General features: G+C 43.0%; 1 protein-coding gene across 2 annotated transcripts; it reads left to right on the top strand.

The window, feature by feature from the left end:
• The first annotated feature begins 19,541 nt into the window (after positions 1–19,541).
• TMEM74 (transmembrane protein 74) lies at positions 19,542–50,867 on the top strand. Of its 2 annotated transcripts, XM_072154627.1 has the most exons (3): positions 19,568–19,676; positions 46,133–46,157; positions 48,808–50,867. In XM_072154627.1, the coding sequence occupies exon 3, from the start codon at positions 48,865–48,867 to the stop codon at positions 49,672–49,674; it is 810 nt and encodes a 269-aa protein (XP_072010728.1). In that variant the 5' UTR covers positions 19,568–19,676; positions 46,133–46,157; positions 48,808–48,864; the 3' UTR covers positions 49,675–50,867. The 2 variants fall into 2 exon arrangements, with proteins under 2 accessions (XP_072010727.1, XP_072010728.1); XM_072154626.1 differs by lacking the exon at positions 46,133–46,157 and having other exon boundaries at positions 19,542–19,676; positions 48,808–50,866.
• The last annotated feature ends 21,222 nt before the right edge of the window (positions 50,868–72,089 follow it).

Raw genomic sequence — 72,089 nt, forward strand, 5'->3', positions numbered from 1 at the left:
AAGTTTCCTTTAAATATATAATAAGAGGGAAGTAAAAACAATAAATTGTTTACAGCCACAACAATGCAGGATTACAATTGAAAAGACGTGTTTTTGTTGTCCCTAGACTGTTTGGGGCATTACTATGAACATGTAATAGTAACCATGGTGATTCCCATTTTTTTTCTTACTCCAGATAATGGAAGAAAGATGAAAAGCTGTCACCAAATGCAACAAAACACCTACAAATGCCAAACACTCCAATATAATGGGGCAGATTTACTTACCTGGTCCGTTCGCGATCCAGCGGCACGTTCTCTGCGGTGGATTCGGGTCTGGCCGGGATTTATCAAGGTAGTTCCTCCACCAGGTGGCGCTGCTGCGCTAAAAAGCATCTGAACGCACTCAACTTCACCGAGCCGGACCAAGTGAAGATAAGCATGTCCCAAGCGACACTTTTATTGTTTTAAATGCGGCGGATTTTCCGAATCCGTCGGGTTTTCGCTCAGCCATGCCCCCCGATTTCTGTCGCATGCATGCCGGCGCCGATGCACCACAATCCGATCGCGTACGTCAAAATCCCGGGGCAATACAGGTGAAATCGCCGCAAATCGGAAATATTCGGCTAACACGTCGGGAAAACGCAAATCGGGCCCTTAGTAAATGACCCCCAATGTCATAGAATGTCATATATATATATATATAACACAAAAAGTATCTCAACCCTTTGGCCACTTTCAGGATTTGTCAGAGCTGTCAAAATTCTATTCTATGATTCTACTTTCCTGTTTCAGTTTTTTTATATTACCAATCCAAAAACTTTAAAAAAACTCAGCAAATTAAAGTGGTGTTCCCACTCCAGCAAGTATTTGGGCAGCATGGTGGCTTAGTGGTTAGCATTACAGCCCTGCAGCACTGGGGACCTGGGTTCAAGTCCCAAGGTCAACATCTGCAAAGAGTTTGTTCTCTCCATGTTTGTGTGGGTTTCCTCCAGCTTCCTCCCACACTCCAAAACATACTGGTAGGGTGATTAGATTGGGAGCCCCATTGTGGACAGGGACTGATTTGGCAGCTCTGTGCAGCGCTGCGTAATCTGTGTGCACTATATAAATAAAGGAATTATTATTATTATAAGTTTCCGCACCACATTTGTTTGGCACGTGACCCTTTTGTGTCACGTCTGCACTATTCTTCACACAACACAAATTTCTGCCCGAAGGGGGCGCTCCGGTGCATAATTGGACTGTGCGCCACATTAACATGCAAAGTCCAACAGAAATATTTTGCCCGCCCTATGTTATAGATGAATCAAAAATAAGTTGGTGCACTCTGTCGGAGCAGGGGTAGCCAGATTTATGAAGAATGGACGCCCCAAGTCCTGAATCTGGCGCCCCCTGCACCCTACACAGGACACTGCACATAGTACAGACTGCACTTTTAGTCCCTGTGACTGTGAAATATTTTTACATTTGTTCTATTTCTACATTGATCTATTTGTTATCTATTTGTTACCTTCCTTCTAAAATCAACTTTTTATAATTGCGCTAATGAACCAAAAGGGCGATGCGAGTGTTACCAGAGTCAATTAGGGCTGTAGCTTCGCAGGCTGCTACACAGTTTGAGCACTTCCACCTTCCACTTGCAGCATGCCAACATTTTTTTCAAGGACCGATAGGAGGGGTAAAAATTAACCCAACCTTTCCTGCACCTAACCTAATCCCCTGTGTGCCCCTAAAGTATAATACCCCCCCCAATAGTCCCCATGTTATATAATGCACACTTTCCTGCTTGTGCCCCCTCTTATAATTGTTCATTTCCTGCCGCTGCCCCCTATCATAATGTCCTCTTTCCTGCAGTTGCTCCCTATTAAAATTGCCCCTGTCCTGCTTGTGCCCCCTCTTAAAATTACCAATTTCCTGCCGCTGCCCCTATTATAATTACCCCTTTCCTGCAGCTGCCCCTATTGTAATTACCCCTTTCCTGCAGCTGCCCCTATTGTAATTACCCCTTTCCTGCAGCTGCCCCTATTATAATTACCCCTTTCCTGCAGCTAATTCCTGCATATGATGGTAGGACTACCTCTGGGGAAATGGTAGGTTTTGTATTTTTTTATTTTTGTATAGTTCTTTAGCTGCGGCCTGGGACTTGCTGTTCCTCAGTCTGATCTTGAGCCCTAAGTTGGGGACTGCAGACTTATTGCAGTCTACGAAGAGGAGAGGGGGAAGAAACACACATATAACTTGTGCTAACCTCTGTAAGACTTACTAGGTCAGAGAGCTCTTCGGCCTCTAAGATATTTAGGGCCACATTTATCACTTTTGTGCGCCTAAGTGTAGTAGTTGCGCCTAAATTCTGGCGCACTGTTTTGCCAGAATTATCACAAGCTACAACCATCTGTGATAAGTATATTTTCTGCCTCTTATTAATCACTTTACTTTAACACAGTTTAGGCGCAGTTTAGGCGCAATGTTAGATTCGGGCACTTACATGTGATCCTGCTACAAGCTCCTCTCTGCTTCTCCCACAGCCCAGAATGAAGATAACACTCACAGCAGCACCCAGGTGTATGACACCCAGCACCCAGTAACCTCCTCAGCAGCACCCAGGTGTGTGACACCCTGCACCCAGTGACCTCCTCAGCAGGGGCTTCTCCTGGAGGGGATCCCCCAGTGCTGGTGTCCTGCTGCACCCCTGTAATTCTGCACATTATCCTCCTCAGACACACTGGTGATACTGTGCAGAATTACACTGGGGACACTTGTATGTCGTATCTGCAACATTCTGCAAACTTGTGCAAAGTTCTCTTCTCTCTTGCTGTGAGCTCAGCGTTTTGCAGAATGTTTTGTAAATAGAAGGTGATGAACTGTAAATAGAGTCTGCAGCTCCTGTCTGTAATGTATCTAATGTATCTATTATATGTTCTAGTGTCTGCAGAGTATCTAATGTATCTATTATATGTTCCAGTGTCTGACTGAGCTTTGCTGCTAGAAATGAGCTCTTCTGCAAAGGGTCTCAGTGCTTTCTTCTCAGATAACGCCACCTTCGGGCTGGAGTGTTTTTGCGCCTGTTTTTGCGCCTAAATGAAAACGTTGCAAGCAATGAATATCATTAGGTGCAGCAAAACATCTGGATTGGTAAGATAGATGAGGGAAAGCTGCTTATTTGTGCTGTGCGGCTAGTTTGGCATTTAATCGCAAAAATGGCGCAAAAACGGTGCACCTGAATGAAAAGGCGCAAAAACAACAGAAAAAACGAGTGATAAATGTGGCCCTTAGTAACATATCTGTCTATCACTAATGAGCGAGGAAATAAATCACTTATTAGCCAGCAGCGTTTTCCTCCTCCCCCCTCCCTCTCCATAGACTTCTCTATATGTAGTTGGAAATGCTCTCAGGTTCTATTAAAGATAAGAAATTGATTTTATAAGTTGAGGATGAATAAAATGACCACACAGCTCATAGTAAGAGGATAACAATGTGATCACTGCCCGGGTCTAAGTGGAAGCTATTCACAGAAAATCAATGTGCGACTATGATAGGACACCATGACAAGGACACATCCGGCTGGTGCCGATATAGAGAGACACTTGATACTGAACACAGGATCAGAGACAAGAGCCTCCACGGAAACCACAGGAAAACCACAAAATTGAGTCTGAATTTTTTTAAATTTTTTTTTACAGAAAATTTTGAAGCGAATTATACTCGGCGGCGTCATTTACATTTTTATATTTAAATAATTATTAAATTAGTCAAGAACTTCTCCAAATATCCCACGCTGCATGACAGGTCTTTTATCTATGATTTATTTGGGACTATACTGTAAATCCATGGCCCAGGTTCTTAAGAAAAAATGAAAAAAAAAATGATTGTAATTTTTATTCGCTTTGAAAATGTATTTTAAACAATTTTGTGGTACAAAAGGAAAATGACGATGGGGCGTAGAGATCATCGGAACAACAAACGGGAACTGACGACTGAATCTAACATCACAAAGTTTTGTAATTTTGGGGGGAAAATAGTGAATGTCTATAAATAGATCAGAAATACACACAAAATATCTGCACGTTATTTTGTACTTGTTCACATTGGGGCAGATTTACTTACCCGGTCCATTCGCGATCCCGCGGCGCGTTCTCTGCGGTGGATGCGGGTCTTCCGGCGATTGACTAAGGTAGTTCCTCCGACGTCCACAAGGTGGTGCTGCTCCGCTGAATTTCATCGGAATACACTGATCTTCATCAAGCCGGGCCGAGTGAAGGTAAGCGCGAGTCCAGCGGCACTTTTTTTTTTTTTTAAATGCGGCGGGTTTTCCGAACCCGTCGGGTTTTCGTACGGCCACGCCCTTCGATTTCCATCGCATGCATGCCGGCACCAATGCGCCACAATCCGATCCCGTGCGCCAAAATCCCGGGGCAATACAGGGAAAATCGGCGCAAATCGGAAATATTTGGTTATCCCGTTGCAAAAACTTGACTAGGGCCCTTAGTAAATGACCCCCATTATATATTGGGGCACATTTACTTACCTGTCCTGTGCGATCCCGAAAGTGCATTGTCCGACCGGAATGCCCTCTGCCGAGATTCAAGAAGATTGTGCCCCCGATATCCTGCATGTGTCGCTTCCCCGCTCAGGTCTGACGGAGTTCACCTTCTTCCTGGTGCATGTAAGTGCTTGATCTTGCGACACATTTGTAAAGTAAATCCCGCGCTCAGTCCGAATTCGTCGAATACTCCGACGGCGAGCCCCCCGATTTCTGTCGCATGAAAATCAGCGCCGATGTGCCAAAATCCGATCACATGCGACACAATCCCCTTCTAAATCCCTGTCCCAGTGGTGCGATCCCCGAAAACATCGGAAAAAAAAAAACGTCGGAAATGCGGCCGCGAGACATTAGTAAATAAGCCCCATTGAATTTATATAATTCTTACAGTCTATGAGGATGATCGGGTGACACAAGAGCTTACAGTCTATGAGGATGAGGGGGGACACAAGAGCTTACAGTCTATGAGGATGATCGGGTGACACAAGAGCTTACAGTCTATGAGGATGAGGGGGGACACAAGAGCTTACAATCTATGAGGATGAGGGGAGACACAAGAGCTTACAGTCTATGAGGATGAGGGGGTGACACAAGAGCTTACAGTCTATGAGGATGAGGGGGTGACACAAGAGCTTACAGTCTATGAGGATGAGGGGGTGACACAAGAGCTTACAGTCTATGAGGATGAGGGGGTGACACAAGAGTTTACAGTCTATGAGGATGAGGGGGTGACACAAGAGCTTACAGACTATGAGGATGATGGGGTGACACAAGAGCTTACAGTCTATGAGGATGAGGGGTGACACAAGAGCTTATAGTCTATGAGGATGAGGGGGTGACACAAGAGCTTACAGTCTATGAGGATGAGGGGTTGACACAAGAGCTTACAGTCTATGAGGATGAGAGGGTGACACAAGAGCTTACAGTCTATGAGGATGAGGGGGTGACACAAGAGCTTACAGTCTATAAGGATGAGGGGGTGACACAAGAGCTTACAGTCTATGAGGATGAGGGAGTGACACAAGAGCTTACAGTCTATGAGGATGAGGGGTGACACAAGAGCTTACAGTCTATGAGGATGAGGGGGTGACACAAGAGCTTACAGTCTATGAGGATGAGGAAGTGACACAAGAGCTTACAGTATATGAGGATGAGGGGGAGACACAAGAGCTTACAGTCTATGAGGATGAGGGGGTGACACAAGAGCTTACAGTCTATGAGGATGAGGAGGTGACACAAGAGCTTACAGTCTATGAGGATGAGGGGGAGACACAAGAGCTTACAGTCTATGAGGATGAGGGGGTGACGCAAGAGCTTACAGTCTATGAGGATGAGGGGGTGACACAAGAGCTTACAGTCTATGAGGATGAGGGGGTGACACAAGAGCTTACAGTCTGAGGATGAGGGGTGACATAAGATAATAGTATGCTACCTCTTTTTTCAGTCTGCCATAACCATAAATTTACATATAACAAGTAGCGATGACACTATTTTTAGCTAGTCAGGCTTAATATACGTTTTATGATAACTATCTGCTGTGCTGGCACATACCCTTATCCAAGATGGCGTCTATCGATGCCGAGTACGCTTATGCGCATGCGTGACATGCGCACTACAGCATCTGCTCTCCATGACTTTCCACAGACATGCGCAGTAGCGCTATGGAGACACACGAATGGCGTCCGGTTGTTTGATTACACCAGGAGGAGGTACCCATACAGGTGAACCACTACAGCACTAGTATTATATGCAATTTGTTTATTAACGATTGTATTATCGGTTGTGTAAAATATCGCTGCACCAATGTGGAGTTTATATGCTTTATATATGTATATGATCACAATAGATTACACACTGTATTATATGTATATACTGATCACTTGTTTGTTTACTATGATTATGATGTCATCACATTGTGACTATAAATATCTCTATGTATCACGACACACATTACTTGACAAAGGCTGGGAGACAGCCGAAACGTCGCACGAGGTGGAATAAACCACGTTTGCTTTTTCACTACAGGCGGTCCCCTACTTAAGGACACTCGACTTACAGACAACCCATAGTTACAGACAGACCCCTCTGACCTCTGGTGGAGCTTTCTGAATGCTTTACTATAGTCCCAGGCTGCAATGATCAGCTGTAAGGTGTCTGTAATGAAGCTTTATTGATAATCCTTGGTCCCATTACAGCAAAAAATGTTTAAACTCCAAATGTCACTGGGGCCAAAATTTTTTTTTGTCTGGGTCTACAATTATAAAATATACAGTTTCGACTTACATACAAATTCAACTTAAGAACAAACCTCCAGACCCTATCTTGTACGTAACCCGGGGACTGCCTGTATATGGAGTGCTGCCGTTTTTTACTTTTGGTATACATATTTGTATCTATACAAAGAAAGTCAAAGCAGTGCAACAGGGCAAACAAAAAAAAAAAGGACAATGGGTCCTTCAGAAAAATGAAGACATAAGCAGCCCGCCAAGACAAAACAATCTATCTTCCAAACTTATTATCTATAATTTATTTGATCTATGTAACTGTCTTCTATTTTTTTATTATTAGGTCTAACTTTTTTTTTTTATTTTGCTATGGCATCTTCGATTATTCTGTCTATGGGCCAGATTTATCTTAAGTTGCTCTATTTTGCGCATTTTTTTGCGCCTACTGGGGGCATTTACTAAGGGCCCGATTCGCGTTTTCCCGACGTGTCACCCGAATATTTCCGATATGCGCCGATTTCCCCTGTTTTGCCCCAGGATTTTGGCGCATGCGATCGGATTGTGGCGCATTGGCCCCGGCATGCACGCGACGGAAATCGGGGGCCGTGGCCGAGCGAAAACGCGACGGATTCGGAAAACCCGCCGCATTTAAAAAAAGAAATGTGTCGCTTGGGACGCGCTTACCTTCACTTGGTCCGGCTCGGTGAATTTGAGCGCGTTCAGATGCTTTTCAGCGCAGCAGCGCCACCTGGTGGACGGCGGAGGAACTACCTTGATGAACATCCAATCATTTACCATTTAGGAACATTTTTCAGACTAATAGTTATTTTTTGGGAGGATTTTATATAAAAATCAAAAAATGGATATGATTTTATGTTTTAATGATAATATTACTGTTACAGCTTTGTATATAGAGATGTCCTATCCCTGTGTGTCCTGTACATGGTCACCGCTCCTCTATCACATACATTATAAGGAGAACTTGTGGGGCTCAGCCACGCGTCCTTACACTGTATATCACTGACGCATCACTGTGTGCGTATAGAGGGCAATATGAAAGCAGGGGGAGGAGTCAACTTCGGCAAAAGATAGTGATTGGCTGTTGCTATTATATTTGGCTGTTTCCCAATGAGGTCAGAGCCCTTATATGGAGACTGGGGACCTCCCACCTGCGGGATGTGTTCAGGCAGGGGAGGGGTTAATGTGAACGACCCCGTATTATGATGGTTTATATTGTTAAGCATCATCATTGTTTTCTATTTAAAAGAATTAGTTTAAAAAATACATATTAATAGAAACATCAAGAATAGAGATGAGCGAGCACTAAAATGCTCGGGTACTCGTTATTCGAGACGAACTTTTCCCGATGCTCGAGTGCTCGTTTCGAGTAACGAGCCCCATTGAAGTCAATGGGAGACTCGAGCATTTTTCAAGGGGACCAAGGCTCTGCACAGGGAAGCTTGGCCAAACACCTGGGAACCTCAGAAAAGGATGGAAACACCACGGAAATGGACAGGAAACAGCAGGGGCAGCATGCATGGATGCCTCTGAGGCTGCTTAATCGCACCATTATGCCAAAATTATGGGCAACAGCATGGCCATGACAGAGTGACAGAATGAAGCTAGATAGCATCTAAAACATCCAATAATTGACCCTGACACTATAGGGGACAGCATGCAGAGGCAGCGGCAGCAGTGGCAGGCTAGAGAGTGGCATGGCAACATACCCTAAATGGACTCAGGCTTCAAACCAATGGGTGGCAGAGAGGAATCAAAGGAGGTGAGCAAGAAGCGCTCAAATAATATCGGTACATGATAAAAGTTTGCCAGTATATTTTGTGGATTACACAGCAGGGTGGCGACAAAGTTAACATGGAAGCCATGAAAACAATCCAAAATTCTGCCTGACACAGCTCGTTTGATAAGGGGACCATGTATGGAGGCAGTGAACTAGTAGTAGATTAAAGGTGCTGCAGTTAAAACTATGTTAGTTGGATCTTGGCATGGAGCTGGCGCTCCGCTGCCAGGCGAGCTTTTGCCAATCCAAGCCCCTGTCTCTAGGCTACTCCCCAAACAGCACTTCTAAGAACCTTTTGTATAAGATCAAGTGTAGTAGCATTCTTATAAGTTTGGGATATGGCGGGTGAGGGGAATGTAAACATCTGCGCAAGAAGCGCTGAAATAATATCCGTAAATGAAAAAAGTTTTCCAGTGTATTTTGTGGCTTACACAGCACGGTGGCGACAAAGTTAACAAGTTTGATGCGGAATGCCCTGTAATAGCGCTTGGGCGGTGTGCCTTTTATCACCTAGGCTCAGCAGTTTGAGCACCGCCTGCTGTCGCTTAGCGACGGCACTGCTGCTGTGCCTAGAGCTACCGACTGATGGCGCCATGCCCACGGATGGTAATTCGGAGGAGGAGGAGGAGGTGGAGGAGGGGTGGGAGGAGGAGGAGGCATAGTAGGCCTGAAACACCTGGACCGAGGTAGGCCCCGCAATCCTCTGCGTCGGCAGTATATGACCAGCCCCAGGGTCAGACTCGGTCCCAGCCTGCACCAAGTTAAGTGTAGTAGCGTTCTTATAAGTTTGGAATATGGCGGGTGAGGGGAATGTAAACAGATGCGCAAGAAGCGCTGAAATAATATCCGTAAATGGTAAAAGTTTGCCAGTATATTTTGAGGATTACACAGCAGGGTGGTGACAAAGTTAACAAGTTTGTTGTGGAAGCCATGAAAACAACCCAAAATTCTGCCTGACACAGCACGTTTGATAAGGCGGCCATGTATGGAGGCAGTGAACTAGTAGTAGATTAAAGGTGCTGCAGTTAAAACTATGTTAGTTGGTTCTTGGCATGGAGCTGGCGCTCTGCTGCCAGGCGAGCTTTCGCCAATCCAAGCCCCTGTCTCTAGGCTACTCCCCAAACAGCACTTCTAAGAACCTTTTGTATAAGATCAAGTGTAGTAGCGTTCTTATAAGTTTAGGATATGGCGGGTGAGGGGAATGTAAACAGATGCGCAAGAAGCGCTGAAATAATATCCGTAAATGGTAAAAGTTTGCCAGTGTATTTTGTGGATAACACAGCAGGGTGGCGACACAGTTAACAACTTTGATGTGGAATCCATGAAAACAACCCAAATTTCGGCCTGACACACCTCGTTTGATAAAGGGACGATGTATGGAGGCAGCTATATGGACGACTTTTGGAGGTAGCAATGGAGACAACGTGTGGAGGCTGCTATGGAGACAATTCAATTTGGATAGTGCCTGTATGTGGCAGTCCAAAAAAGTTTTCAAACCAGAGGAGCAGGTAGGTGGCCCTCCAGAAAAATGGAATAGATTGAGTGCCTGTATGTGGCAGTCCAAAAAAGTTTTCAAACCAGAGGAGCAGGTAGGTGGCCCTCCATAAAAATGGAATAGATTGAGTGCCTGTATGTGGCAGTCCAAAAAAGTTTTCAAACCAGAGGAGCAGGTAGGTGGCCCTCCATAAAAATGGAATAGATTGAGTGCCTGTATGTGGCAGTCCAAAAAAGTTTTCAAACCAGAGGAGCAGGTAGGTGGCCCTCCATAAAAATGGAATAGATTGAGTGCCTGTATGTGGCAGTCCAAAAAAGTTTTCAAACCAGAGGAGCAGGTAGGTGGCCCTCCAGAAAAATTGAATAGATTGAGTGCCTGTATGTGGCACTCCCAAAAATTGTTTAAAACAGAGGACCGGGTCGGTGGCCCTCCATAAAAATTAAATGCATAAAGTACTATAGCTAGAGCCAGTGGGCCCTGTAAAAAAATAGCCAGTTTCCTCTGCTTTACTGTACAAAGAGGAGGAGAAGGAGGAAAATGAGGAGGAGGAGGAGTGGATAAATTATTCAGGTTGAGCTTCCTTCACCTGGTGGAGATTGGAAATTAGGAGAAATCCAGGCTTTATTCATCTTGATAAGCGTCAGCCTGTCAGCGCTGTCAGTCGACAGGCGTGTACGCTTATCGGTGATGATGCCACCAGCTGCACTGAAAACCCGCTCGGACAAGACGCTAGCGGCAGGGCAGGCAAGAACCTCCAAGGCGTACAGCGCCAGTTCGTGCCACATGTCCAGCTTTGAAACCCAGTAGTTGTAGGGAGCTGTGTGATCATTTAGGACGATGGTATGGTCAGCTATGTACTCCCTCACCATCTTTCTGTAAAGATCAGCCCTACTCTGCCGAGACTGGGGACAGGTGACAGTGTCTTGCTGGGGTGACATAAAGCTGGCAAAAGCCTTGTAAAGCGTACCCTTGCCAGTGCTGGACAAGCTGCCTGCTCGCCTACTCTCCCTCGCTACTTGTCCCGCAGAACTACGCACTCTGCCGCTAGCGCTGTCAGAAGGGAAATACTGTTTCAGCTTGTGAACCAGGGCCTGCTGGTATTCATGCATTCTCACACTCCTTTCCTCTCCAGGGATGAGAGTGGAAAGATTTTGCTTGTACCGTGGGTCCAGGAGAGTGAACACCCAGTAATCGGTGCTGGAATAAATTCTTTGAACGCGAGGGTCACGGGATAGGCAGCCTAGCATGAAATCTGCCATATGCGCCAGAGTACCAACGCGTAAGAATTCACTCCCCTCACTGGCCTGACTGTCCATTTCCTCCTCCTCCAACTCCTCCAACTCCTCTTCTTCTGCCCATACACGCTCAACAGTGAAGGACTCAACAATGGTCCCCTCTTGTGTCTCGCCAACATTCTCCTCCTCTTCCTCCTCATCCTCCTCCACCTCCTCCGATATGCGCTGAGAAACAGACCTAAGGGTGCTTTGGCTATCAACAAGGGAATCTTCTTCCCCCGTCTCTTGTGAGGAGCGCAAAGCTTCCGACTTCATGCTGACCAGAGAGTTTTTCAACAGGCCAAGCAGCGGGATGGTGAGGCTGATGATGGCGGCATCGCCACTGACCATCTGTGTTGACTCCTCAAAGTTACTCAGCACCTGACAGATATCAGACATCCACGTCCACTCCTCATTGTAGACTTGAGGAAGCTGACTGACCTGACTACCAGTTCTGGTGGAAGTTGACATCTGGCAGTCTACAATCGCTCGGCGCTGCTGGTAAACTCTGGATAACATGGTCAGTGTTGAATTCCACCTCGTGGGCACGTCGCAGAACAGTCGGTGAGCGGGCAGTTGGAGGCGGCGCTGCGCTGCCCTGAGAGTGGCAGCATCTGTGCTGGACTTCCTGAAATGCGCACAGATGCGGCGCACCTTCGTGAGCAAATCAGACAGATTGGGGTATGTCTTGAGGAAACGCTGAACTATCAGATTTAACACATGGGCCAGGCATGGCACATGTGTCAGTCTGCCGAGTTGCAGAGCCGCCACCAGGTTACGGCCGTTGTCACACACAACCATGCCTGGCTTCAGGTTCAGCGGTGCCAGCCACAGATCAGTCTGCGCCGTGATGCCCTGTAATAGTTCTTGGGCGGTGTGCCTTTTATCGCCTAGGCTCAGCAGTTTCAGCACCGCCTGCTGTCGCTTAGCGACTGCACTGCTGCTGTGCCTAGAGCTACCGACTGATGGCGCCATGCCCACGGATGGTCGTTCGGAGGAGGAGGTGGAGGAGGGGTGGGAGGAGGAGGAGGCATAGTAGGCCTGAAACACCTGGACCGAGGTAGGCCCCGCAATCCTCGGCGTCGGCAGTATATGACCAGCCGCAGGGTCAGACTTGGTCCCAGCCTCCACCAAGTTAACCCAATGTGCCGTCAGCGATATATAGTGGCCCTGCCCGGCAGCACTCGTCCACGTGTCCGTGGTCAGGTGGACCTTGTCAGAAACGGCGTTGGTCAGGGCACGGATTATGTTGTCTGACACGTGCTGGTGCAGGGCTGGGACGGCACATCGGGAAAAGTAGTGGCGGCTGGGGACCGAATACCGAGGGGCGGCCGCCGCCATGAGGCTGCGAAAGGCCTCGGTCTCTACTAGCCTATAGGGCAGCATCTCCAGGCTTAGCAATCTGGAGATGTGCACATTAAGGGCTTGGGCGTGCGGGTGGGTTGCACTATATTTGCGTTTCCGCTCCAGCGTCTGGGGTATGGAGAGCTGAACGCTGGTGGATGCTGTGGAGGATCGTGGAGGCGACGATGGGGTTTTTGTGGCAGGGTCCTGGGCAGGGGGCTGACTATCAGCTGACACAGGGGAAGGAGCAGTGGTGTGCACGGCCGGAGGTGAACGCGCTTGTTGCCACTGAGTGGGGTGTTTAGCATTCATATGCCTGCGCATACTGGTGGTAGTTAAGCTAGTAGTGGTGGAACCCCTGCTGATCCTGGTTTGGCAAATGTGGCACACCACAGTCCGTCGGTCATCCGGTGTTTCCTTAAAGAACCTCCAGACTTCTGAAAATCTAGCCCTCGCCGCAGGAGCCCTAGCCACGGGAGCTTCACTAGTTGACACATTTGACGCTGATGCACCAGCTCTGGCCCTGCCTCTCCGTCTGGCCCCACCACTGCCTCTTCCAACCTGTTCTGGTCGAGGACTCTCCTCCGTCTCAGAAGCACTGTGTTCACCCGGCCTCTCAACCCAGCTTGGGTCTGTCACCTCATCATCCTCCGATCCCTCAGTCTGCTCCCCCCTCGGACTTCCTGCCCTGACAACAACTTCCCCACTGTCTGACAACCGTGTCTCCTCATCGTCGGACACCTCTTTACACACTTCTTCCACTACGTCAAGAAGGTCATCATCACCCACAGACTGCAACTGGTGGAAAACCTGGGCATCGGAAAATTGCTCATCAGCAACTGGACAAGTGGTTTGTGACTGTGGGAAGGGTCCAGAAAACAGTTCCTCAGAGTATGCCGGTTCAAATGGCAAATTTTGCTGGGAGGGGGCAGACTGGGGGGGAGGAGGCTGAGGTGCAGGAGCTGGAGGAGTGCCGATTTCGGTGACATGGGTGGACTGCGTGGAAAACTGACTGGTGGACAAATTGCTCGAAGCATTGTCGGCAATCCACGACATCACCTGTTCGCACTGTTCTGGCCTCAACAGTGCTCTACCACGAGTCCCAGTAACTTGAGACATGAACCTAGGGAGTGTAGCTCTGCGGCGTTCCCCTGCTCCCTCATCAGCAGGTGGTGTCTCACCCCGCCCAGGACCACGGCCTCTGACCCCTGCAGTAGTTGGACGCCCACGTCCCCGCCCTCGTCCTCTACCCCTAGCCCTCGGGTTAAACATTTTGAAAATGAGAGTTATAACTTTAATTTTTTTTTTACCTTTTTTTTGTGTTTTTTTTTTTTTTGTGTGTTTTTTAGTTTTTAAAACCAAACGATGCTATCCTATTGCTATGGCTATTTTCTAGCCAAGTATGAAAGCACACTGCTATGCCAGATGAGATGACGCTGAGTTATGAAAAAAATAAACGTAAAATAAAAAAGGAAATGGCAGACTGTGCCTAATTGAAATCCAACCCCGGGCCCTAATAAATTTTCCCACTTCGGTCTTTGCGATGGATATGTGCGTCACTAAGCGCAAAACACAGTGGTCGCAAGTCTCACTCCAAATTGCTCACAATTTGCTAGTAGATGCACTGCAACAACTACAGCCACCAGCAGATCAACCAGAAATCAAATATATATAACGCTACTGTAGGCGTAAGTAAGCCGTTTGGATTCTCCTATGGCTATTTTCTAGCCAAGTATTAAAGCACACTACTATGCCAGATGAGATGACGCTGAGTTATGAAAAAAATAAACGTAAAATAAAAAAGGAAATGGCAGACTGTGCCTAATTGAAATCCAACCCCGGGCCCTAATAAATTTTCCCACTTCGGTCTTTGCGATGGATATGTGCGTCACTAAGCGCAAAACACAGTGGTCGCAAGTCTCACTCCAAATTGCTCACAATTTGCTAGTAGATGCACTGCAACAACTACAGCCACCAGCAGATCAACCAGAAATCAAATATATATAACGCTACTGTAGGCGTAAGTAAGCCGTTTGGATTCTCCTATGGCTATTTTCTAGCCAAGTATGAAAGCACACTACTATGCCAGATGAGATGACGCTGAGTTATGAAAAAAATAAACGTAAAATAAAAAAGGAAATGGCAGACTGTGCCTAATTGAAATCCAACCCCGGGCCCTAATAAATTTTCCCACTTCGGTCTTTGCGATGGATATGTGCGTCACTAAGCGCAAAACACAGTGGTCGCAAGTCTCACTCCAAATTGCTCACAATTTGCTAGTAGATGCACTGCAACAACTACAGCCACCAGCAGATCAACCAGAAATCAAATATATATAACGCTACTGTAGGCGTAAGTAAGCCGTTTGGATTCTCCTATGGCTATTTTCTAGCCAAGTATTAAAGCACACTACTATGCCAGATGAGATGACGCTGAGTTATGAAAAAAATAAACGTTAAATAAAAAAGGAAATGGCAGACTGTGACTAATCGAAATCCAACCCCGGGCCCTAATAAATTTTCCCACTTCGGTCTTTGCGATGGATATGTGCGTCACTAAGCGCAAAACACAGTGGTCGCAAGTCTCACTCCAAATTGCTCACAATTTGCTAGTAGATGCACTGCAACAACTACAGCCACCAGCAGATCAACCAGAAATCAAATATATATAACGCTACTGTAGGCGTAAGTAAGCCGTTTGGATTCTCCTATGGCTATTTTCTAGCCAAGTATTAAAGCACACTACTATGCCAGATGAGATGACGCTGAGTTATGAAAAAAATAAACGTAAAATAAAATGAAACTGGCAGACTGTGCCTAATTGAAATCAAACCCCTAATAAATTTTTCCACTTTGGTGTTTGAGGTGGATATGTGTGTCACTAAGAGCTAAACACAACGGTAGCAAGTCCCCCTGCTAATTCCTCACAATATGGTACTACTACCACACTACTAGTGCCAGCAAGCCCAGCCACAAGCAAATAAAAAAAAAAAGTATAACGTTATTGTAGCCCTAAGAAGGGCTGTTGGGTTCTTGGAGAATCACTCCTGCCTAACAGTAAGCTAATAGAACACCCTAACGCTTTCCCTGACCAGCAGCAGCTCTCTCCCTAGCGGCATCCAGACAGAGAATGATCCGAGCAGCGCGGGCAGCGGCTAGTCTATCCCAGGGTCACCTGATCTGGCCAGCCAACCACTGCTATCGACGTGTAAGGGTACCACGTCATGCTGGGTGGAGTGCAGAGTCTCCTGGCTTGTGATTGGCTCTGTTTCTGGCCGCCAAAAAGCAAAACGGCGGGAGCTGCCATTTTCTCGAGCGGGCGAAATACTCGTCCGAGCAACGAGCAGTTACGAGTACGCTAATGCTCGATCGAGCATCAAGCTCGGACGAGTATGTTCGCTCATCTCTAATCAAGAACAGATGTATGACTGATGCTTATGACAAAATGTAAAAAATAAACAAGGGGCCACATTTATCACTCATTTTTTCTGTTGTTTTTGAGCCTTTTCATTCAGGCGCACCGTTTTTGCGCCATTTTTGCGATTAAACGCCAAACTAGCCGCGCAGCAAAAATAAGCAGCTTTCCCTCATCTATCTAACCAATCCAGGGGCCACATTTATCACTTGTTTTTTCTGTTGTTTTTGCGCCTTTTCGTTTAGGCGCACCGTTTTTGCGCCATTTTTGCGATTAAACGTCAAATTAGCCGCGCAGCTAGAATAACCAGCTTTCCCTCATCTATCGTTCATTTCCACATGTTTTGCTGCGCCTAATGATATTCATCACGTGCGACTTTTGCATTTAGGCGCAAAAACGGGCGCAAAAACACTCCAGCCCGAAGGTGGCGTTATCTGAGAAGAAAGCACTGAGCCCCTTTGCAGAAGAGCTCATTTCTAGCAGCAGAGCTCAGCCAGACACTAGAACAGATAATAGATACATGAGATACTCTGCAGACAGGAGCTGCAGACTATTTACACTTCATCACCTTCTATTTACAAAACATTCTGCAAAACGCTGAGCTCACAGCAAGAGAGAAGAGAACTTTGCACAAGTTTGCAGAATGTTGCAGATACTACAAACAAGTGTCCCCCATGTAATTCTGCACAGTATCACCAGTGTGTCTGAGGGGGATATTGTGCAGAATTACAGGGGTGCAGCAGGAGACCAGCACTGGGGGATCCCCTCCAGGAGAAGCCCCTGCTGAGGAGGTCACTGGGTGCAGGGTGTCACACACCTGGGTGCTGCTGTGATTGTTATCTTCATTCTGGGCTGTGGGAGAAACAGAGAGGAGCTTGTAGCAGGATGACATGTAAGTGCCCGAATCTAACATTGCGCCAAAATTGCGCCTAAACTGTGTTAAAGTAAAGTGATTAATAAAAGGCAGAAAATATACTTATCACAGATGGTTGTAGGTTGTGATAACTACTACACTTAGGCGCACAAAAGTGATAAATGTGACCCATGAAGTTACAAAATAACATATCTATCTATCTATCTATCTATCTATCTATCTATCTATCTATCTATCTATTATCTATCTCATATCTTTCTATCTATCTATCTATCTATCTCCTATCTATCTATCTCCTATCTATCTATCTCATATCTATCTATCTATCTATCTATCTATCTATCTATCTATCTATCTATCTATCTCATATCTATCTATCTTTCTATCTATCTCATATCTATCTATATATCTATCTATTATCTATCTATCTATCTATCTATCTCATATCTATCTATCTCATATCTATCTATCTATCTATCTATCTCATATCTATCTATCTATCTCATATCTATCTATCTATCTATCTCATATCTATCTATCTATCTATCTATCTATCTATCTATCTCATATCTATCTATCTATCTATCTATCTATCTCATATCTATCTATCTCATATCTATCTATCTATCTATCTATCTATCTATCTATCTATCTATCTCATATCTATCTATCTATCTCCTATCTATCTATCTCATATCTATCTATCTATCTATCTATCTATCTATCTATCTATCTCATATCTATCTATCTATCTCATATGTATCTATCTCATATCTATCTATCTATCTATCTATCTCATATCTATCTATCTATCTATCTATCTATCTATCTATCTATCTCATATCTATCTATCTATCTATCTATCTATCTATCTATCTCATATCTATCTATCTATCTATCTATCTCATATCTATCTATCTATTATCTATCTATCTATCTATCTATCTATCTATCTATCTATCTATCTATCTATCTATCTATCAGTCATTCCATAGACTGTAAGCTCTTGTGAGCAGGGGCCATGTTCCTATTGTTCTATATGAATGTTTGTACCCTGTAATGAAATATAGGGCCACATGTATCACTCGTTTTTTCTGTTGTTTTTGCGCCTTTTCATTTAGGTGCACTAGCCGCGCAGCAAAAATAACCAGCTTTCCCTCATCTATCTTACCAATCCAGATGTTTTGCTGCGCCTAATGATATTCATCACTTGCAACGTTTTCATTTAGGGGCAAAAACGGGCGCAAAAACACTCCAGCCCGAAGGTGGCGTTAACTGAGAAGAATGTGGACAGGATTGGGATCTGTACTTTTAGGTGACGCCCAATCAGTGGGCTACACACATGCAAAAATTGGCTATGCAAAAAAAGAATAAGGAAACATGTGTAAAGTAGCAAAATGACACAAAATGACATTATTCAAGATTCAAAAATTGGACATAAGACTAACATCAGCAAGACAGAAAAATAGTTAAAACCATTTAGAAAGGAATGCACCCTTGTGCACCCATGAGTACAAACACAACTGGAGCCCGACACCTGATAATGCAGGGTTTATCCAGACCCGAGCCTCACAAAACCATCTCACAACATAAATGAGTATGAAAGCAGGACATGCGTCTGTAAAAAGAAGATGGTGAAGTCGCTATCAGAGAGTCCGGCCCGAGAAAATTGAGAAATAAATGCACGGTAGTGCATGATAATCCTCCGTGCCGGAATAGCTGATGTGCTGTAGCAAACCCACTGAACACCAAACCCCGCTGTAATATTACCAGGCAATGTGAGGTGGAGATGGGGACCCAGGACAAATCGTCCCACGCGTTCCGCCGCGTATTGCAGCAATACTGTGCAGAATTACAGGGGTGCAGCAGGAGACCAGCACTGGGGGATCCCCTCCAGGAGAAGCCCCTGCTGAGGAGGTCACTGGGTGCAGGGTGTCACACACCTGGGTGCTGCTGTGAGTGTTATCTTCATTCTGGGCTGTGGGAGAAGCAGAGAGGAGCTTGTAGCAGGATCACATGTAAGTGCCCGAATCTAACATTGCGCCTAAACTGCGCCAAAATTGCGCAAACTGTTTTAAAGTAAAGTGATTAATAAGAGGCAGAAAATATACTTATCACAGATGGTTGTAGCTTGTGATAAATCTGGCAAAACAGTGCGCCAGAATTTAGGCGCAACTACTACACTTAGGCGCACAAAAGTGATAAATGTGGCCCATTATATATATTTGTATAGGTCCCCTATGATGTGTAAAGCGATACGGAATATGATGGCGCTATATAAAAAAAAATTATTATTATTACCTCACTGACCTCCTACAATTTATCACATTTCTGTTAACATTCATCTTGCAAATAAAAACCATCCTGCTCTGCTACATCTTGGTACTTTTTTTAAAACTCTTGCTGAATCATTTCCCTACGTATCTTTCCCATACATTATTATCCCTATATACCAATTTGCCCCCCATGTTATAGAAATCCATTGATATTTTCCTACTACATCCCTCTGGAGTTCACCCTCCTCCCAGTCAGTCATCTGTGAGCGCAGACAACACATGAGCATCCTAATTAAAACTACAACTCCCAGCAGGCTTTGCACACAACCACTCCCCGGCTCGGATCGTCCCTGCTGGAATATCTAGATGAGAGGATCAGGCAGCCGGGGCTACAAGTGCTGGTGCTGACAGCTCAGATCCATGCGGAGGGCTGGGACGGGGAGCCGGAGTAATTGGTAAGTACTAGGGTGGGGGCTCTTTAAGAGAATTCCGGGTATTCCAGGTATTGTTACATTTTGTATCACATTGTGCATTGTTGCTTTTATGTAACAAGATATCATCCTTACGCCTCATAGTGCGGTGCTCTCTCCATGCTCCCTACAGCAATATACAGTATATACTATATATATATTATATGTGTATGTGTGTCTTGTACAGTTTACGTAGACTTTTTATATTTGTACATATAAAAATATGACCATGAGTTAAGATTTTATGTTACTTTTGGCCGCCTGCTTATTATCACTACAACGTATATGTATCCGTAGAGGTCTGATGGTTAACCCCTTATATAACCAGGAGGCAGATTAAATTAGTGATGATTCCTAATCACGGCATTACTGTATTTCTGCTGGCGAAGCATCAGCGCTTCCCCCTGGGATTATCAAATTTCCTCGGAGAATCCTCAGTATCTCTGGGTTACAATACCCAGCGCCGCACATTGCTATTTATCGTCTTCTTGCAACCTGCCTTAATCTCTGTAATGCTCATTCATGTCTCTGCCCCCGGGGGACGCTGTGGACACTGGTCATTAGTCATCAGAATGTGTCTTCTTTTCTTCTTGTTATATTATATAAGGACATTTTTTATAAAGTGGTCGCTTTAAGCAGCTGCCATTGATCTGATTTATGAAGGTTAAGTGGATCCTGACTCTCAGATTCTGCGTTTCCCGGCCAGTCGCCATTAAGTTTCCATCTCGGTTATAGATTTGGAAGTGATGTGTAATGTATAAGTGAGTGGCGGGGGCATCTATAGTGTAAGGAGGTAGTGAAGGGCATGTAGGGAATTGGACAATGAATCCATTGGAAGTTTAGGAAAGATGGTGATTCATCTACAACTTCTGTTTGACTAAGAACTATAGAGACAGAAGATCTAGAAGATCTGCAAATAGAAGAATTCCACCAGATAGGTGTCTCCAGGTAAGTAGACACAAATCAGGGGTGGATTTGGAAAGGTTTGTTGACTTTCTACTCAGTCGATTTCTCTGCCTTTACTTTCAACTGTATTGGCTTGCTGTGGATGCTTATACAATCTAAATCTTGTGATAGATAGAGTGAGCGGGTAAGTATTTTACTTCTCCAAGGTTCTTCAAAACAGAACAACCGTTTTTTTCTGGAAGAATCAGTTCCATCCCACCTTTTTAGGTAGGCAGGTATAGAACAGGGTTGGATTTGTCACGTCTGGGGTTTCTCTACCATAGCTATAGAATGTATTGGCTTTCTGTGGATACCTTTACATTTTGTAACTGGGTGAAGGATGTAATGGATAAGCATCCGGCTTCTCCAAGGTTCGCCAAACCAACCTGGGAAAACCTTTTCTGGGAAGATTCATTGCATTTCACCGCTTTGTGAGTTACCCTGGATCTCTGGATACCCAAGCAAAGGCATCAGTTGCATTATGGGTACAAAGTTGTGGCTAGGCTTTCCGTCATGGGCTGAGGTTTGGTTTAATGGTCTTACCTTGTATCTAAATGGATGGAAGTGGCTCCCCCTGCTTGATACCCATAGATATGCCCTGTGGTAGCTACATCCCATGTCTCTTACACTGTCTTCATGCTGGGCTTTTAATAGGCATTACAGTATCATGGTCCTAGGGGTATTAAGGGTCTCAATACAATATGTTTTTCTAAGGATCATATTGACAGATTGAAATTGAAGATCTGTGAAAGGAAGAATTGTACTGAGAAAATCTTATATTTCCACCAATTTGTGGACTACAGGAAGAGCTGTAGTGCAGCAGCCTATGGGCTCCACCACCCAGTTATCTGCAGTCCTTAATAGACCATGAGAAGAACAGGACATGAAAGTCTGAAGTAATTGGGGTGGATCTCTTCCCATGTAAAAACATACTTCCATTGCAATTCCCTTGTTATTCCTAATGAAAACATATCAATATAGGGGGAAATACAGATTATAAAATTAAAGGGTTTGGCCACTTCTAAATAAATCTGTTACATTAGACATGTCTCTGCACTAATATGTACCTTTGCCTACTTTGAGAGCTTCAGCATTTCAGTGGTCTCACCATTCTGCCCTCTGTATATACAAAACTTACTCTCTTTTATTCCTTCAGTCCGTCCTCATAGCGTCACCCACTGTGCATCTTTCTCTCAAAATCCTCCTCACTGATAGACACAGACACAATGAGAGGGGAGTGGTTAGAGTAGGATGAGTCATAATCTCCTGCTACAGCTCCTTCTATTCATCAGTGCTCAGACATGTAAACAAAGATCCACAGAGAGTCTGCAGGCAGCACTAAAGTAGGCAGCAGGACTGCTGAATCATTCTGCAAACATTCAGGGATTATTGATAAAGCAGTAAATGAAAAGGGGAAATTTATGTAAATGAATGGCCAACCCCTTTTGTCATTCCTGATATGTTCTTACAGAGTAATGCCAAGTTATCCCTTTATGTATAATAGAGGAACCTTATGTAACATTGTTTCTTTGTGGGCAATTATTTAATAAAAGAGAAAGAGACTCATTTCAGACACCCAATGGGGTCAGTCATTTTTTGGCAATTTACTTCTGAGGATATATGTGGGAAGAAAGTGGAAGAGAACCAATGCAAACCCGGGGAATGCAAAGGTTATTCAAGTGCAGGATCCATGACAACCCCTTTAATGGTAACTTTACAATGTAAATGCATGTAATCCCAATAATAATTCAGTTCAATTTCAGTACAGTACAAGGATACAGTATATGTTGGCACTATATATTGTATATACAGGCAGTCCCCGGGTTACATACAAGATAGGGTCCGGAGGTTTGTTCTTAAGTTGAATTTGTATGCAAGTCGAAACTGTATATTTTATAATTGTAGATCCAGACAAAAAAATTTGGAGCCTCAATGACAATTGGAGTTTAAATATTTTTTGCTGTAATGGGACCAAGGATTATCAATAAAGCTTCATTACCGACACCTTACAGCTGATTATTGCAGTCTGGGACTATAGTAACATCCAGAGAGGTCACCTGAGGTCACAGGGGTCTGTCTGTAACTATGGGTTGTCTGTAAGTCGAGTGTCCTTAAGTAGGGGACCGCCTGTAATATATAACCTCCTCATCAGCTTCTCATTGTGTTACATTGTCATGTGGAAGACGTCACAGTTTTCTTGTCATGTTGTGACATTGTGACAATTGAGCCTTATTTCTCGGATTAGGTGACAGCTGCAGGGATTGTACTTTGGCACTGAATTTACAATTCACCTATTATAGTATAAGTTACTGATGTAGCAGAGCCAAATCTTTCCATTAGGTCTTTGTAGCTGCATTGTTTGTCCATTATAACACTAATAACCAACTACCGGAGGATAGCCTCTAGGTACATGGAAACCTACATCATACGCTGCAATATCTGATACCATACAGCTCTGCTACATCGCTTTTGGATTTCTGCAGTTGTCATTATCGTCACAGGGAATTCTCATTTGTTCACTCCGGTTTTTATACCAAAATGTTGTATAATTCACAGTATTCTGCACTTGAGTCAACAAGGATCCTTCCGATGTCTCCTCCTCTTCTGATATCTTTGATATACCTAGAAATAGCAATCTTAGAGCCTCCTTACTTACAGTAGAACCAGTGGGGTAATCAGAGTCCTCTGGACCCCAGGGCAAAATTCCTATTCCATATCACTGTGACCACCACCATTACAACAACTAAACCGAAAAACTAGTGTGTGTTTCCCTAACCCAAGCCATGAAAAATTCCCCCGTATTTGCTCCCTCATTCAGTTTTATTTTCCCCTTAGTACTAGGGTCCCCTTTAGAGTTACCAGCCCTTTCCTTGTCACCGCCAATAATTCTCATGGTTAATGCCCCTTTCTTAGTAAGCAGCCCCATTTTTCCCTATTCTTAGCAAGCCCCTCTTATTGCTCCCATTCTTAGTGTCCCCATACAGTCCCCTCTTTTTTGCCCTATTAGTATGAAGTCCCCCCTTATTGTCCCCTTACTTAGTGAGTCACCCCAATTATTGTCCCTCTACTTAGTGAGTCACCCCACTTATTGCCCTCCTACTTAGTGAATCACCCCCTCATTGTCCCGATACTTAGTCACCCCCTTATTGTCCCCATACTTAATGAGTCACCCCTTATTGTCCCCCTACTTAGTGAGTCACCCCCCTTATTGTCCCCCTACTAAGTGAGTCACACCCTTATTGTTTCGCTACTTAGTGAGTCACCCCCCATATTGTTCCCCTACTTAGTGAGTCCCCCCCCCCCTTATTGTTCCCTTACTTAGTGAGTCACCTCCCTTATTGTCCCCTTGTTAGGCTTCATGCACACGTGATCGGATTTTGGCACATCGGCACCGGCTTGCACGCAACACAAATCGGGCGGGGCGGCCATCGGACAACCCGATGGATTCGGACAACGCACAGGATTTAACATTTAGAAATGTGTCGCAAGACACGCACTTACAAACACCAGGAAGAAGCAGGTGAACTCCGGCGGACCTCGGCACAGAGGATGCAGGAATTCAGGCGCACAAGCTTAGTGAATCGTGCAGGACCCGAATCCTCGTCAGACAACGCACTGCTGGACCACGACTGGACTGGGTAAGTAAATCTGCCCCACTGTCTGTAAGTGGATCCTCACTGCATCCACATCCATTATGCTGAGCTGCGTTATCATCTTGTGTTAATAAAAAACAGTCTTATCGGAGAACATAATAGATATCACAGAGTTATTATTAGACCGACATGCATGTACTGATACATGTACATGATGTTAATAGGGTCTTATTTTTATCTACTTGTGTGTCCGCCAGTAGCTGAGGCCTGCTGGGTGATAGTAGTCATGCACTGCCGGGGGGCTCACTATTTTAATGTTGGGACCACTTTATTAGCAAGTAGAGTTAAAGTTTTTTTGAGACTTTCTAAGTATCAGGTCAGTTTTGGGTCTACAGCATTACAAATATCCCTATATTGTACCTCCCCATGCCTGAAAAGTTCCACAGTCCGTTTGTAAAGGCAACTCACCATCAATGCATTTTCATATTCTTCTAGTCAGCTGCACATCCAGCTTCCTGATTAACGAGGGGTCTTCTTTCTCCTCAGCTCTGCTACATCATTCACCCCTCCCTCTGGAATTAGTGAGACAATGGCTTTGTGTGACTGACTTGCTGAAGAGATATCAGCTCCTTATTCACCCCTCCCTGAGGAATTCTCCTCGGCGAGTCACACAGGCAGCGTCTCCCTCATTGCTAAGGGAATGAGATGGAGACACATCTGAGCAGGAAGGAAATGAATATACTGGATTCCGCTCAGAGGAAAGACGATGATCAAACTCATATGAGGTCATTTACATGGATAGTGAGCCAACCTTATAAATGGGCTATGGAACTTTACAGGCATGGGGAGGAAGAACATAGGGATAGTTGTGCTAATGTACAACAGATGTTTTCAAAGGTATGTTCATATAGTGTGGGTTAGTTTTACTACCATGTTCCCTTTAACACCCTGCATAATGCACATACATAGTTTCCCCCTACTCTAAGCTATAGTAGATTACCAGTTATACAGTATATTACAGGTATGGAAGAAACAACACAGGGATAGTTGTAGTGCTGTACTATAGCAGTTTTCAAAGGCATAATTAGTTAGAGTGGGTTAGTTTAACTAACATGATCCCATTAACTCCCTGCATAATGCACATACATAGTTTTTCCCTGCTCTAAGCTACAGTAGATTCCTGGACAGCTTTCACTTAGAGCAAATGGGAGGGATTGTGGAGTAGCTCATTACAAAGATAGCAGCAGTGAGAGGACAAGCTCCCACAAGCTACAATTATGCAATATACTTTATTACAACCACTATTAACAACTAAGATATGGGTAAACAGATCTCCTGGGCTTCCACCTAATGCTGTATGTACATTGTATGTTGTATGTACACGTATGTGTGTGTGTATAGGTTCAGATAGAACTTGTAATGGTCAATGTCAGCATTTGGATTTGGATGAAAAATCTGACCTATTACCTTCACAAATGTGCCATCAATGGCCATCAGTGGTGGGTGGGAATCCAATTACACGCAGTAACGAACCCTAATAATGGAATATTAACCTACTATGCCATGTAATACCTACTGCAAGTTTTCTGTTACTGGAGTCAGTTTCCATTTCTGTAGAAACATAGAAAAGAATCCTCAAAGCTTTGTTATATAGACATTTTACATTTAATTGGAACAGAAAAATGCCCGGAAGGTCAACAATGTCTCCGTTCTTCGGTATTTTAGAATACATTTTATGTTTCTATCCAAGGGTTAATGTCTTCAGCCTGCAGTGATTTAATAACCTGTATACTGTATCACTGGGTAAAGGAAAGAAATTTTGCACGCCAAGGCAAGAATGAGACTTTATTATGCTTTAGGATATCAAAGCCATAAAGCATTGAGGGGGAGTTTCCCGCTCTACAGGGTGCAGCCGAGGATTTACCCTCAATGAAGCTGAACATCGCAACGTATTGAGTGGGAAAATTAATAAGAATGAGAAAATTATGACTGGAACGTGGATTCAGGCGAGGAATCCAGCGTCATATTTGCTTCTCGTGGAAATGTAACACTGCCCTGTCACAGCCCAACATTACAGACAGACTATGACAGAGCCCCCCCCCCCTAAAACCCGTTTTTAATGTCTATGAACCCCTTGTTCATGTCTGTAACTCGCTTCAAAATAGAAAGTAAGAATAATCTTGGTTCTCAAGATATGAGGAGTCTTCCATTGATGAGGATCCCTGGGGCACATTTCCCCTCCCAGCTACACATTGGGGCTTATTTACTTAGGGTCCCGCGGACCACACTTTAGTCGGATATTTCTGACATTTTTCGGATTTGCGCCGCTGGGACAGGCATTTAGAAGGGGATTTTCATGCGACACTAATCAGGGGGTGGGCCGACGGACGATCCGACTGATTCGGACAAACCGCGGGATTTAACTTTAAAATTGTGTCGCATACAATGCACTTACATACACCGGGAGGAAGAAGGTGAACCCGGCGGACTTGATCAGGGAAGCGACACATGCAGGTTATCGGGTGCACAATCTTAGTGAATCACGCACAGTGCATTATCGTCGGGCAATGCACTTCCGGGAAATCCTCCGGACCAGGTAAGTAAATGTGCCCCAATGTGCCCCCTTACATACACATTTTCCGACCGAAATGCACATCTGTTGCGTTAAAGAAGATTGTGCCCCCGATTTCCTGTCAAATCCCGAAGGCCTGTCCCCCGATTTCTGTCGCATGTAAGCTGACACCGATGCGCCACAATCCGATCGCGTACGACACAATAGCCTTTTAAATGCTTGTCCCAGCGGTGCGATCCCCGAAAACTTCAGAAAACCCCACGGGAATGGGGCCGTGGAACCCTTAGTAAATAAGCCCCATTGTTTATTTAGCATGTTCAACGTTGAATAGATGTGCAATTACGTGTTGCAGGAAATTGTGTAATAACATGTAATAATAAGAGAGAAAATGAGATTTTAATGACAGCTACATTTTAATTACTTAGTCACCCTCCAATAGGTTTATAAAGTTCTCATTGTGATTGCATTTCCCTACTTCAGAGAATACAGAAAAACAAACACTGACTTGGAAAATGACTCGTCCCCACTAAAAGTCTGATCATTACTTTATTTGACATTAGAATACTGTTTGCTAATTAATAAATTAATGGAAAAACCTAACGCTTCTTGTGTCGGTAGTTTGAAATGTTTTAATGGATTCCATTTCATGGTGTCATTTCTCATTTAAAGCGCACCTCCTACAACAAAAGAACTTTATGCAAATGACTAGTACAAGTGATAATGAGAAAGTTTATAATGTATCTTATTAAGGAAAAATGCTTCAAACTGCTTATACCGGTCATTACGGCTCTTTCCTATTTAACACAGAAGTCTATGGAGAGAGGAGGCGCAGACCCCTGGGAGAAAGTCCTACAGAGTACAATTTTTGTCTGTGTACGTTAGTAAGATAATGCTCTAACACTACTCAGAGAAAGGTAATCAGTATCCACTAGCTGGAAGAGGCACCCCTCCCCTCTCCATAGAGCAGTGATGGCAAACCTTTTAGGCACCTAGGGCCACATTTATCACTCGTTTTTTCTGTTGTTTTTGCGCCTTTTCATTCAGGCGCACCGTTTTTGCGCCATTTTTGCGATTAAACGCCAAACTAGCCGCGCAGCAAAAATAAGCAGCTTTCCCTCATCTATCTTACCAATCCAGATGTTTTGCTGCGTCTAATGATATTCATCACTTGCAACGTTTTCATTTAGGCGCAAAAACAGGCGCAAAAACACTCCAGCCCGAAGGTGGCGTTATCTGAGAAGAAAGCACTGAGCCCCTGTGCAGAAGAGCTCATTTCTAGCAGCAGAGCTCAGCCAGACACTGGAACATATAATAGATACATTAGATACATTACAGACAGGAGCTGCAGACTCTATTTACAGTTCATCACCTTCTATTTACAAAATATTCTGCAAAACGCTGAGCTCACAGCAAGAGCAAGAGAAGTTTGCACAAGTTTGCAGAAGCTTGCAGAAGTTTGCAGATACTACAAACAAGTGTCCCCCATGTAATTCTGCACAGTGTCTGAGGGGGATATTGTGCAGAATTACAGGGGTGCAGCAGGAGACAAGCACTGGGGGATCCCCTCCAGGAGAAGCCCCTGCTGAGGAGGTCACTGGGTGCTGGGTGTCACACACCTGGGTGCTGCTGTGAGTGTTATCTTCATTCTGGGCTGCGGGAGAAGCAGAGAGGAGCTTGTAGCAGGATCACATGTAAGTGCCTGAATCTAACATTGCGCCTAAACTGCGCCAAAATTGCGCCTAAACTGTGTTAAAGTAAAGTGATTAATAAGAGGCAGAAAATATACTTATCACAGATGGTTGTAGCTCGTGATAATTCTGGCAAAACAGTGCGCCAGAATTTAGGCGCAACTACTACACTTAGGCGCACAAAAGTGATAAATGTGGCCCAGAGTGCCCTAACTACATCCAAAACCCACATATTTTTCGCAACGTGCCGATGCGACAATTTAAGCAGTAACTTATTACTCCCTACTACTTCTCCCTACTATAAATTGTACAGGCACCTGAGGACATCAATACAGTAGAAAGAAGGAGAAGAAGTTTGGATTATCATTGTAGCTTCCTTCCAGGGTCTTGAGCTGTCTGCGACTGCAAGAGGCCTTGAGTGCTGTCTGGTGAAGCCTGCGCTGGGGTGATTGCGCAGTTGCCCACAGAGAGGGCTCTGAGTACCATCTCTGGCACCTGTGCCATAGGTTCGCCACCACTGCCATAGAGTTTTCTTTATATTTAATATATAAATATTGGTGCTATAGACCTGATTGTTTTTGTTATTCCCCTAGATGACTTGATAACCCAGATTAATGGTAATTAATGGCTTCCTAAATAAGAAGACTAAGATCAGTGATGGAGAACCTTCACAGCGGGGCAGCTGTACGCCCAGTTTCCCTATTGCTATTGTTAAAACTGTCTCCGAATGTTACTTAGACCTAGATTCGATATCTTCGGATACTATAGGTCTATTTTAATACCACTATAGGTTAAAAGCCATATGAGCATAGTGCGTGGTTGGTCACCGCCCATTACAGACTCCATGCAATCTCATTGGCTTAGGGGATCGCGTGTGTTTCACTGTTTTCATGATGCCCACCCGTTAGGCAGATTTATCCCGGGTACCCCGTATGGTGGACACCAGTAGGATTGCAAAAGTGCAACTATACGCGCGAAACGGCCTGTCACCTTGGCGGAGCAGCATCTTACCCTGTCCTGATGGCTCTGGAATAAAGAAATTTGATTAAACATGACTTTGGTGATTGCCACGCATTCCTCTTCTTATGTTGTATATTGACAAACTGATCTGCGGTTGTGCACCCCAGACTGTTCCTGTTCCCGACCGCTAGTCTCCTGACCAGGTTCTGCCTGGCATAGAATTGTGCTTGAACAGGAGCGCCCTTCATCATATCCCTTATTTTCCCTTGGCATAGAGTTGGCATAATTTGGGGAAATAGGCAAAATTCCTAGCCATGCCCCAGCAAATGCGCCTATTTCAGAACTTCAGTTTTCTAGCGCACAAGCCCTGATAAATCTGCCCCATTGTATCTAGTGCAGCCAGTAAGGAGATAACGACTGTTTTATAAAATTCAGTAAGAAAAAATTATCTCTCCCCTTCTCCCTTATTACAGATTATTATCACCTGCTATAAATAGGCTGTGCTGTTTCCAGGTGATTGGCTTCTGGCGAGCCTGGGGTGGTGGTATCATGTACGAGGTGTTAAGAACGTCTGTGTAATGAGGAGCGAAAAAAAATTCTCACTGCATTCACTAGTGAAACGACATTTAACAGCAGTAGTGCCTTTGTATTGTACAAGTAACCGATATTTTTTATAATTACCCTCCCCCCCCATATAAATAACGGAGCCCTGTATGTGGACCTCTACTGATGTGCTGTAGACATGTATGTTGGAAGGTTTTCCAGACAAGCCAATATAAAGCATCATCTGACTCCCTAGGGCTCCTATTGTAGGAGATCCAAGGATTACACCACAATCTTAAACACACTAAAAGTTTTATTTTAGAAATAAGTATAAAAGACACAACAACTGATTTGCAATCATGGAAGTAGACTCAGGGTCTTACAATCCATATGGTTTGGAGACACAAGGTGAGGGAGAATTGGGTTGGGGTTATTGAATGTTGTAGACAATCCTGAGGTGGGTTTTTTTAGGTGATGTTTTAATATTCAGGTGGACTGTCCTGAACTGCCTCACAATTATCAGGACTGGCAACCTGACCGTCGAATCACCTGGTGAAAATAGCCAACTGTGTCGAAATCCAATAGAACAGTTGACATGGACCCACCACTCACATTGTTGTTTAGGGTCCTTGTGGACCACCAGAGGTCAGACATTTCTATAACCTTGATAACTGTCACGGGTGCTTCCGCGATCCCTGTCTCTCCGTGTGCCCTGGAGCCCCTGCACAGCTGAACTCTTCTCTCCTGGCTCCAGCAATGGTCTCTGTGGCTCCCGCGGTTTGGCGCTCGCATCCCCATCTCCTGGGGTGCATGCTGCTGTCTCCAAGGGCGTTCGCCAGCTCGCAAAGATTTAAAGGGCCATCGCACTGGCCTGCCACCTTCCCAGGTAATTTCCTGCACCTTCCTGTGACCCTTGCCGGATCTTTGTGCCTCACAGCCGTAGAAAAAGCTCCCTGGCAATTATCCTGCGCTCCTGTGTATCCTGCGTTCCTGCTCCCGTGTGTTCGTGTGTTCCTGCGTTGCTGTGTCCTGTGTCCCATGTGCCTGTGTTCCCGTTACCATCTGCCTGGACCTCCCGTTGCTGACCCCGGATTGGACTAGACGTTGCATCTCTGCCGCTCTGCATCTCTGCCCTGACCCTGTGCCTGGGCCTGACCACGAGACTGTCTCCTGCTAAGGTACCTCGACCTCGGCTGCCACCACAGGAAAGTCACACCTGTGGAACGACCTGGTGGTATCCTGCCGCAGCAAGTCCAACCTGCTTTGCGGCGGGCTGTGGTGATGACCAGGTGCCGGCTAGTACCACCTCCCATGGTGGTCCAGAGGATTCACACATCCCGAATCCTGATAATAACCATTGATTTTAGGACAAACCCCTTTAAATGCTGTACAGCTCTTTACTTGACACTACCAGGAACAAGTAACTGTGAATCATATAAAAGCATAAAATATATTCACAATTTTTTAGGTGCCTATAAGAAGTAAAAAAAAAACCTAGAACCGTCTTTTTATAACAGAAGTTACACAGCAGGCTTCCATCATATAACAAGGAGCTAACCTTACAGACTTGTACTTATCAAATGTGTTAATTGAACTGTAAAAAAATAGTTCTCTGCAAGTTACGTTCTATGTGTAAAGGGGCTTGTCTCATGAAATAGCCTTATTATACTTCTGGCCTAATGATCGCATGAACATCCTCGGTAAAGCTCCTGGAGTCTCCACTTAGGCTCTTATCCTCTCCATCCTCTCAGTAAGTTTTGGGCAGCCATCCAGGGCCCAAGACTTCATGAGCGCCCTAAATGACCAACCCAACCAACCACTAAGTTTGATACTGCGCCGTAGAGATAATGAGAAGGACCTCCAGCGCTGAAATCCTCATACATGTGCGCTGAATCACAAGAAAATTGTAAACAAGAAGCCTTCCTTGACCTTTGAAGGACCTACTAAGGTCCCTGAACTGCATAACTGAAAGTCTAAAACCCAAATAGAAACCTGGGGTCCGTTGATCTCTAGTCTAGAGATGTCAGGGCTGTCTTACAAACGTAACTGCAGGTAGCTGCTAAGTAGCTGGGCGTCAAACCGTCGGAATCTGGAGCAATCAGCAAAACGGGATCATTGATGCAAGATCTCTGTGCTTTTTCTTGCCACGCCGTTTCTCTGTATCCCAATCAGGAGAAGAAAAAACAGAAAGGAAATTTGTAAATATATTACAGTCACAAGTTTTGAAGAAACCTTTGACACTGGTTCATGTGGCCTGTTGCATTTGTATCCTCTGCTTATAAGCGTTAAAGGGAACCTGTCACCAGGAGACCAATTTTAGCACAGCCCCCATACACACACTGCCAAATAGTTTTTGTATGAAATCGGTTTTACAGAAAAAAAGATAGGTTATATATTACCTTTCAATGCCATGTGCTCTGTGACTGGTCTATTCGTCCTCTGGGAGAGGCTAAGGAGGAGCAGTTCCTCCAACCCTCGGGAAACCGCTACTCCATGTGTCCTTTTTGAATTCATAATACCGCCCCGGCATATTGATGTCCCCTGCCTCGTCCCCCTACGGATGTCATCAATTGATGATCCATCCGCTGTCAGCAACTCCAGGATCTAGGCAAAGTAAGTAGCGACTTCTTTACCCTACTCTATGCCTAGCAACTGGTGGAGTAGAGTAGCGCATGCGTAGATAAATACAGGGACCGTGCGGCCGGCCCTGCTTTATCTGCTCATGTTCGGCCGCACGTTCCGCATGATGATGACCGCACAGGCCCAAGAATGCCTAATACGATCAGCGACAGTTGCTGACAGTGGGCGGATCATCGATTGATCATGAGCCTGCAGAATCTTACAGGCCTCAGGGCTGCCATGACAGCCATGAAGACAGTGGGGGGGAGGCAATTGTGGGGAGAGACCCTCACTCCCGACCACGGGTGTTACACTGGGATGTTAGCTATTAGTTATAGCTGACACCCAGTGTATACCGATGGCGACCCAGCTCCAATCTCGAGCTGAGCCGGCATCAGCTCCGTGTCTGATATATCGGACTCTGAGTGCTCAGTTATAGCTCTCATCGTCCGATATAACAGACGTAGAACATTAAGGGATTAAACAAAAAGTCAATTGGGGAGTTTTATCAGAAGTGTCTGAGGTAAAACTGTTCTTGTTATCCATGGAAACCAATCAGAGCTCAGCTTTCATTTTATAAACAACTGTGGGAAAATTAAAGCTGGGCTCTGATTGGTTGCCATGGGCAACTAGAACAGTTCTGCTCTTAGACAATTCTGATAAATCTCCCCCAGTGTTGTAAAATATCTTGTAAAGTCAGTAGTAACATAGACATCAGAAGGCTAAATATACAAAACTACTCAGACATTTCATTGATTATTTCCACACTACATCAGTCTGCATATGGCCGCGTCTCTGTGTAGCATCCTGCCATGACCCCGCACGACACAACTATGATGGCGGCTGCCAGACTCTCATTATACGGGATAATTACAAGACAAAGTTAACAAATATCATGTTATTTACTGACTCTACTGTTCTATCCCATATAGTGATGTAGCAGATCCTGCATTATTACACATTTGGACCTGCGCTCATCCGCTTATATAATGCCACACGCTGCCAAGTGACACTCAGACATCTGTGTTGTCATTCTGAGCTCTGCTATATCTCCAGTGTATATAACATTATTATATAACTGTCTGTACTATACATTTCATAAACTCTACATATTAAGCACTAAATTGTAAAAACATTTTTAACCAGTTCACGACCGCCCGTCGTGTATTCACAACGGACGGTGGTCCCTGTGCATGGAGAGGGCTTACGGGCTGAGCCCTCTCCATAGCCGGTAAGTCTTTGCTGCATATTGCACCGATCGCAGGTGTTATCCCAGCAATCGCTGCCGGCAAAGCTGCTGGCAGCTTCAAAAATTTGTCGGCACATTGGCGCCACCATCTTGCCGAGGATCGCCGCTCACTGTGACGTCATCGATCCATTGCCATGACAGCCTCGGGCCTTCCGAAGACCCGAGGCTGTCTCGTTTTAACCCCTTCATTACAATGTGCTATCGGCACATACCCATACCCATATACTGCCATACTGTAGTATGGCAGTATATGATGGGATCAATCAGACAACCTAGGGTTAAAGTACCCTAGGGGGTCTGAAAAATAGTAAAAAGAAAAAAAAGTAAAAAAAAAAATTATAATAAAAAATCCTAAAAATTCAAATCACCCCCCTTTCCCTAGAACTGATATAAACAGTAAAAATCATAAACACATTAGGTATCAACGCGTCCAAAATGTCCAATATACTAACATTTTTTCACTGTGTTTAACCCTGTAACAGAAAATACCGACCAAAGTCGAAAATGGCACTTTTTTGCCATTTTGAAAAAAATATAAAATAAGTCTATAAAAAGTGATCAAAAGGTCGTACAGTCCTAAAAATGATATCATTGAAAATATTATCAAATGTCGGAAAAAATGACACCACCCACAGCTCCGTACAGCAAAGTATAAAAAAGTTATTAGCGTCAGAAGATGGCAAAATAAAAAACTAATTTTTGTACAGGAGGTTTCAATTTTTGTAAATGTATGAAAAAATTATAAAACCTATACAAATTTGTTATCCCCGTGACTGTACCGACCCAAAGAATAAAGTAGACATATCATTTGGGGCGAACAGTGAAAGCCGTAAAATCCAAGCCCACAAGAAAACGGCACAAATGCGTTTTTTCACCATTTTCATTGCATTTGGAATTTTTTTCCCTCTTCCCAGTACATGGTGTGGAATATTCAATACCATCACTATGAAGTGAAATTTGTTATGCAGAAAACAAGCCGTCACACAGCTCTTTACGTGTAAAAATAAAAAAGTTACAGATTTTTGAAGGTGGGGAGTGAAAAATGGAAATAAAAAAACAAGAAAGGGTCCGGTCCTTAACCGGTTAATGTATAAATTTCCTCTTTTACTATTATATTAATAGTAAACATTGGGGGAAATAGTTATCAATCTATCTATAACAGAAATGTGTCATAGTTTGTGCCAAAAAAATGTCTAAAATGACTTGTACTTCTTTTATCAAGGGTTTAATGGGAACCTGGTGCACGCCTCCAGCAGCCATACTTACCTCCTCACCCCTGCTGGATCCTGGCAGTGTCGCGCAGGGGGCGTACATAAATTAAAATTTATGCGCACCTTCTGAGTGATGTCACCAGGATCTCCAGTAAGGAAGAGGAGGTAAGTATGGCTGCTGGTGGTGTGCATAATTATTAACCCTGAGCAGGGTCGGCTCCTGGTTTCAGGAGGCCCTTGGGTGACAGAGCCTCAGTGGGCCCCTTTGCAGTGAACGCACGTGGCAGCATTAAAAATTCAGAAACAAAAAAAGGCTCCTGTTCCCTAAAATATTCCCTAATTTATCATCCCAAATAGCCCCCTCATGGTTATTTTATATAAAGCCCCCCTGACCCCCATAGATTCCTTATGTACAGCCTTAGGTGGGCCCTCCAGCAGCTCTGGGCACTGGCGCCGGCCCCGAGCACTCTGTGTACGTCAAGTATTTTCTTCACAGGAGCATCAGCGTGTCAAGGCTTAGGAAGATGTGTTCTGGGATTGCGGAGAAGATGCTGACAGGTAAGTATAGTTGGCTTCATTCACTACCATGCAAGTAGAAGTTTTCCTTTAAGGTGGTATTGCTGTCTCGGTATTCACATCTAATTTAATTAATCTGCCACATATAAACATTTCTACAATGGGAGGTTGTTAAAAATTTTTTACCTGTTTGATAATTTCTCATGAATTTAGTCAAATGGTCCTTAGAAACGACCTTGTTGTCCTTGGATACGGCCACTGCTGCTGGAGTGATTGCACAAAGAAACAAATAGTTTTTTTCATAAGAAAAGTCCAGGATTTATGGCATCTCCTATGGCATGTTCTGTGATAATGAATGCAGAAACCCGAGTGTTGCGGTGGTCATATCCAAGGAAGACTATCTTTTTTTCTAAGGGACAACATGACCACATTTATGATAAATTATCTTCTCACATGAACATTCAATTAATGAAATGATTCATGTACATTTTAGCTTCATTCTAAAATTTGACCCACTAGCCAAATATCCCAAACTTCTTTGTGAGTAGTGTATCATCAATCTTTCCAGACTCCAGGGTTCCCATATATGACAATAATGAAGAATTATTACTTCTCTAGACAGGAACAATGGGGTAAATTTATCAGTATTGTCTATAAACAAGACTGTTCCCAGTTTACTAAATGAAAGCTGAGCTCTGATTGGTTGCAATGAGCAATTAGAACAGTCTTGCTCTAAGACACTTCTGATAAATCTCCCCCAATGGTGCTAATAGGTAAAAATTTCAAGAATAGCAAAGTCCCCTTTAGCATTAGATAAAATACAAAAAACCTATAATGCTATACATTTGATGAATACAACAAAATGGAGCTTAAATAGTTTGATTTTATGATTCAAAAATGTTATGGTCTTCCTAAAGTAGGCAGTTATCATAAAGGTGGCAGCCATCTGCAACTACAAATCCCATGATCCTCTAGTTCTCAGTACCAGCTCCTCCCTCTCAGGCTCTGCTCCCAGTGATGATGTAACAGACCATCCTGCTCTGTTACCATAGTAATGATGTGTAACTGCCACCCTCCCCCACTGAGATGACGTCTTACCACAACACTGGCCACACTGGATGCACTGCAACCAACTGGCTACAGCCAAACTTAGTGATGATCACATGACCTGCACAGGCAGGTGCAGGACATGTGATGTGGACATGTGACCGGCGGCCATTTTCTGTCCTGTGTCTCCTCCACAGGGACAAAGTCACATGACTGATTAAAGGGCCAGTAGCATTTCAATACTTCGTCACATTGTATGTCCCCAATTTTTACGCTAAGGGGAGCAAAATTTTGAATAGCAACTAATTACATATCAGCTTATATTTTAAGGAGTCTTTTGAATATGAATTATGCTAATTCCTGGAATACCCCTTTAAGCACATGAACATTGACTAAGTCTGTAGTGAAAAGTCTGAGGTCACTACAAACTAGAGAAAAGACTCGAAGCTTCTGCGACTCAATGCAAAATATGAATCAGACCCCCCAACTATAATGTATTATTTATAGCCATGTTCTCTTTGTATTGGGAAGAGACACCTTATGGGCCCCTTAGGCTCAAAGGTCGGGGCGTTATTGCATCTACTGCATTGCCTCAAGTTATGCTCCAGGCAGTAAGACCAAAGAGAATAAGTAATGATACCAGAACATGACATTGGATATGCACATATAAAGCCTTTATGGAGAAGACCCCCGGGATGGGAGTACATGGAGATAGTGAAGGGCACCGTACTGCAGCATTGGGAATATGTGATTCATCCGGCAGGAAGCAGAGACTCAGCATTAAGTCATATTCTGTAAGCGAACAGGAGAAAAATACATCAAGATGATCAATACCGAGGGCAGGAAGGGAGGGGGAAGGGGGAACGACAAGGTGAGAGATCAGGATGAAGGTCTTCATCACTAAGGTCGTATTTAATGATTAAAGAGGCACCAGCCACTGTCATTGTACGGGACGGTTTAATATGTGACACCATTGGTTTTTCTAAATTAATAATATGTATTATGTTAACCTTTTCTTGCCTGTGAGTTGAAGAAGAGTAACCATTAACGTATAGATCATTACCGGGAATCTTAAATAGTGATCTTAGAGTTTTCCTAGTAATTATTTATCCTTGTAATGTATTTATTATCATTATTGGGTAGATTATTGTATAAATTATTATTACTAGAGAGTCTTTTTTCAAAATAATGTAACTATTGGTTGCAATGATTCATATTTTATATGAATTGGTCATATACTATATCTTTTATCTAAGCTTGAAATTTTTAAATATATATAACAAAATATAACAAATCTAACAAAATACAATTTGTCTAATATTGAAATTACTTATTTTGTAATTTGCATTAAAAAAGTTGTCAAGTGCAAAAAAAAAATAATTCTAATTTGTACTAATATTTATTATTGTCATTATTATAATGATATTTTCTTGTCTATTTTTATATTACAAGTGTAATATGTTTTTATCATTGACATAATCCAATCCAATAAATCCAATAAATGATTGCTATTTAATGAAACTTTCGCAATTGTACCAATTGTAATTTATGATGCCGTGTTACATTACAACCTAATATATTTACCACCTATATAATGTTAAACAACATATATAAAAAGAAATAAAATATTATTTTTATTAGATGTATTTATAATACAAAGAATATTGAGACTTTTTATGATTGTTAAATCAATCATTTTGTTATATGATTAGAATTTAAAATTAACCATGATAATTTAATGCAATATTTTTTTTTATTATAATTAACATTCAAAACTGCAATATTACTATACAGGAGGTCCCCTACTTAAGAACACTCGACTTACATACGACCCATAGTTACAAACGGACCTCTGGATGTTGGTAAGTTACTGTGCTTTAGTCCTAGGCTACAATAATCAGCTGTAACAGTTATCACAGGTGTCTGTAATGAAGATTTATTATTAATCCTGATTCTTATGACAACCCAACATTTTTAAAATCCAATTGTCACAGAGAAAAAAAAAAAGTTCTGTCTGGGATTACAATGACAAAATATACAGTTCCGACTTACATACAAATTCAACTTAAGAACAAACCTACAGACCCTATCTTGTATGTAACCCAGGGACTGCCTGGTATTCATACTTAATAATAATTAGATATTCACACAATAAACTGCAAAAAATAAGAAAGACTCTCCTACAGAAAATAAAACATAATAAAGAGGAAATTTCCCGGAACAATCTCCTCCAGAATGTTTAATATTTTTAATAAAATCAATATAAGGGTTGAAATTTCACTTAAAATATACACAATAAAACATAAAACTTAAACATTTTCCAAATATGAATGGCATTATAGAACAGACAGTAGCAAAAGCCTCAATACTGTTTCTCTGTTTTAAATTAAAAAAACATAGGGGCTAATTTACTAAGGGTCCGTTGGAAACAGTTTCCCGTCGATTTCCGTTTTGCACTGAATTGGCCCGGGATTTTGGGGCACGCGACAGAAATCAGGGGGCAGATGCACATGCACCGGGAAGAAGAAGGTGAACTCCAGCGGACCTCGGTGCAGAAGCGACAGATGCAGGAACTCGGGAGCATGACATTAGTGAATCGCAGCAGACACGAGTCCCCGTCGGACAATGCACTGCGGGTTCGCGACAGGACCGGGTAAGTAAATCTGCCCCAATGTCTCAGAAGGCCACAGTTTAGGATAGAAACACAAAAATAGAAACAAAAAATCTGTACTCATAAAAATGATGATATATTAGGTGTTTTTTATCTGTTGGTTGAAGCCAGGCTAGAGCAACAGGTGACTACAAGGATACATTACTAAACATGGGCTAATGACCCGGGCCCTGGGTGACCCCTTTGTATATAAATAATTGTGACTTTGTAAAATGTTCAAGTTTGCAGAATAGTTGTTATCTGGTTCCCTATCGAGGAAACTTGTGGAGTTCAGTGTCTTATAATAATAATTGCAGCACAAGTTCAGCCCCACTCCGTCAATGAGAGATGAGTGGATATGTATACAAGAATAATGGGCATCTCTTAAAGGACACTAAAGCACCACAGATCCTTGTGAACCGGTGGTTTAGGGTTTCAAATTGCCCTTTAGGTAGTCCTGCTATAAAAAAGAAACTTTTATACTTACCTGAGTCTGGAGCACCCCACTCCTGCAGAGTTGAGCAGTGAAACCAGCGTACTACCCCCTGGCTTCACTGCACATGTGCCATAGGTACAGCTGTTGCCCAATGAAGCTGAGGTGTTGCCCATTGAATCGGGGAACAGGAGAGATTAGTCCAATGCGCCTCATGGGACCCATCTCTAGGTAAATAAAGGTTTATTTTTTTAGTAATGGGCACAGAGGTACTAGCTAAAGGGTAATTGGGGACACTAAATCACTGCTCCTTAAGGACCTACTGGTTATCTCTCACCTCCATAGTGAATTTTAGTTTCCCGCTGCTCGCATGCTTCTGGCTGGTGTTAAACTTTGAGGGGGATATGAGGTGATGAAATTCCAATACAATATGTTGGATATATTAAGCTGCTACCAATCGGAGGTGCTGTGGATGCGTATTATGTTCTCATTGTACTGTAAACTGTATTTCACTGCTCCAAGGCTCCTCTGGATTTTGTAAATAGTAATTGAAGGTCCAAGTATAATTAGAATAGTCAAATATGTTAAATGCTCTCTGCTAGATGTGTGCACCTGGAGCATATGTCATGCTATGATAAAAACACAGTGGGGCACATTTACTAAGGGTCCACAGCCGCGAATCCGTCGGGTTTTTCCCGAATATTTCCGCTTTGCACTGTATTTCACGGGATTGTGGCGCACGCGATCGATTTTTGGCGCAATCGCTGCGACATTCGCGCGACAGAAATCGGGGGGCGTGGCCACCGGACAACCCGAAGGATTCGGAAAAACCTCAGAATTTAAAAAGCCATTTGTGTCGCAAGATCAAGCACTCACATACACCAGAAAAAAGCAGGTGAACTTCGGCGGACCTGGTGAATATCGGCGCACGGACCTTAGTGAATCCCGGCAGAACCCGAATCAGCGTCGGAGAACCCGCCGCTGGATCGCGACTGGACCGGGTAAGTAAATGTGCCCCAGTGTGTGCCAAACTCCATTACTGATTAAAAATTTTATGCTAGATCTACCATCCGTGCTCAATTTGTCTTTCTCTATATTTCTGGTTTCTGATACCTAGCTTTTGTACTTGACTATCCTTCATATCTGTGATTTTGTGCCTGATTAGCTATCTCTGTTTTGACCCGGATTGTTGCCTCCTCTTTATGATGTTTCTGTCTTGTTACATGTCTTTACGGTTGTCAAGTATCACCTAGGTTAGAGAAGCAGGCAGGGCTGTTGGGGGGCTGCATTTTTATGTTCACTGTCCTGCCTGTTGTCCCTGAGTCCAGTTTCCCCAACGGGGGAAAAAAATCAAACACTGAAAAATAAAATGTCTTTTATGAAGGGTGTCTTCTCAGCAGGGTAGTTTATATCAATAATCATAATCATAGAAATAAGAAAAGTTGCAAAAAATAAAATATATGTTCAAAAATGTATAAATAATAATAATAATAATAATAATAATAATAATAATAATATTAAGGGAATAATTATTATCCCATTCTATACACAAATCCCTTTTGCAAGTCACATTCAGGCCTTGTCTCTTAAAAGTTGGCAGAAGTTAAAACTTGGCATAAATAAAACCTTATTCAGAGAACGCAATGAAATACATTCTCCCACTCTAATATATTTACATATGACTGTTCTGTGGCTTAAAGAAGTTGGCACAACTGGCGCATTGTAAGAGAACAATACTTGGTGCGTCGCTGGCCCTGGCCCAACCCTCAGTAGTTAATTATAATCTATCGTGTTGCAATAATTTTCAACTTTTTCTAAAATAAAATAAAATAAAATATATAATTTAATAAGAAGGAGAATACATAATGCAGCGATATATATGTAACCATTGGCAGTACTTTTAAGTTTTATTTTTAATTTTTTTTGGAAATCTTGTATCTGCAAGCCAAAAATAAATTTTGGCACATCTGTCTGCCAAGAGCCGTGTCCTGAAATCTGTGACAGCTCCCTCTTGCAGGATATTGTTTTTCGGGGGCTCTAAATAGAGTAGAATGAATAAATAATGAAGCCATTGGCCCAACAACCTGCAACAACGGCTTATGTTTATCCAGTTAATTATATTTGCATAAAGTCTTTTAAGTGAATAAATTAAAGGGCTCAAAGTAAATTTAACAAAGTAGCCGCATATCATATTAGAATCACCGCGTGTTACTTGTATCTAATAACAATGAGCGGATCCTTCCAGATTGTTCGTGGAAGCGAATATTTGCATCTCATTTCTAGGTTAGTTGCATGAAAAAAAAAAAGATGATTTGTACTTTTGTTACGGTGCCAATATTTTTTGGGTGGGTATTTTGGCAAAATAGGAATAACAGATTGAGATTTATTTTTATATCCCGCTGTTCTCTATTAAAGAAGTCGGAATCTTAAAGGTGGTGGTTGTCCAATTAGAAGAACCTCCATCCATCTTCAGAGAACACATCGAAGACATAAAAGAGGTCACTACTCCCATAAATTAACTTGTGATGGGTGACTAAGTGCGTTCTGCATGTAAGTGCCCTGTGCTGCCAGTGACTGTAGAAAATGTATAGTCACTTGCAGCGTATACCAGCTCTAAGAAGTGATATATCCCTCTTAGGCCTGACAGATGTCCGGACCGTGGCCAACTGTTCATTAATGGATTCATATTTATATAAGGGCCAAAAAGGCACTTAAAAGGAAGCTATTGCCTTAAAATGCAGTTTATTCTTCAGACAGCATGTTATAGAGCAGGAGGAGCTGAGCAGAATATATATATGTGTGTACTAGATGCAGGCAGCATGTAATGGAGCAGGTATCTGAGCAGATTGTACATTGTGTCCTATCTGCAGGCAGCATGTTATAGAGCAGGAGGAGCTGATAAGATTGTACATAGTGTCCTATCTGCAGGCAGCATGTTATAGGGCAGGAGGAGCTGAGAAGATTGTTCATAGTGTCCTATCTGCAGGCAGCATGTTATAGAGCAAGAGGAGCTGAGCAGATTGTACATAGTGTCCTATCTGCAGGCAGCATGTTATAGGGCAGGAAGAGCTGAGAAGATTGTTCATAGTGTCCTATCTGCAGGCAGCATGTTATAGAGCAGGAGGAGCTGAGCAGATTGTACATAGTATCCTATCTGCTTATCTGTTATAGAGCAGGAGAGCTGAGTGGATTCTTTATAGTGTCCTATCTGCAGGCAGCATGTTATAGAGCAGGAGGAGTTGGGCAGATTGTAAATAGTGTCCTATGTTTAGGCAGTATGTTGTAGAACAAGAGGAGCTGAGCAGATTGTACATAATGTCCTATCTGTAGGCAGCATGTTATAGAGCAGGAGGAGCTGAGCAGATTGTACATAGTGTCCTATCTGCAGGCAGCATGTTACAGAGCAGGAGGAGCTGAGCAGAATGTACATAGTGTCCTATCTGCAGGCAGCATGTTATAGGGCAGGAGGAGCTGAGAAGATTGTTCATAGTGTCCTATCTGAAGGCAGCATGTTATAGAGCAGGAGGAGCTGAGCAGATTGTAGTGTCCTATTTGCAGGCAGCATTTTATAGAGCAGATGAGCTGAGTGGAGTGTATATAGTGTCCTATCTGCAGGAAGCATGTTAAAGAGCAGGAGGATCTGAGCAGATTGTACATAGTGTCCTATCTGCAGGCTGTGTGTTATAGAGCAGAATGAGCTGAGTAGATTGTACATAGTGTCCTATGTGCAGGCAGCATGTTATAGAGCAGGAGGAGCTGAGCAGATTGTACATAGTGTCCTATCTTCATGCGGTATGCTACAAAGCAGCCATAATTTCCTAAGCCCAGACATCCCCTTTAAGCAAAAATGGAGCTGATTAGCAAGAGGAGGGCCATGGACTGTTTCAGGAAGTCTTTCATCCCTCAAAATCCTGAGTTTTTCTTTTCTTTTATTAAGCGGTTGCTTCTTGTCATTTGGCGGAGGCGTGATTATATACATTTAATTCCTGGCATAAGATAAATTGAAATAGGTACTTTTACTAATTAACATAGCGAGGAAGTGTCAGCGACATGTTTTATGCGGAGAACCAGCACTTTCCTTAATTAAAACCGTAAAAACATTGATTAGACCTGTCTGGGCTTCCACCAGATAACATTATTTTTTCTGCTTTTTATTTCTCGGTGTTTTTCCAGCGCTTGTACTAGATGATGACAAGGCCCAGTCTTTTTAATATCCTTGGAAGATCATTCTGACTGGGAATGAATGGATCATAAAGTTTCGGAGACAAGTGTGATAAATCACAGTCTCGCGCAGAGGACATTGCAGCGGATAGATAGACAGATGTGTCTTTTAATTCAGATTTTCTAGTTATGAAGTGGATGTGATGCGACTGCTTGACGAGCAATTTTCTTCAGAGAAGATTTTTTGGCTTAAAGGGCTTGTCAAGTTATCAGTAAAGTCCGTATTGTGCGGCGGAGTAAGCTTCGGATTGATGACATAGGACATGCCTAATTGGTGGAGGTAGGGGGTAGACCAACAATTTATGCTGTTACCGTAAACCAATTAACTGGACAAAAAATTGCATATAAAATATATCCCTTTCTAATTTGTGGGCGTTCCTAGGCAGGCATGGCTTAATTTTATTTAAAGGGGTTGTCCACTTTTCAAGAAATCTCCTCCTTTAGACATGTCTCTGTATGTATATACACCTGCGTCTTTGCCTCCTTTAAGAGCTTTAATCTTTCCCTGTTTTCTCCATGCTTCTCTCTACATATAAACACAACTTCTTGTTTCTTATTCCTTCAGTTCGTCCTAATGGAGTCACCCACTGTGTATCTTTCTTTCACAGTCTGTCCACAATGACAGCCATAGGGAAAGCAGGATGAGCTATAATCTCCTGCTTCAACCCCATCCAATTAATCAGAGCTCAGACATGTAAACAAAGATCCATGGAGAGACTGCAGACAGCACTAAAGTAAGTAGCAGGAATGCTGAATCACTTGATGAATATTCAGTGATTATTATTAAGGCAGTAAAAACACATGGGTAAATTATGTAATAGAGTCACCAACCCCTTTAATATCATTTAACTAGAATTAAATTAAAAATGTCCTTTCATTTGTAGCTCAAGAGTTTCAAATCTGCCCTATAATCAGTACATTTTTCCAGCTGTCTAAATCATAGCATTTCAGACTTCTTTTTCAATCCATATGCACCAGCAGTTTCAAGCTAAATGCTTTTTGTCAAATTCCAGCTGCTGATGGCCACCATTAGAGGGGGGGAGCTAAAAGAATACTGTGTTAAAACTAAGATCAATTATATATACATTAAAACGTAACAAAACATTTAGATTTTTTTTTGTAATATATCTACTTCATTCTCTGTGTCTTTTTTCTTCTTCTTTCTCCTGTAGTGAGCAGTGTATCTCAATTCAGATACAAATAAATCTGTTGATATTCTTTTACGGGTGGCAGATTCTAAGAAATTTGTACCAGAAGTGATTAAAGTTGTTGAGGGTTTTAGTAGACTGTCAGGGCTTAGCAAAAATTGGTGGAAAACATTTATGTTGCTCATTGATAATATAGAATATTCCTATTTGGGAAAATGAAATATTCTCGCTAATTTACATATTACTAAAATAAAGTTTTTAACAAGTTATGTTCCAGGAGCAATAAAAAAAAAGATTAGATCTACTATATTAAGTGATTTGTTAACCTGATCACAATATTTTTTAATAAGATATATGGTAAAAATTTTTGCTGTAATGGGACCAAGGATTATCAATAAAGCTTCATTACAGACACCTTACAGCTGATCATTGCAGTCTGGAACTATAGTAACATCCAGAGAGCTTCACCAGGGGTCACAGGGGGCAGAGGGGTCCGTCTTTAACTAGGGGTCGTCTGTAAGTCGGGTGTCCTTAAGTAGGGGACTGCCTGTATTAATGACCTATCTATAAGATTGAGTAACGTCCGCCTTAGCTTCAGTTTGGGTTGTGGGAGCTGAGCTGCAGTTACACTGCTTGGCCACTACACAGAAAAGGGAGCAGTTCTTTTTAGCTCTATACTCTGTGTTGACTCTGGAGTGCGGTCCGTTGATCATACACTAATGACCTATACATAAGGCAGACATGTGCATTACACAGCAACAGACAGAAGCAAGACAGCAGTATCAGACTACATGGGTGTTGTTTGTAGTCTGTTACCATGGATACACATCAAAACTGTGGACCTAAAATGCAATTTACAGTGAAGATTAATTTCAAGTTTGTTGTTTGTTTTTCATTTATATATAATGTAACACTAAAAAGTGCCTAAGAGGAGTTTCCCTTTAAGTACTAAAGCACTTGTTTTTTTCCACTTGTTTTTTTTTTTTGCTAGTACCTTCAGCTTTGTCCTTTCATATCTATTAATCCTATTGATGCTTTGTCCTCAGTTGCCAGAGAACATCTAGGCTTGAGGTAAATATGCCACTTTTATCATTTTTTGGGTACTTGCCAGGATCCACTTAGACAGATTTAAACAGAAAGGATGAAAAAAAAAAAATCCAAAGACAGATTTTCGGAAGACGTATATCTCCGTGTTCATATGGATGTTCTTGGCTCACATCTGAGATATAAATAGAACTAGACATTACTCAACTACACCGCTGCTTAGAGTCCTGCATGGAGAATGGAAGGCGCCCGGTGCATATAGAGAGCGATACAATGTGAATAGCGATCAGTACCGGAGGATGATGTCATGTCCCACATTGTCCAAGGATCTGCACGATCGCTGCTCACAGGATATTTTAGAAAATGATATCATGTAATTGTCTTTAGAGATGATCAAGGATACCATGAATGACAGGGGCACGAGACGCATGGGGTGCTGGAGGACTTTTAGATTCCTCAAGTCTGTAGTGTAGCTAAGATATTCTGATTTCATAGTTTGATTTTAAAGATTAGTGGTAGGTATAGTTATCTTGGTATCTTTGTAAAATATTCTACTCAAAGGGAACCTGTCACCACGTTTTTCAGAAATATAGGTAGTACCAGGTTCCTACAGAGCCCTAGTAACTATAAGACGCCCTGCTTTTAGCTAAAAATAGTTTCCCTCAGATCCCCATAAAATCTTGCCTGGTGTCTATGCATCTTTGGAGCGAGTTGAGGGGGCGTGGCCTAATGTCATGTGATCAGGGTGACATCATCACAGTTCCTCAAGCTACTTAACATTAGCAAACTGCGACCCATGTACATATCTAACCACATAAAACAATCATAGCAGACTGAATGGACTTCTTCTCCTCTCTATGCAGCTGCTGTGATTCCATGTGATACAATATGCTGTGATTTCGTGAGATATATTTTTGGTGTACAGTTTTCTAATGCTACAAAAACTATAGGACCTGTGATGATGTCACCCTACTCACATGACATTAAAGCTGCATACAAAGATAAGATGGAGAGGAGCTGCTGGATTCAACCCGAGGAGGCCACGCCCCCCCTGGACTCGCTGTAGCCATGCTTGGATACCAGTTAAAATTATAAAGTTATGGGAAAAATATGGGAATCTCAGGGGAACCATTTTTAGCTAAAAGAAAGGTGTCAGTTAGGTGTCAGTCAGTCAGTAGTTATTAGGGCTCAATGGGAACCTGTCACTACATGTATTTGTGAAGAATGTGGTGACGGCTTCCCTTTAAAGGGAATCCATTTTGATCATAAATCACTGCAGGCGGTGTTAAGTATTCTCTCTGGAGCTCTGTGTAATCATACCTTTTGTGTTTGGTTTGTAGCAGCAGGACTGTGAAAATGCATTAATATTGGAGGATTGCAGCTTCTTGAAGTGTACTGCTGCATGTCCTCACACTGCAGTTCTCCATTGAACTGTTCCATAGCCCCGTCACTTGTCACGGATTCTTCAACTTGCATAGCTTTTATACCAGCTACACCTCAGAATGGAGTATCTGAACTGTGGGACAGATCACGTTAAGAAAAAGTGTGCGGTGTGATTTTTTTTCACAGTCCTGCTGCTAATAACACACACAAAGTCAAATCTGTTGGGTGTAGCATATCATCTCCAGATACTTCCTCCTGATTCAGTCCTTCTCACTCCCAGGTGCTCCTACCACAATCCTTGATGGTACCCAGGAGGAAGGCGGATTACAAGCTACATGAACGTGGACAGTAGTTATTTTGGATAAGGATAGAGAAGATGGCATTCAATTCAATATGCTTTTATAGATGCTTTTATTCTCATAAAAATCCAAACATGACCTCCCTCAGATACGGATTGTAGAGAGCAGCGAGTGTGGAAAAATGTAATGGAAGCGGTATCCACCACTCGAGACTTTGGCTGGTTGACAGCCGTATTCTGGTCTGCATGTCAAAGTAGTTATTTTGGCACTTGTGTTAATTGTAGGGGTCTGGCCTGTTGCTAATTTTTACCAGAAGGTCCATATAGTACAATGGTAGCTAACATATGGCTTGAGAACCAGAGGTGGCACTTAGGGACCTCTCAGTGGGCACCCAGGTCATCACCCCATCACAGAGTTTGCCCAACAGGACTCAAGGTCTCCTCCTGCAGTTCCAGGCAGCCCAGGATGTGCCACATTCAGAGCTTCTTTAAAAGGACACATCCTTGGCTGGTATTTAAAAATTATTTTAATGAGGCTGAAGGACACTGGGCTCCATAGCTGTAATTTGAGTGTGGAGCTCCTTGACCTCATTTCCATAATTTCCAAACACCAGTTTTTTGGAACAACAAGAGCATAAAGAGCTAAAGAGATAAGAGCGGTTCCTTCCAGAGGGGGCACACACCAGAATGTAATTGTGTTTAGTTTACAATCCTTGATCCTGGTGGTAGATTTCTTTTATCATGCCTTCAGGCGTTTTAGAACTATTCAATAACCTTCTAAGTTTTAAGATGTTATTCTTGCAATAGAGAGGTGTCATATAGCTCACTCTACAGAGTGGTTTAATACAAAGGTTCTACTTCTCTTCCATATTGCTTTTGTCCACCACTTGCGTAGTACTGTAGATGATCAAATTGGCCAATAATAAATTGAATATATGTTGAATATGATTTTTCTGTGATTTAAGATTTTCAATGTTATTGTGTCTTCTTCCACAGGTCTTCATTAGTCATGGAAAAAGACTTCTTTGATTTGTAGAGTAATCTATAGATTGTATGGAGCTCCTTCGCATCAACGGTCAACCGCAAAGACTTGATGAGTGCAACAATGTGGACTGGGGTTATAATGTCAAAGATCCTAAAGCTTATTGCTATGAAAACCACTGTGTGACCTCGGCTTTGTCACCAGACCAGTATGAGTCCATATCCTTGGCCACATCCGAAGAAGTGTCATATCCAAAACTCTGCCAAGAAGACCATGGCAAAGATAGAAGAAAGGTGTGTTGTGTCGAAGAAGTGGAAACCTCTTTTACTTACATTGACGAGAATGTGAACATAGAACACGTGACCCATCCACCCTTCAAGAATGGCCACAGGCCTCTTCATCACCTCTCTGATAGAGAGATCCAACAAGATAGCATTCAAGAAGTGTCCATCATGTCTGATGATGAGGCCACCTCAGAAGCTTCTGGGAAGTCTGTAGACTATGGCTTCATCAGTGCAGTGACGTTCCTCGTCACTGGGATCCTTCTCGTAATCATTTCCTACTTGTTCCCAAGAGAAACTAAATCTGACCCAAGCTCCATCACTGCCAGAGAAATGGAAAAAATAGAGAAGAAAAATGCAATTATTGGGGCACATTTGGATAGGTGTGTGATTGCCGGGCTGTGCCTTCTGACTCTGGGTGGGGTCGTGTTGTCAGTGTTATTAATGATATCCATGTGGAAAGGTGAACTCTACCGGAGGAAGGCGCTTGCTTCTAAAGACTCTGCTAAACTGTACGGATCCATTAATTTCAACCATTCTAAGTCTGGTGGAACTGAAAATACCTTGGTACAAGAAGATACCATTGACATTGTTACTTAATGTTTATTATGAAATGTTTTAGTTCCTTCTGGATGTGTAACTTGATTTTTCATAGTTGTCCGCGGAAGTATTTAAAAATGTAAATCGACATCTAAAATTTCATTTTTTCACTTTTTTCTTTTCAAGGACACAATTGTCATGTCACAAAGTGGTCTGTAAATAAAGCAGTTATGGAGAAACATGTATGACTCTATATAAGAGAGTACAACTGGTAATAGTCTATAGAATATATGAGAGAGTATAATATAGTATGAAGGACACAGCGGAGGTCAAATATAAAGAGGAGTGAGGGTGCAGATAGTAGTAAATACATCTGGGGTACATAGAGTTTTAGGGGGGCATCAGTAGAAATCATAGGGGGACATTAATCATGGCTTGAAATAGGCACAATTCCTTGTGAACTGCCAGGAACTGTGATTATTTCCCGCTTTACTCCACCTACACTCCATGTGGATGTGGAGGGGGCACACCCAGCGACGGATTTGGCCATAGCTAGGCATTAGTTGATTATCCTTTTTGTAACTCCTGCCCCGTTCCAATACAGTAGCCAATACAGACAGGATTTTATTATGTAACATGAGGGGTTTTATTATGAGGAGTACACGAGGGGTGTCATAGTAATTAGAGGGGGCACACTTTGTTCATAGAGATTGAATTGAATTTCCATTGTGTTTCTTTTTTTAAACTTTGTTGTTACTATGCTCTCACTTTATGGCGGTGCCATGTGGTCCCTGCATGGCAATGTTATCACATACAATTGTAGCACCTATTTAAGAGCATATTCTCAAATTAGACACTTATGTTCCTTACTGTTTCTGTAACACGGTCCTATCAGTTTAATAAGATTGGCTCCTATGAAGAGGTAAGTTCTAGTCTGGACCTTTGGCAGGCTATGGATGTTATGTATCTAGATTTTTCCAAGGCAATTGATACAGTGCCGCATAAAAGGTTGGTACATAAACTGAAACTTTTGGAAATTGGCTTAGTGATGCATAATAGATGGTTGTCTTTAATAAAACCTTCTCAGATTGAATTGAAGTTACCAGTGAAGTGCCACAGGGGTCAGTATTGGTCCCCTTCTTTTTAATATTTTTATTAATGGCCTCATAGAGCGTTTACACAGTACAGTTTAAAATACTTGCAGATGATAATAAGCTCTGTAAAGTAATTAATGCAGAGGAGGATAGTTTTACATTACAGGGGGGGTGGAGGAATGGGCAAAGTAATTGTAATAGTAATTGTTTTAATTGTTATAGTAATAGTAATAATAGTAATTGTTTTAACAACAATTTTTTTCGCTCCTTGAATGTGGATGGAGCTGGTATCTCTGCACTCGTGGACATGCTGGGATGATGGATGTAGGGATTATTATGTGTAGCATTGCCATGGTTACCCTATCATCATGTCACATGATCCTACTCATTTATTATGCCTTGTATAAAACCATTCCTGCTGGAAGATTTATCATATAAATGCACAATATTCCAAGGCCAAGTATTATCCGAGCCAAACAAAAGCATCAGCACAGCAGATCAGGGAAATAAAGAAGGAAATGTCTTTGTTTTCTAATATAGAGAGGATTATATTTCATATTTATATATATGAGAGGATAAATTGCAATATATTTTCAATAATACAATAATAATAAAATCATTCTAGCCCTATGCATTTTTAATCTGGTGCCTGATAATGTTTGAATTTCCTTCAGTAGTGAATCATAAGACCTTGGCTGTAGTTGCCAACAACATTATTGCAAATGTGAAAATAAAAACTGTACATAGCGTACTATGTGCAGGCAGCATGTTATAGAGCAGGAGGAGCTGAGCAGATTGTAAATAGTGTCCTATGTGCAGGCAGCATGTTATAGAGCAGGAGGAGCTGAGCAGATTGTAAATAGTGTCCTATGTGCAGGCAGCATGTTATAGAGCAGGAGGAGCTGAGCAGATTGTACATAGTGTCCTATCTGCAGGCAGCATGTTATAGAGTAGGAGTAGCTGAGCAGATTGTACATAGTGTCCTATCTGCAGGCAGAATGTTATAGAGAAGGAGTAGCTGAGCAGATTGTACATAGTGTCCTATCTGCAGGCAGCATGTTATAGAGCAGGGGGAGCTGAGCAGATTGTACATAGCGTCCTATCTGCAGGCAGCATGTTATAGAGCAGGAGGAGCTGAGCAGATTGTACATAGTGTCCTATCTGCAGGCAGCATGTTATAGAGCAGGAGGAGCTGAGCAGATTGTACATAGTGTCCTATCTGCAGGCAGCATGTTATACAGCAGGAGGAGCTGAGCAGATTGTACATAGTGTCCTATCTGCAGGCAGCATGTTATAGAGTAGGAGGAGCTGAGCAGATTGTACATAGTGTCCTATGTGCAGGCAGCATGTTATAGAGCAAGAGGAGCTGAGCAGATTGTACATTGCGTACTATGTGCAGGCAACATGTTATAGAGCAGGAGGAGCTGAGCAGATTGTACAGTGTCCTATCTGTAGGCAGCATGTTATAGAGCAGGAGGAGCTGAACAGATTGTACATAGTATCCTATGTGCAGGCAGCATGTTATAGAGCAGGAGGAGCTGAACAGATTGTACATAGTGTCCTATGTGCAGGCTACATGATATAGAGCAGGAGGAGCTGAACAGATTGTCCGTAGCGTCCTATCTGCAGGCAACATGTTATAGAGTAGGACAAGCTGAGCAGATTGTATATAGTGTCCTATCTGCAGGCAGCATGTTATAGAGCAGGAGGAGCTGAGCAGATTGTACATAGTGTCCTATCTGCAGGCAGCATGTTATAGAGCAGGAGGAGCTGAATAGATTGTATGCAGTGTCCTATCTGCAGGCAGCATGTTATAGAGCAGGAGGAGCTGATCAGATTGTACATAGTGTCCTATCTGCAGGTAGCATGTTATAGAGCAGGATTAGCTGAGCAGATAGTACATAGTGTCCTATCTATAGAGCAGGATGAGCTGAGCACATTGTACATAGTTTCCTATCTGCAATCTGCAATGAACTGGTCTGTTTCACTCATCCTCTCTCTCTAATAATATTTATAATCCCAGAAGGCTCTTTGATACTCTTTACTAACATTAAAGATGCAGCCACCTGTCACAGGCCTTGAGGCTGAATATTTACTTTAAACATAAAATTCCCTGCATTCACCTGGAAACAATATTACAATCCACTCACTCCATTAATCCGGTACCTTACTCTGGTCACTCTCTGCCTTTTAATCCATGCTCCTTTTTTCTGCTCGCCCCACTACCTGCATCAGTGACCCCATTCCCTCACATCTGGTACAGACAGTGGTCACTTCTCACCTTCCAAATATCTTCAACCTCACTCCCTCTTCTGATGTCCTGCCCTCTTCTTTCAAGCATGCTGTTGTTACCTCTTTACTTAAGAAACCTTCCCTAGACCTATCAAATGCTATTATCTGCCGGACACTCTCTAATTGCTCCTTCTTTCAAAATCTCCTGGAACCCTGGTCTATCAGACTAATATCCAACCTCCAAAGCTTCAAAGTGTTCTCAGCACCTTACAACATCTCTTTAGGCAAGCCAATTACTTTCCCGAACCAGAGGAAATTTCTATTCTCTCTTTACTAACCCATCCTGTGTCCTTCTCCTGTCTGTTATCTGGTAAAATCCAAATACCATCTACAGGCTTCCCTGCAGTCCCATTGACCTTGATGATGGCCTTTACCTTTTTGACCCACATTGCTATTGTTGGGGGGTCTAGTCTGTTTCCACAATATCGGAATACAATACCGGGTCGCAAAAAACAGTATTTGTATGTTGTTACTGAGATGTCACAGTGGTGGAGGATTAGCAAAGAGAGGTCCAACCTGATCGAGTCTCCACAGATTGAGGAGATAAGATGTTTTACAGCCTGCCAGAATGGGGCAAGGACCCAGCATGACCAAAACATGTGAAGAAAGGTTCCCTTATCTTCTCCACATCTCCAGCATGTAGTGGGAACATGTACAGCCTGGTCAGGACTCTATTCCATCTGGCCATGAGTTTATACCCTGCTTTCTGGTAACGTGAGATTACAGAGGTACCGGGACATAGCTCAAAGATCTGAGTCTTTTGGTCAGGTGTTAAAGAAATGTGCCAAGTACTGGGGGCCAGGGTTGTAAGGAATATACATAAGACATGAGTATGCAGAGGAGAGCATGTGGTGGAGGAGCAAAGGCTTTCAAAGGAATTCTTATTTCTAGAGGTCTAAGGTCTGCCAGTTCCATGAGCTCAATAACCAAGCAGAGGATGGGTGTTTTTTTAAAATTTGAAATAGATGCATGATGGAGCTTTTTTTTCGGAGTGGGTGGGGGGAACCCAATTCTCACTGGCCACTCCCATGGGACTCTTTTCTGCAGAGAGAAAGGTAAACTGTCATCTAACTTTTCCTTTTATCGGAAAGAGACAGTTTTATTATTAAAAAAAAAAAAAACACTTTGGCAGTGTGTACATTATTCTCTATGAAGACTTGGAAAAAGGGCTCCTGATGACAGGTTCCCTTTAAGTTGAGTTTTTGTGCAAATTGGAAGAGACAAAATTTTTTCAATCCCTGTAACAATTGAATTTGCATAATTTTGCAAGGATTAACAGTAAAGCTTCATTACAGACACCTTACAGCTGAATTTACAGCGGTCATAGTGGGCAGAGGGGTCCGTCCGATTTTCTTGAGTTGTTTACTGCCTGTATTTGGTGAATCACTGTCTATGATGATGACGGGGAAACCTTGATTCCTCCAGGTGTAGTGGAGCCCTTCTTACAGTAGTAAATGCTAAAAAATCAATAGAAAGATCTCCTTACTGTCTATTCCAGCTCATCCAAATTCCAAGCATAACAAGAAAAATCTTCATGAAATTACCCGCTGAAACCAGTCTCATAGTGGTGGTGGCCATCAGGATGCCCCCGATGCAGGAGCCTAACAATGTCAGCACAAATGCAGTAGACCTCACTGAGAACCTTACAATATTGTGGACCTATCTGCAAAGCTTTGACTCCTCTACGTTAATAAATCACCCGTTAAAAAGGGCGTGAGATGACAACCACCTCAAGTTTGCTAAATCTGAGCAGCTTGGTAAATAGGACCTCAGTTGCTGACCTCTGAGGTGGGTCTTTAAAGGAAATTTACCATTTTTTTTAATGCATATAGAACCAAACATACCTTGAGAATGCTATAGCTACACTGATTCAGAAACATATCTTGTTTAATCTTTGATCCAAGTGGTTTTGCTCAAAAAACAATTAAATAATTCAGGACATTGGGAAGGCTGAGTGCAGACTGGCTTCCATACATAAAGGAGCTGTCCAGACAGGACTAGTCAACCTGAGCTGGAGGACAGCTGGTGGATGGTGCAGTGATCAATTTTGCCTGTCAGGGGCAACACAGTGATGACGTGTTCTCGGTCTTTGCTGGGCAGGACAAGGCTGGAGCAGTGTATAATTAGGGTGAGGAGAAGCGTCAGGGCAGTCACAGGAGCGACAGAGCCTCATTATCATAATTTTATAATAATTTTTTCAGCAAAACCACTGAGCTCAGGCATTAAACAAGATATGTTTCTGCACCAGTGTAGCTACAGCATTCTCAAGGGATATTTGGTTTATAATGCATAAAAGCAAATGGTAGATTTCCTCTAAAGCACTTTGCGTGTGATGGACTTAAATTAAAAAAAAAAATCCTCCTGTAAAAACCCTGAGTGTAAAATCACTTTCTATTTATAGAGGATGTGAGCAAACTGTGCCTATAAGATATGAGAGATTGTCAGTCTGAGGTCTGGGAGAGGAAACTGTGTGATCTACAGGAGATGAAAGCCTCCGAGCAATCACAGGATCTTATGTCTGAAGGTAAATTGGAATATTTAATAAATCTCTGTATAATTTACAATATTCTACATTTAATACTGCAGGGAGAGACAGAAACTGGGGCATTATATAGTCACCGTGCAACAGCATTAAAGGGAGTCTACCAGCAGTAATAACCATACAATACTGCAGGCATTGGCCCTGGGGATCTGTGTAACCATATGTTACATATTAGTAGCAGCAGGACTGTCATCTATTGTATAATTCCCTCCCCCAGGTCCTAGTCACATTGCACCTCTGCCAGCTTTACCTTCTTCTTCCTGGTGCATGTAAGTGCATTGGGGCAGATATACTTACCCGGTCCATTGACGATCCAGTGGCGCATTCTCTGCGGAGGATTAGGGTCTTCCGGCGATTCACTAAGGTAGTTCCTTCGACGTCCACCAGGTGTCGCTGCTGCGCTGAAGTTCGTCGGAATGCACTGAAGTTCACCAAGCCAGACCGGGTACAGGTAAGTGCGTGTCAAGCGACACATTTTTTTAAAAACAATGCGGCGGTTTCTCCGAATCTGACGGGTTTTCCGCCGGCCACGCCCCCGATTTCCGATGTGTGCATGCCGGCGAAATTCAGGGAAAATTGCTGCAAAACTGTAAAATTCGGGTAAAACTACGTAAAAACGCAATTCAGGCCCTTAGTAAATGACCCCCATTGTCTTGCGACACAATTTGAATGTTAAATCCCGTTCTCAGTCCGAATCAGACGGCACGCCCCCCCCCCCCCCGATTTCCGTTGCATGAAAGCCATCGCAGCTGCACCACAATCCAATCATGTACGGCACTATCACAGGGCAGACACCTGTATAATACCTGTCACAGCCGTGTAAAACCTGAAAACGTCGGAAAATCCGATGAAAGTGCGACAGCGGACCCTTAGTAAATAATCCCCTTTGTGTTGCTCCATCACAAAACAATAACAATAAAATACATTTTAGTCTTGGAAAGTGCTACGAAAAGTTTTTCAACCCAGATGTTAGGAGAGGGGCCAAGTATTACAAGTAAGAAGTAGAAATGACTGTCTATAACTATTTTTCGGACTATAAGGCGCACCGGATTATAAGGCGCACCATCAATAAATGCCTGCTAAAACATCTAGTTTCATATATAAGGTGCACCGGATTATAAGCCGCACCTGATTATAAGGATGAATGATCAGCAGATGGCAGACCTGTGCACAGTACAAGGCAGCTGTTGTCTGTAAGTACGGTTCATACGTAAGGCGCACTGGACTATAAGGCGCACCTGATTATAAGGATGAATGACCAGCAGGTGGCAGACCTGTGCACAGTACAAGGCAGCTGTTGTCTGTAAGTACGGTTCATACATAAGGCGCACTGGACTATAAGGCGCACCTGATTATAAGGATGAATGACCAGCAGGTGGCAGACCTGTGCACAGTTGAAGGCGGCTGTTGTCTGTAAGTACGGTTCATATGTAAGCAGGGCCGGATCAAGGGTGGTGGGGGCCCCTGGGCGCAAACTGGTGGGGGCCCTTCAACAATGTTTTTGGAAGTATACAGCCTGCCAGCCCCCTGTAGTATATAGCCTGCCAGCCCCCTGTAGTATATAGCCTGCCAGCCCTCTGTAGTATGTAGCCTGCTAGCCCCCTGTAGTATATAGCCTGCCAAGACCCTGTAGTATATAACCTGCCAGCCCCTGTAGTATATAGACTGCCAGCCCCTGTAGTATATAGCCACCAGCCCCCTGTAGAATACAGCCACCAGCCCCATGTAGTATATAGCCTGCAAAGACCCTGTAGTATATAGCCTGACAGCCCCTGTAGTATATAGCCTGACAGCCTCTGTAGTATATAGCCACCAGCCCCCTGTAGAATACAGCCACCAGCCCCATGTAGTATACAGCCACCAGCCCCCTGTACAATACAGCCACCAGCCCCATGTAGTAAACAGCCACCAGCCCCCTGTAGAATTTAGCCGCCAGTCCCCTGTAGAACATGGCCACAAAATAATAAACTTCATACTTACCTCTCCTTCCCTTCCAGTGATCCCATGACGCTGCAGGCTCTTCCTCACTCTTCAGGCAGCCGCCGGCCACTGAAGACACAGCTGCCATTGCCGGCGTCCCATCACAACCTGCTGCCACCAAAACAGTGCATCGGCGAACTCCCCCAGTGATGGCAGCTGTGTCTCACTGACACAGCTGACATCCTAGACCCCTACGAGCGATGCGGGCGGCCATGGGCCGCTGCGCATCGCACACAGAGACAGTCAGCGACTTTGCTGAGCAGAGTCGCTGACTGTTGGAAACTGGTGGGGGCCCCTTAAAAAGTGAAAGTGGTGGGGGCCCCGGGGCTAGAGCCCCAGGAGCCCCTCCTTTAATCCAGCCCTGTATGTAAGGCGCACTGGACTATAAGGTGCACCTTTGATTTCTGAGAAAATGAAAGGATTTTTTTGTGCGCCTTATAGTCTGAAAAATGCTGTACAATCATTTGGTTTTACCAGAACTTTTTTTTTCATTTACCAAGAATGAAGAGATTCTGTTTGTTGCGTTGAGTCCTCCTACCCCCCCCCCCCCCCCATTACTTCCTTGTCTAGTATAGGCACAAATAGACAATATCTCCTCGCTGTCTACTCCAGAAGCTGGAAAGGCTCAGTAATAGGAATGGATGTATCTTCACTTCCTTTATATCCTAAGGACGCCCGAGGACGGAGACGACAGATTCCTCACCGTGTGCGTGTGAGTGAGACGCCTCATGTATAATGTGAGAAGACGGATCTAACCCTCTCTATTCCCCTTGCACATTTCTTTTGACATCTGTACAATACCGTGCGTCCCTGCCGCCTAGTGATGTCTGAGAGGATTTTTTAAATTCTGATTTATCGAAGCTGAGACAGCGGCTCCGTGGCAGCCCAGTGTAAGTTTTTGGGAGGTAATTATGACTTCCCCCTCCACCCCACCTGCAACACCCCCACCAGGGCTGAGAGCATTTGCGGGGGCAGCAGAAACTTGAACCTGGAATGGCTATGATGGTGACTAGGCCTAAGGTGTCATGGAGGCCTAGGGTTCTGATATAGGCCTTTTCAGCACCCATCAGACCAGCAGGTCAGAAGCAAGAAGAGGCGGAGGCCGTCTGATCCCACCCGGGGAAATCCCAGTATAGGTGTCTAATTCAGGGCACTTTCTAGGTAATTTGTTTTATACGGGGGATCTCAACCCCTCCCCGTGGTTATTAAAATATATACAATGCATCCCAATTTTTAGCATAAACAGCCCACCCACAAATTAAAAATATTACAGACATGCATTATGTATGGATTATAGTATATACCGCATTATCCCACTTTATTAGATGTATATACTGTGCCTCCTGTATTAGCTATATACTGTGCCCCTTGTATGAGTTCTGTACCCCTCTCTATTAGATATATATATGTGATGATGAATCAGTATACATATCAATAATCACACACCGTATACCACTAAGGCATCACCCTTACTGGTGATGAAAAGTAAAGAGTCCAAACAATGAATATTCACAATGGCAGCTTAATAAACAGCATGATAAAAATCCCCCAGTATATAGGTATACAGTATACAGCACACTGCATCCTCCCTCCCCCAGTATATAGGTATACAGTATACAGCACACTGCATCCTCCCTCCCCCAGTATATAGGTATACAGTATACAGCACACTGCATCCTCCCTCCCCCAGTATATAGGTATACAGTATACAGCACACTGCATCCTCCCTCCCCCAGTATATAGGTATACAGTATACAGCACACTGCATCCTCCCTCCCCCAGTATATGGGTATCCACCACACTGCAGCCCCCCCTGCCCACCAAGTATATAGGGAGCCAGCATACTGCAGCCTGGGGGGCTCTGCGGGTATCACCATAGCCCCTCTGGGCTCTATCATCTCATAATTAAGAACACCCCCAGAAGCCATCTATGCTTTCCTCTGGCCCTGCCTTTTAGATGGTGATGTCACCCGGCTCCTTCCAACGCCTGCGTATGCGCTGTCGGCTCTTCATTGTGCAGCCTGCTGCTACCCAACAGAGATGGATCTTCATTGCGCTCAGAGATGCAGGTGACATCACCAGCACAATGGCTGCTGGGGGGGTGCATAATTGTGAGACTACACAGCTTGGAGGGTCTCCGGAGATGCCCCCCAAAGCCCCTCAAGCCCCTCTCCTTTGTAAAAGTTCATTTTTCAGAAAACAAGGCCATAAAAAAGAAATCTAAGACCAGTCAGTGACTATGGAGTATGGAGAGCGGTGAGTCTACAAGGTGTTTTATTTTTACATTTTTAAATAATTTGCCACATGTCTCCAAATAAGGGGATAATAAAAACAAACATAGGAATTACATATTTGATCCCAAAATCCTTGCCCCGGGCGCCCAAGCAGTAATGATGAATAAACCGGTTCAAATTGAGGTTCGACCAAGTTCAGCCGAACCAGAAATGTAAAAAATGTGTTTGGGTCTGGGTAGCAAACCCACTTGTAACACCTGAAATCGGTGCTGGTACCAATCATAGTTATAAACTGTTTAAAGTCGCCTTGGGGATGAGCCGAACCTGGACCAAATCCGTATGGACCTGATCACTACTTAGCAGTCGTCATGGAGTGCTGTGGGTGTGTTGTAATTTTTGTATATATAAATTCTTTGTTCTTTATTATATACGGATTCTGTAATCTTATCTAAGAGAATATTTGCTCTTCGGCTCGTACACACTTTAATTATAGATTTTCCCGTACTCTTCTACTCTCCGAGAAACTCCTTCCTCTAACTCCCAGGCAACTGTAACAACTGTTTGCAAAAAGGCTTATCCTAATCTGAGGGAATTGTATACAATTAGGCGCTGGCTGGCTGTATACTACTAGGGGCTGGCTGTATACTACTGGGGGCTGGTGGCTGTATACTACTAAGGGCTGGCTGGCTGTATACTACGGGGGCTGGCAGGCTGTATACCACTGGGGGCTGGCAGGCTGTATACTACTGGGGGCTGGCAGGCTGTATACTACTAAGGGCTGGCTGGCTGTATACTACGGGGGCTGGCAGGCTGTATACCACTGGGGGCTGGCAGGCTGTATACTACTGGGGGCTGGCAGGCTGTATACTACTGGGGGATGGCTATATACTACTGGGGGCTGGCTAGCTGTATACTATTGGGGGCTGTCTGGCTGTATACTACTGGGGACTGGCTGGCTATATACTACTAGGGGCTGGCTGTATACTACTAGGGGCTGGCAGGCTTTATACTACTGGGGGTTGGCTGGCTGTATACTACTGGGGGCTGGCAGGCTGTATACTACTGGGGGAATGATTTGTACTACTGGGGGCTGGCAGGCTGTATACTACTGGGGGCAGGATTTTTACTACTGGGGACTGGCTTTATACTACTGGGGGCCGGCAGGCTATATACTACTGGGGGCTGGCTAGCTGTATACTATTGGGGGTTGGCTGGCTGTATACTTCTGGGGGATGGCTAGCTGTATACTATTGGGGGCTGGCTGGCTTTATACTACTGGGGACTGGTTGGCTATATACTACTAGGGGCTGGATGGCTATATACTACTGGGGGCTTGCTGGCTGTATACTACTGGGGCTGGCTGGCTTTATACTACTGGGGACTGGTTGGCTATATACTACTGGGGACTGGTTGGCTATATACTACTGGGGGCTGGCTGGCTATATACTACTGGGGGCTTGCTGGCTATATACTGGGAGACTGTGACCAATGAATTTTCCACCCTACACTTATACTCGAGTCAATAGGTTTTCCTAGTTTTTGGTGGTCAAATTACAGGTCTCAGCTTATACTCGGGTCAGCTTATACTCGAGTATATATGGTATCTATCAATCTATATATATACTAGAAATATAAATGAGATAATCATTAAATAGATATCTTATAGATAGATAAATACTATTATCCATTCCAGTCCCTCTGTGTTTGTGTAATGGAGCTCGATGACAGTAAATCTTAATAATTGAGCGAGGAGCGTGGCCTGTTCTTCTATAAATAGATAACCTCCTGTAATTGTGGACACTGTGTTCTGTTTATTCGTATTTTATCATTTCTATGGCTGAATACAAATGTCATAAGAAGAAGCAGTTTCTTCCCGGGAGCCGGTAGTAAATGGCAGGTCACTTAGGGCAAGATTCTCCAAGCGAATGAAAGGTGCCTAACGATTGCACATTACAGATTGGAAATACCATGGAGATCAGGGGCCTAGGGTTTAGTTTTAATGAATGAGTTAAAAAAAGTATTAATATCACTGGAAGTATAGCCACAGGATCTTTATTCCATATTCTAGATGTGAAGTCATACATCAATAATGGTTTAAAGAATTTTTTATGACTTGTTTGACAAGGGGGCGTGGCATTGTAAGGAAAGGGGTGTGCCTTTTTGAAAGGGGAAACATGGCCTACTTTGGGACACTGTGCACCTTTTTATATTGTTTTGTAGTAGTGAAGTTAAACTTCAAAGTTCAAAATTTCAAAAAGTTCAAAAAAGTTCAAAAGTTCAAAGTACAAAATTATCCCAGTGGCAGATTCCGGATAATAAATTAGGTGCAGTGTAAAGGGGGGGAATAAAATTATGCTTAAAAAGGGTCCTGGGGGATTGGTAACATCAAAGCAACTGAACCTGCTAAACACATTCCACTTCCTGTCCCAAAAACAGGAAGCAGTAGGGGGTGGCTCAGCCAATCAGTGCTTGCTGTAGTAACCCCTATTAGCCACTGCTCTAGCTTTACAGTGTATAATGTTTAGTAGCTCTCAGTAAATCTAAATTACAGACTTTGACCCTGAGTGTTGCACCCACCCATGTATGTGAGGTTATTCCCACAATGCTCTTCTGAATACAAAGATAGGGGCAGATTTATCTTAAGTTTTTCTATTTTGCGTTGTTTTTTGCGCCTAAAATGTCTCTATTTTGCACCACATCTGTCTAATGTCAAAATTTGCTTAGATAAATGTGATCATTCTCTGTGGTTTGTTTTTGAGACTTTTTCATAAAGTTGCGACGTTTTGTAAAAATTCTCAATGAGAAAAAATTCTATAAATCAGCTTCAGCCGACAACATCCAATCATTCACCATTTAGGAACATTTCGGAGGGCAGCTCTATAACATGCTGCCTCCAGCTACCACACTATGTACAATCTGCTCTGCTCCTCCTGCTCTATAACATGTTGCCTCCAGCTACCACACTATGTACAATCTGCTCAGCTCCTCCTGCTCTATAACATGCTGCCTCCAGCTACCACACTATGTACAATCTGCTCTGCTCCTCCTGCTCTATAACATGTTGCCTCCAGCTACCACACTATGTACAATCTGCTCAGCTCCTCCTGCTCTATAACATGCTGCCTCCAGCTACCACACTATGTACAATCTGCTCAGCTCCTCCTGCTCTATAACATGCTGCCTCCAGCTACCACACTATGTACAATCTGCTCAGCTCCTCCTGCTCTATAACATGCTGCCTCCAGCTACCACACTATGTACAATCTGCTCAGCTCCTCCTACTCTATAACATGCTGCCTGCAGACAGGACACTATGTACAATCTGCTCAGCTCCTCCTGCTCTATAACATGCTGCCTGCAGATAGGACACTATGTACAATCTGCTCAGCTCCTCCTGCTCTATAACATGCTGCCTGCAGATAGGACACTATGTACAATCTGCTCAGCTCCTCCTGCTCTATAACATGCTGCCTGCAGATAGGACACTATGTACAATCTGCTCAGCTCCTCCTGCTCTATAACATGCTGCCTGCAGATAGGACACTATGTACAATCTGTTCAGCTCCTCTCGCTCTATAACATGCTGCCTGCAGATAGGACACTATGTACAATCTGCTCAGCTCCTCCTGCTCTATAACATGCTGCCTGCAGATAAGACACTGTACAATCTGCTCAGCTCCTCCTGCTCTATAACTGCGCCACAAAAGGGTCACCTGTGATACAATAGCAGCGCAGACACTTCTTAAAGGGGTTGTCCACATTCAGCAAATAAGGGATATGGTTTGTGTAAGAAAAAGTTTTACAATTTTCCAATATACTTTCTGTATGAATTCCTCACAGTTTTCTGGATCTCTGCTTGCTGTCCACCTATAGGAAGCTTTTATGTTTACTTCCAGTGGATAGAAATCTGTCCATGGTCACACAGGTGCACGGCTCGTGAGTATAAGAGAGAGTAATCAGAGCTGTGTAATATAACGAGCCTTGCACCTGTCCTGATAGGAGGACAGCAAGCAGAGATCTAGAAAAATGTGGGGAATTGATACAGAAAGTAAATTGGAAAATTGTAGAACTTTTCATTACACAAACCATATCAATTATTTGCTGAAAGTGGACAACCCCTTTAAATATTTGTGCAAGCCGTTTTAGCCTAGAAGAACGTGCAAAGTCCGACAAAAGTGCAGTGCAAAGTCCTTTAGTAGATGTGCCCCATTATGTGAAAAATTAAGAATATCCACCTGCACTTAACCCCTAGACGCACCTAGACATTATAGTACGTCCCGGTGAGTGCTTCATTAGCGCACCAGGACGCACTATAATGTCCTGCTTCTGGCACCGGCTCACAAACGGAGCTGGCACCGGCTCACGAACGGAGCCGGCACCAGAAGCAGCGGCTTTCAGCTGTCTAGTACAGCTGACAAAGCGCTGTAACACTTGCGATTGGAGCCGGTCAAGCATGACCGTGGAGTGTAAGGGTCTTCCCCTCGGATCCCCCGGTGTGCTTACCGGGGGATCCGATCCTCTTCTGGGCAGCCCCGAGGACTGCCAAGTGCCCTGGGACTGCCCGATGTTCGCAGCAGTCAGTTCCCTCCCGGGTCTGACTGTAAACTGTCTGAGCATGCGCAAGCATGCCAGACAGCTTACACTGCTCTACAATGAAGAAGTATTGCAGAGCAGTGTAATGGACTTGAACCACCGATCAGAGCATCACTGATTCAAGTTCAACTATGTATAAGTAAAGAAAAGTTCAATACACAAAAGTTTAAACATTAGAATAAATAAAAAATAAATACATAAAAATATAAGCCCCTAAAATGTCACTTTCCCATAAAAACACTTAATAAAGTATAAAAAAACACAAACACACAAAAAAACCGCCTCATATTTGGTATTGCCGCGTCCGTAACAATCTGTACAATAAAACAGAATCACGGTAAACGCCGGGGGAAAAAAATGCAAAAAACTTTCCGAAAAAAGATCATTTTTAATTAATACCTTTAAAAAAATGCATTAAAAAGTTTTTAAAAAATGTTACGCACTCTAAAATGAGAATACTAAAAAGAACAACTCTTCTCGCAAAAAATAAGCCCTTAACCAGATTTGTCAGCCGTAAAATAAAAAAGTTCTGCATATGAAAAGATGGTGATGCTATAATGAACAAGATTTTCTCCAAATTAGTTTTTATCCTGTAAAATTGAATAAAATACACAAAACCCCCACATATTTGGTATCTCTGCGTCCGTGACAATCTGCATAATAAAACTGAATCTTTATTAGATCCACAAAGTGAACCGCGTAAAAAACCCCCCACAAAAACGCTTCAAAAAAAGATAATTTTTAATTAATACCCTTTAAAAAATGTTCTAAAAAGTGATAAAAAAAATGTTACGCACTCTAAAATAAGACCACATAAGAACAATCTTTCTCGCAAAAAATAAGCTCTTAACCAGATTTGTCAGCCGAAAAATTAAAAAAGTTATGCTTATGAAAAGATGGTGATGCTAAAATTAACATTTTCGCCAAATTACTTTTTATTCAGTAAAAATGGGAAAAAAATGTAAAAAATCTATATAAATGAGGTATTTTCATAATTGTGGCGACCCATAGAATAAAAACAATATACTATTCTTATGGTATGGTTAACTCCAAAAAAAAACACAAAAAAAATCTTCCTTAATATTGATGATTTTCATTTCCGCCACTAACAAAGAGTTAATAAAATCTCACCAATTATCTAAAGATACCCCAAAATTATGTACCAGAAAAGTGCATCTCATGTGGCAAAAAAAAATAAGCCCCTATAGGTCCACATTAAAAAAAAGAAAAAAATTATAGCCTGTACAATGTGACATAGCAAATCTGCTCTGGATGGCGCCTCCTTCCCTTCTATGCCCGGCCGTGCGCCCATACAGCAGGTTACCACCACATATGGGGTATCAGTGTACTCAGGAGAAATTGGGTATCAAACTTTGTGGAGCCTTTTTTCATTTAATCCATTGTAAATGTTTAATTTTCCACCCAAAATGAATGTATTGTCAAAAAATATTTCAATTTGTAGACCACACCTCCATTTTGTTTTAATCCCTATAAAACCCCTATAGGGTTAACAAACTTCTTAAAAGTGCTTTTTTCGTACGTTGAGGGGTGTAGTTTGCATAATGGGATAAATTATGAGTCTCGCTATTATTTAGGCCTCTCGCAGTCAGTTAAAAGTTGAGCAGGTCCATCTAAATACGGGTTTTGCTGATTTTCCCAAAAATTTGAAAAATGGCACCCAAATTCTGAGCCTCATAACATTCTAGTAAAATATGAGGAATCTTAAAAAAGCCATACCAACATAAAACAGACATTTGGGAAATTTAATTAATGAATTTATTTGGGAGCTATGACTATCTGCATCAAAAGTAGAGAATTTAGAACTTTGAAAATAAAGAGTTTTTCCAAATTTTTTTCCAAATTTAGGTTTTTTTATAAATAAACACAAAAGATATCATTCAAATTTTTAAACTAATTTGAAGTACAATGTGTCACGAGAAAACAATCTCAAAATCCCCCGGATATCTCATAGCGTTCCAAAGCTATAACCACTTATAGGGACAGAGGGCAGATTTGAAAATTGGGGCCGCGTCCTTAAGGCCAAAATAGTCCCGGAGGGGTTAAAATTACTGGCACAAAAATAAAGGGAACACCAGACACATAGTAAAAGTCTTGGTGACTGATCTTCCTCACTTATGAGATGTCTTGGGATGAGTTCCAGTAAGAATTGATGCAATGTCAGATGGAGAAACTCAGAGATTTGGAGGAACCCCGGATGGTGGCTCTACTCCCCGAATATAGTCCTGTCCACCATAATGTCATGGGTGCTACAGAGAGCACCAAAGATTCCTCACAATTCTATGCATTTAGAAAATAGCGGTCTCCTTCGTCAGGGATAGGCTATCCATTACAAAGGAGACACGTAGAACTGTCATATAATCTGCTCATCTCATCCTGCTCTATAACATGCTAACAAAGAATATGGCCATCTCTAGCTCACCTCGATCAGCGGTAACAACTTCCTTTTAGCCCGGATCCAACTTGGCTGTCACAAGTGTAACAATGCGAAAAAACACTTCACGGATACAGCTTGTTGTGAAGGATAAAACCGCCTTTATTTTTCATAACATGGCATCCAGCAGCATATGACAAGTACACAGGATATGAACGTCAACGCGTTTCTAGCACAGAACCGTGCTCTTACTCATGACTCTATAACATGCTGCCTGCAGATAGGACACTATGTACAATCGCTCTTCTCATCCTGCTCTGTAGCATGCTGCCTGCAGATAGGACATTATCTACAATCTACTCAGCTCCTCCTGCTCTATAACATGCTGCCTGCAGATAGGACACTATGTACAATCTGCTCAGCTCCTCCTGCTCTATAACATGCTGCCTGCAGATAGGATACTATGTACAATCTGCTCAGCTCCTCCTGCTCTATAACATGCTGCCTGCAGATAGGATACTATGTACAATCTGCTCAGCTCCTCCTGCTCTATAACATGCTGCCTGCAGATAGGACAATATGTACAATCGCTCTTCTCATCCTGCTCTGTAGCATGCTGCCTGCAGATAGGACATTATCTACAATCTGCTCTTCTCATCCTGATCTATAACATGCTGGCTGCAGATAGGATATTCTCTACAATCTACTCAGCTCCTCCTCCTCTATAACAAGCTGCCTGCAGATAGGACAATAAGTACAACCTGCTCCGCTCCTCCTGCTCTATAGCATGCTGCCTGCAGATAGGACACTATGTACAATCTGCTCAGCTCCTCCTGCTCTATAACATGCTGCCTGCAGATAGGACACTATGTACAATCTGCTCATCTCCTCCTGCTCTATAACATGTTGCCTGCAGATAGGACACTATGTAAAATCTGCTTAGTTCCTCCTGCTCTATAACATGTTGCCTGCAGATAGGACACAATGTACAATATGCTCATCTCCTCCTGCTTTATAACATGCTGCCTGCAGATAGGACACAAAGTACAATCTGCTCAACTCCTCCTGCTCTATAAATGTTCCTGCAGATAGGACACTATGGGGGAAATAAATCATAGGCTATCGCTAAGTGCTGATGCGCACAGGCAGTAAACAGGTGCTAGGACTGGAACACCTTGTGCCGGCCCAATGCAGAGCGCGGCATCTCCCCCTCCACGCCCAGCTGATGTTAAGGGGGATGAAGTCGCATTTCCTGTCCTCTGCAGCCTGAAATTGTGCAGAAATCACATAGTGTAAGCCCATTATCAGGCGTACAAGCTGTGATAAATCTCCCCCTATGTGCAATCTGCTCATCTCCTCTCCTATATATTTCTTATAGTCCGTCTGCTGCAGCTACTGCATATTTCACTTCTGTTTGCCACTACTACAAAATATCCACAAGAGGGCAGTATTCTATCACAAGTTGCACATGTCACGCTGTCATGTAGCAGATGAATGTTACTATAATATTATTTTCTGCAGAAGACACAGATCAATGGTGGTAATTTCCTACAAAATACAGGCGGACCCCTACTTAAGGACACCCGACTTACAGACGACCCCTAGTTAAAGACAGACCCCTCTGCCCCCTGTGACCTCCAGTGAAGCTCTCTAAGATGTTAATTTCGTCCCAGGCTGCAATGATCAGCTGTAAGGTGTCTGTAATGAAGCTTTATTGGGGTTACAATTATAAAATATACAGTTTCGACTTACATACAAATTCAACTAAAGAACAAACCCAAGGAACCTATCTTGTATGTAACCCGGGGACTGCCTGTATTTGTAATGGTTATAGATTTTTAATAATCAAAGGTTGTACAACAGATGGACTGAATGGTGCGACCCGATTAATCACCCAGGGGACCCTTATCCCAGTGCTTTGAGTCCTGTGGCTGGGGGAATGGGGTCCTCTGTCTTACAGTCATTGGGGGTCCTATTGGTTGTACCCCCCCCCCCCCCCCACACACACACATCTTAATATTGCAGGTATATAGAGGATGCCAGCTACTCCTTTCAGCTATGTTCACACATACATTGAGGTCGCTACGGTATCGGAGAGCACAATGGGCCGGTGCTGCCTGGTTCACCACAGTAGGGAGCTGTCAGACAGGGAATCAGAACAATATAGAATACTACCGTACATTGTAGGCTTGAACACCTCATTGTTTGACTGTACCGGGCTGAGCTGGTTCTTAGTTACACCAAAATGGGCCACTACTCGGTCTGGTAAACTTTGTAGGTACTTGGCTTCTTTCCCCAGTGCAATCATCAGCCCCACAATGGGTCACTCAGAACAAGCAATAAATCACTCACACACACAACAAGATAACTGTGACCCAATACATATTAACTGGTGATGAGCAGATTTTTAAAAATCTCTTTGGGTCCGGCTACAGAACCCAAACCCCCACACTAGTTACACCTCTAACCGCCGCTGGTACCGATTGAGGGTGATAACAGTGTAACGTGCCACGTTACCATTTTATGGAGAGCCATCGCTCACGATGATGTCATCAGGTTTGCCCCAATCCTCCACAAAATTGCAGCGCCCCAAATCACTGGCAGGCTCCTACCCATGTGCTCGGCCGCAGTTTTATAAGCTCCACTGTCACATTTGCCTCCACCGATCACGGGTGTTACCGGAGGGAGGGGGATCGTTTGAGCCGAATCCAGACCCAAACTTCTAATGAAGTTCAGGGTTGGGGCTGGGGGACACGGGGCGCAAAGTTTTGTATGAACCTGAAATTTGTGCTTTGATTCGGCTCAGCACTAATATTAACCAAAATGTATTATTTATTGCCATAAAACAGGATGAAAACGGCAGAGTGTTGGAGAGGGGCTCCTAGACTGACCCTTCATCATCCCCCAGAAAACAGACCTTACCTGCCTCCAAACTAAGTGTCACCTGCCATTTCTCTGGTGTCCAGAGTAACTTAGAGCCTGGGTCCACCCACTGGAAGAAAAGGACTTACTGTAATAGCCACTCACCTGTCTGCTGAGGAAAAGAAATTTGGTGCAAAACTTTAATTTCACAACATAGATCCATTGTGTTTCCCTCTAACTACCACTAGGGGAAATGTGATGCAAAGACCTTTATACATTATCCATTTATGCCATGCAATTTAATAACATCTGTATGAATTCCTATGCACTGAGCTCCCCCTAGTGGTGGCTTCAGCAGCAAGTGTTATCATTCATAGATGTATAGGGGAGATGTATCACTGTATCTATAGCAATTCAGAATGAATAACACATTTATAAATTAATAGATATTACGATTTATACTAGAAACATAGAAACTTAAAGGGTTTGTCGACAATCAGCAAATAATTCATATGTTAAGTAATGAAAAGTTATACAATATCCCAATATACTTTCTATATTAGTTCCTCACGGTTATCAAAGATCTCTGCTTTCTGTTCCTCTTTTCTTGTATAACTTTTAATTACACAAACAATATCAATCATTTGCTGTAAGTGGACAGCCCCTTTAAAAAGTTCATGACCAGGTCTTTTTCCCAAGTTCCAGACCAAACATATTTTTGAATATTTTAGCACATGTAGTTGTTTACAGCAACATGCTTTTTGTTATAAAATCCAAATAATTTTTGGATGTTGTTTTGTAAATACATACTGTATCATCACTTTTATTTTAGTAATTTTTGGTAGATTTAGTAGATTTGGTTTGTTTTCTGGTATGGAAAAGAAGGATTCATAAGATTGTTTTCTTGCGATAAATTGTACATTATGTTAGTTGAAACATTTGTGTGATATGTCTTGCATTTCTTTATTTAAAAAAAAAACTGAAATTTGCGAAAATGCTGAACAATTCCACATTTTCAAAAATCTAAATTTTCTGCTTTCCAGGCAGATAACCGAAATAACTTGCTAACTGTATGTTGGCAAATGTTTTATGCACCCTCTCATTTTTGTTGGATGTTATGAGGCTTACGATAACTTTAGGTGTCATTTTTACATATTCATGAAAATCATCAAAACCTATTTTTTGAGGGACTTACTCAGCTTTCAAGTGACTTTGAGAGGCCTAAATAATAGAAATTTTTGTGTACAGTTGTTCTTTTCAGTTGTGTAATTTTGGAGCACATAACCTTTTTTGGTCACTTTTTTGAAAAATTTTTGTTCATGCTTGACCACGATGTGTAAGGGGTTTGGACACAATGGGGCACATTTACTTACCTGTCCTGACGCGTTACCTGAAAGTGCATTGTCTGACCGGAATGCACTGTGCGCCCGATATCGTGTATGTGTCGCTTCCCCGCTCAGGTCCGCCGGAGTTCACCTTCTTCTTCCTGGTGCATGTAAGTGCTTGGTCTTGCGACACAATTTGAAAGTTAAATCCCGCGCTCAGTCCAAATTAGTCAGATCATCCGACGGCCGGGCCCCTGATTTCTGTCGCATGAAAGCAGCTGCGCCAAAATCCGATAGCGTGCCTGTCACAGGGGCACAAATCCCAAAACCGTCGGAAAATCCCGACAAAAGTGTGATCCGCGACCCTTAGTAAATAAACCCCAATGTCAACTGTAACATTCAGCTGAAATCTGCTGTGTAGGGCAATGGCCTCACTTGTGACTACTATTGAGCGAAGGGGTAGCAAATCCATTTTTTCTTTTTTTTTTTTTTTTTTTTGGAGAAGGTTAATCCTGACCACTATATTGGTACCATTATTTATTTTTTTTATTTACTTATTTATGTACGTTGGTTTGACATAGTGGGGGACATGTATTATCGCATCTGGGCCCAAAAAATGCCCTGATTTTAAGCTTTTTTGGGCGCAGAATTGTTGCGGATCATTTATAATGAGTTTGTGCCAGAAAGAACAGATGTTTCCGACTATCCCGACACCTCTTTTTTTTTTTGTGCAAGTGGGCGTGGCCTAACATTTCCACATTATCCTCCACATTTATGTGTATCTTGCCGGCATTTTTAGGCGCAAATTTAGGCGCACGATAGACCAGGAAAAAATTGGTCTGAGAGCAAAATTAAGGCGCAGTGCATGTAACATTTGGGCGCACACTTCATTACTGTCGGCATTTTTCTGGCGCATGACTGATTAGTTCCGTCTACCCAGTAATCACTAACAGCCACTTTAATACATTGGGCTGTGCTTTGCGGAGACTGATCTCCGATGCCAACAGTCATCCTTGCGGCACAATTAGTAAATCCCCCCCCATTGTCCTCCTATTTATCAGGTTTTTTAACATTATTTAACATTTATTATATTATTTTGATTGGTAATTGCCACTTTTTTAGGTGCAGGACTATTGGGCAGCAATATCATAAATAAATGCT

Source organism: Engystomops pustulosus, chromosome 5 (genome assembly GCF_040894005.1).
Source record: "Engystomops pustulosus chromosome 5, aEngPut4.maternal, whole genome shotgun sequence".
Taxonomy (NCBI): domain Eukaryota; kingdom Metazoa; phylum Chordata; class Amphibia; order Anura; family Leptodactylidae; genus Engystomops; species Engystomops pustulosus.

Excerpts from the sequence above, each read along its gene's own strand:
- TMEM74 (XM_072154626.1), top strand. The coding sequence starts at position 48,865 with ATGGAGCTCCTTCGCATCAACGGTCAACCGCAAAGACTTGATGAGTGC.